At 46.6% G+C, this 70,849-nt stretch overlaps 2 protein-coding genes and 1 long non-coding RNA gene across 7 annotated transcripts in view; 1 reads left to right on the top strand and 2 right to left on the bottom strand.

Moving 5' to 3' along the window:
- The window catches only part of TTLL11 (tubulin tyrosine ligase like 11), a 33,283-nt gene extending 2,028 nt beyond the window's left edge, over nt 1-31,255 (bottom strand). For 2 of the 5 annotated variants that reach the window (XM_062505537.1, XM_062505535.1), the window contains exons 1-10: nt 30,902-30,987; nt 30,418-30,505; nt 26,545-26,641; nt 25,545-25,641; nt 24,300-24,433; nt 18,908-19,483; nt 18,260-18,355; nt 17,626-17,744; nt 2,686-2,913; nt 618-724 (exon numbers count right to left, since the gene is read on the bottom strand). In XM_062505537.1, coding sequence (XP_062361521.1) covers nt 618-724; nt 2,686-2,913; nt 17,626-17,744; nt 18,260-18,355; nt 18,908-19,483; nt 24,300-24,433; nt 25,545-25,641; nt 26,545-26,637 — 1,450 coding nt within the window. In that variant the 5' untranslated portion in view covers nt 26,638-26,641; nt 30,418-30,505; nt 30,902-30,987. Of the gene's footprint in view, nt 1-608; nt 725-2,685; nt 2,914-17,625; nt 17,745-18,259; nt 18,356-18,907; nt 19,484-24,299; nt 24,434-25,544; nt 25,642-26,544; nt 26,642-30,417; nt 30,608-30,901 lie in introns of those variants that run through there. The other 3 variants (XM_062505533.1, XM_062505532.1, XM_062505534.1) reach the window with 3 other exon arrangements.
- A 1,417-nt stretch (nt 31,256-32,672) lies between these two features.
- Nucleotides 32,673-37,673, bottom strand: LOC134051810 (uncharacterized). Its single transcript, XR_009933812.1, has 3 exons — nt 37,572-37,673; nt 33,851-33,997; nt 32,673-32,897 (listed from the first exon to the last, which is right to left on the bottom strand). It is a non-coding gene; the product is annotated as an uncharacterized LOC134051810 (long non-coding RNA).
- Nucleotides 37,674-38,266: 593 nt separating this feature from the next.
- On the top strand, nt 38,267-65,766 carry LOC134051866 (carboxyl-terminal PDZ ligand of neuronal nitric oxide synthase protein-like). The gene is made up of 12 exons (XM_062505933.1): nt 38,267-38,371; nt 41,995-42,066; nt 59,282-59,374; nt 59,983-60,041; nt 61,458-61,566; nt 61,873-62,014; nt 62,394-62,554; nt 62,914-63,066; nt 63,593-63,760; nt 64,422-64,599; nt 64,832-65,189; nt 65,292-65,766. Exons 1-12 carry the CDS (start codon nt 38,267-38,269, stop codon nt 65,764-65,766), a joined length of 2,073 nt encoding a protein of 690 aa, XP_062361917.1.
- The last annotated feature ends 5,083 nt before the right edge of the window (nt 65,767-70,849 follow it).

The following is a 70,849-nucleotide window of genomic DNA, read 5'->3' as shown; positions in this document are numbered from 1 at the left end:
GTAAATTGTTTTATCAGTCACGGTGAGCTGCAGGCAGGGAGAGTACCTCTGGTAGCACACACACACTTTCTCCCCAGAAGTGACACTCATGTGAAGCATATCATGAAAAAAAGTTAGAAGCTGTTTTAGAACAACAGAATGCTTGTCTTGGTTACAGCTGGGAGTGGGCCAAACATAAAGCCAACAGAAACAGGTGGAGAGTTTGTGTTTTAACACCTAAAAAGCATCTGGTTCATTGACACCATACACAAATCTCTTTAATTTTTGAAAGCCTGAAGATTTAGTTGCATGTCTGTTACTTTTCCTGGTGAAATTCTACCAGCCAAGCACGTATAAGTAATTTATACCCACCTTGAAAAGCTAAATGCAAATACTCAAATTTTATATAGTTCTGAAACTGAGGTGACCCTCATGTACCTAAAGTAATGCTACCCTGAATGGCAACTGCCACAGCACTAACCAGGAGAATTGGTTGTGTGTGTGCATGCCTCAGGTGTATATGGCTTCTTCCCATTTCTATCAAATGTCTGAGGTGTACCTGAGCAACTAAAATTAAAAAAAAAAATAAATAACCCAAAAGTCAGATTTCATAGTTTTTGAATACAAACCTGAGTTACCTGATTCCTTGTGATCAATGCCCATGCTGTTCCACCTCCTTGTGATATCAATATACAGAATATCTACAGCAGCCATTGAAAAATTGCTGTTACTCAGTTTGCAGTTTCTGTTAAAAGGAACAAAATAAAGAGATTCTCATTACATCCAAACTCCCAAGATAGGAAAAATTCTGTAAGGACCACTCGCAGGAGAAAAGTTCACTCATGTCATGTGTACAGACCCCCTGTAACATGCTCAGTGTAATAAATCACACACAGCAGAGAGCAAACAAACCAGCATTCATTAAGTGCTCCTATCTCAAAAGAACAGGCCCAAACCCAGAGTATTTCAATTAAAAAGATGACCCGACTCTTACACAGAGCTTTCTGTCAGGGTATTGCCAGTACTCTGAGGCTGTAAGAGAATGGAATTAATTGGTACACGCAAAACCCACCACAAATCTGCACAGACTATCGGCACGAGGCAGAGTTTACACAGAGAAATACTCTTTATTTGTCTGACTGATCCTGTTTGGAAAGGGCTAGAAGAAGCTTTCAGGCACAGCCTGGCTTCTCTGTGCCTGAACACCGACAGGATTTACCCTGGTGGTGCTGAACCCTGCAGGGAAAGCAGCTCTGGATGTGGGGGTGTGGAGCTGGGACTTGGTGTGGTCTGAGTCCACAGTGCAGTGTTGATCATGGATGGGAACAGGCCCTGTGTCCAGGATTTCCAGATGTCTGGCAGCCTGGCTGCCACCACTGCACGTGCCAAAGAGCTGGCCAAAATTTCTTGCCAGAAAATAAACAAAAAAAAAACCCCACCCCAATTTTGGATAATTGGAGCAAATCTTACTCTTTAGTAACCTCAACAGAGCTCCCTTAAAATAAGAGTAAGGCCTCACCTTGCTAGCCCAAAAATTCCCAGGCAGCATCCAAGCAAGGACTAGAGACACAGTCAGTGTTTCCCTTTTAGCTACTTTTTTAGAATTAAGAAAACATTAAAGGAGAACAGATTTTGATGAGCCAGAATTTGGGTGGACAGTCTTTGCAAGCACTTGCCCACACATGAAATCTCACTCGTGTACCATTTAATTCCCAAAAAGTGATACAACACACAGAAACCTGACCTCCCTTCTGAAATGAACAGCAATGACAGATCTTCAAAAAAGGGCCTTATAGCTGATATAGATGCTCTGGGAGAAAATAAACGAAAATATCTGCCAGTATAAAAAAAAATTAATTTAACATGCATTAAGAAACTGTGAATGCTATTTCATTGAGCTATGGCAATTTATCTGAATATTCTTAAAACACAGGCATTTATTCTGTGTTCCTCTGACAAGTGCTAAAATAAGGCTGGATTAAACTACAGAACTGGATGCAATCCTGTGCTGGTCTGTGGATAGAGCAGATGCCTTCCAACATTTTCTATATATCGTAATTTGTATAAATCAAGTCATTTTATATTCATTCCTGAATGCTAAATGCATCTGCATAGAAACAGGGTCTGTGTTTTAAGAGTACATCTGCTTCTGCTGCTCATTTCTTTTGTCATAGTCAATGAAAGACAGAAAATGAGGCATTTGTACCATGACTAGAAGAGATATAGCCATAAAAAAACAATGAAAAAAACCCCTCCTAAATAAAAAATACGGGGAAAAAAATAAATTGAGTTCCTTGACATCGCAAGGTGCAATTTCACAATGCAAATCCTCCCTGCACGGTGCATCAGGAACTGGCATTTGGGAACCCTTCCTGTGGCCTGGGGCGGCCGGCGCTGCCCCCACAGCTGACAGAATCACATCAGTGACCCAATTTCAGCTGTCACTTCCTCACAATGACATTTCCACCGTTTACCGGGAACGCGACACGTCCACGAAGACGGCAAACTGTATCTGCTGAAGTATCACTGATCTGCTGTCAAAGAAAGCCCCCACTTCCTCCCAGACACAGACTCGGGGGTCGGGTTTCCAGGAGCTTGGAATGATGAGATCTGTTTTGGAACAGAACAGCGGCTCCACGCTGGAAGGCATCACACCCTGCAAGCCGAGTGCGTAGCGCTAACAGGGCCAGCTTTGGCCCCACTGACCTTATAAAGGTGCGGAATCCCGTCGGCCCCAGCTTGGTGGTCCCTTTGACCCCGAGGAAGCGGATGAACAGGGCGGCCACCCTGTCCACGAGGCGCAGGTAGCTGAACTGCTTGGCGTACTTGGGGAACACCTGCTTGAGGCACAGCGAGGGCAGAGCAGCCTCGGCGCCGGGGGCAGCGTCCGGCAGCTCCTCGCTCGCCTCCGGCGCCTGCTCCGAATTCTGGCACCTGCAGCACACAATCACACGGGGGGTTGGTTTGGGAAAGAGCTCGGAGCTCATCCCATGCAGCCCCTGCCACGGGGACGCCTCCCGCAGACCGGGCTGCTCCTGGACACCAAGGCACTGCTGTTCGGGTGTCACGCTGCGCTTTACAAAGCACTTGGCCTTCTAAGACTGTTGCTGCAAAATGTTAAAATAATTATATTCTTTTGTATCTACACGTATATTTGCTGAGGTTGAACGCCTATAAATGTGAACACTGTTTTTATAAAAGCCTAAAATGTCTTTAAGAATAAATGACAACCTTCAGTAGTGCTTCGGTAATGTTCTTCTTTGCTGCAGATAGCAAAGTATAAAAATAATGACAACTACTGGTAACTGTGATAACTAATAACTATAATGATGATAACTAATGACAACTATTTTTGTCATTAGTTAAGTAAAGCTTAAAGTTACTAGTTTTGTTCTTTCTCATGTAAGATGGGATGGTGGTGTCACTGCCATTGAACACCTGCCAAAAGAGCAAGAGTATATAGAGCCAAGAAACAAGTACACAGTTTGATTTTTCATCTTGAAAGGTCTGTTCATGAATTTAAAAATTCAAATCTTCAGCCAGTTGAACCAGACCCTGACCAAATGTGAAACCTTGTACTCAGGAGGTTGTACTGTTTGTAACACAGCTCTCATTTTAAGGATGCCTGGAAGCCCCAAACCCATTCTCCTTCTAAATTCAACACTGGTTTGGATTGTACATTATTCATTCATCATTAATGTTTTTAGTTAAAAAAATATAAAGCTTCAAAGTAAAAGGTGCAAGCAGAGTTGAGATTTCAATTTTTATAGCAAACACTAAAGCGATTATTAAAGGGATCAGCTTCAGAGCCCTGAATTCTGGCCCAGCACTCTCAGAGCAAGGCTGGAGCCTTGTCCACCCACCCAACCCCCTGAAACAGGGCTTGGGAACAACATCTCCTCCTCTGCAAACCTGCAGCTCCTTCACAAACCACACCTCCTCCCTGCTGAACAGCAGGCCCTGGAATTTCTGACAGAGTACTCTAAAAGAGGTTTCTTTCAGCCCTTCATTTTTCAACCTCCATCCTCCAGAGCAATGAGAAATGTCATGGAGAGAACACCGAAACCAGAACCAGTGCTTTGCACACATTCTCACTGCTGGGAGCCACGGAAGACTCTGTCTCTCCTAGCCCTGGTTTGCTTTAGAATAATTTAAAAAAAAACCTGTATTTTGGTCGAAGAAAAAAAAATCCTTAGATGCAATAAAGCAAAGGCTCTTAACTTGGACCTAGAATGTCCTGCTTCCTCTCCTTTCTACAGAGAAAAGCCTACAGCTGTCCTTGAGGTCACAGATAAAACTCAGAACCAGCATCCCATTTCAGACTTTTACTGAGAGAGCCCTTAATTCCATACTTCTTATTAGAAAAGTATTTTAAAATGAAAACCTGCAGTTTTTTGTATGCTACTGCATGTCTCATTCCTTTCCACTTATACATTGGGAAAGTCTGGAAAATATTTACATCAGAACAAGAAAACTTAATTTAGTCTTCATTGAAAAATGTTGTACCTCCATTCAGTAAAAAAGAAAATAAAGCAAAAGTACTTCCTAGTTTGTTTTTGCAGGTTAGGACTTTTATAAAGTTTAATGATTTGTTTTCATTCTTTAGCTCCCCCACAAGACTTCCTTACTTTGCATTTTTTGAAACACTAGAGCCCAATTAATATGATCATACAATTTGAATTACAGTGAAGGATGTATTTTGCACTTTTATTTAGACTCAGACTTTCCAAAGCAAACCTGCACAAGAGCTTGCCTGTGTCTGCACCATGAACTGATCCACAGATCTGCCTATTCTGCACACTCACCTTCCCTGATTTATACTGACTATATCCAGGGTACAATTCTCCACTGCTACCACAGACACTACCTCAATAAAAGTTTATTTGCTGTATTATTCCCCACCTCGGTGTGGTCTCAACATGACTAATTAACACAAACTGCCTGGGTAGGTCCATACAGCCAAGTGCAGTGCCTGTAAAGGCAGAATTTTACTGTGACTGGGTGAGTTTTTCTGCCTCAGCACTCAGACAGGCTGCACTCCCTGCAGTGCCCATTTTGTGTTCTCCAGCATTTGGCTCCCATCTGCCAGTGCCACACCCTGAGGGGCTGAACTCCTCAAGGGTCACCCAGCCAAAGACCAGCATCAGCAGCTTCCTCAGAGGAGAGCACAAGGAACGAAAAAGGAAGAAAAAAAACAGCAGAGAGAAGGAGAGATGATGTCAACAGTGCAGGAGGAAGGAGCTACAAAGAGCAGAAATACAGCTCCAAGTCCAGCAACAGTGAAAAAGTGAGGGGGATTTTCCTCTCTGTGTCTACCTTTAGCTCAGCAGGCAACTGGAAAATACAAAAGTACTCATTTTTGTAATCTCACCTGTCACAGAATCGTGGAATGGTTTGGATTGGAAGGGACCTTAAAGCCCATCCATGGGCAGGGACACCTTCCGCTGTCCCAGGCTGCTCCCAGCCCTGTCCAGGAACACTTCCAGGGATCCAGGGGCAGCCTGGAGCTGGGCACCCTGTGCCAGGGCTTGGCCCTGGAACCCTCCTGGACTCACTGAGGTGCTGCAGAGGGGCTGTGAGGAAGGGAGCAGGAACTCCACATCTCCAGAGAACCATGGCCAGGTTTCCCCCATTAGCTCCTCTCCCATGGGGTTTCCAACAGGCATGGGGAGGAGAAGAAAGCTGAGCCCCACTCTTTAAAGCTGCTCGTTAGAATTAATTGTTTTTACTGACACAGCTGAGTCAGGAAAATGAATGAAAGGTCAAATATAAGGTAATGCTTCTGTTGTCACACAGAAAAAAGCAAAGCTTCATTTACATACTAATGTCTGACCTCAATACATTAGTTTCTCTAATTCTGCAGCTTATGACAGATCACTCTTTAGAAATGATCAACTGTGGTGCAGCTTTAAAAAAATTTAAATTTTAATAAAGCTTACGGAAATGACATGTAAGACTACTTATCTTTTATACATGATTACTAATTTATTAATGTTTCCTCCATCTATGTTTTATTCCTTTCTTTCTGACCAGCCTTAATCTTTATGCAAATACAAGTTGCTAAGGGACAAACAAATTTGCAACTACTAATTAAAGGCTTCAAAATTTGCAGCACTTTGTACACTTGTATATAAAATTTAGCTGTCAAATTCAGTGTAAAATGGGGTAAGAATCACAACATTAATATTTCTAAGAATGCTTACTTGAGGTATTTTACATTTAGGGCATTGCTAGAAGTATAAATTAAGCAATTTCAGTATCAGCTTACAACTGCTTACCTAATAAAAGAAAATATTATGTTCTGGATTCTGAAGCTATAATTATTCCCTCAGCTGAGCCTCTGTTCTCCAAGCAAGGACCATGTTAGCATAGTTAAAAGCAGAGAATATTTTGCATGACAAATCTATCTATCCACCCATTTATCACCACATAATATGGACCTCCCAAAGAACAGGCAACTGTTTGTACCTGGAGCATGGAGGAAGGAAATATATTTGTGTGCTCATTCACAGAAAGAAATAATTTAGGAAACTAAGGTCAAGCCAGAGCAGTGTGTCTGCATTATCAACCATTCATGAATTTGCTTCTATGAACTAATCCCATTACTTTTATTAACACAGACTTCCAGCACTCCCAGGATGGCAGAGCAAGCAGTTTCATGGTTTGCCTGCATGTTGTGTGAGTAATCAGCTTTTGTTTTGTTCTGGACAATCTGAGTGTCATTTGAAGGAAATGAATATTCATCCCCTCTTCACCCTCTGGTAAAGAAACATCAATAGCACAAGAATTTCCACTTTTCAAAATAATAATATAGTTGCACAAAAACAGAAGTATTAAAAGAATATTAAACCCAAAGAGTTCAGAGATTTTTGACATTATGTTAGAAAAATTATGGCTATTACATAGAGTTTATTCAACACTTTGGAGAATGCTTTGAGGCAGGCAAAGCAACCCCAATAAAGAGTCCATATTTCAAAGAGCAGAATCAATCAGATTAAACATCAGGATTGATAATCACCACGGTGCTGGCAGACAGCGAACTTCTGATCACACCAAATACATTTTGAAAACACAGCAGCTGTCCTGTCCCTGGGAAGCAGAAAATGCTGAATTTCCATCTCTTTCTGAGAGGGAAAAAAAACCAACAAAAACAACCAACCCTGTATCTCAGTTAAAGAAATAAATTGGGTAAATCACCTCACTTAGATTTTAAACTTCTCCTGCAGCTTCCAGACCTGACATGTTGTCCCCGTGGAAGGGTCAAAGACATGGAGCACGCTGCTTGTTTCAGGGAGTTGGCGAGCACATTTTAGGTGAATCCATGGGTAAAATGTACTCCACAGCTTTGCCCATTTGCTTAAAAAAAGCAGAATAACTTATTAGACAGTTGGAGAAGTGAAGCCCAAGCCCCTGCAGCCTGTCAGCAGCCATCACAGCAGCTCTCACCCGCAGCATCCGCCCGTTCCGGGCTCTCCGTTCCTGTCCCTGGAGTGCTGCTTGCTTGCCACAGCCATCAGTCCCCCTTTCTGAAAAGGATGGTTCACTGCCTCTTCAGATTGATGGATTTATTATAAAAATAAACACTTCTCATTAAAGATTAAATAGCTTTTGGCAGGAAACAGAAGACTGGAAAGTTTGCTGCCTTCACGCAGTGTTAATGAGTGTTTCCAAGATGTAGAATCTTGGCGTGGATCCTGCTCTGCTCCACACCAGGGACACAAAGCCATGGATGAGAAGATTACTGACATTTTCATTTCATATGCAGAGAAGTCTAGAGCTGGAGTTTGATTTCTATAGCCCTCCCTAATTCATAGTTTAAATAATTAAAGGAGAAATGCATCTGAGCAGTCCCAGGTGCTGAAAAAACCTAGCTATTTCCTAATTATTAACTGAGATTCTTTACCTCCAACTTTCTCCTCTTAAGAATAATGGTGGTATCATTCTGTATTCACTACAAATTTATTACTCAATGTAACACAAGCAGTGAATGCTCATGTTATTACCTGTCAGCTATGAGTGCAGCAGAAAATATGGCATTACTGTAATGAAATAATGGATAAGCAATGCAAATTTGGCATCCAAAGACTTTGTTCCACTGCAGCAAAAATTATTACAGAACAAAGATCATTAAATATAGTCCCCAATACTTTATTTTCTGTGGAGGTAGCTGTTATTATTCCTAGTAGATTTATTTGTGTTCACTACTTGCTTTCAAGGTACTTATGTGCCTCATTATTTCTTCAGTGTTTCTTTTGTTTCTTTAGAAAAGTGTGCCTGAAAAATAATAATGCAGGATAGTGCACAGGCAAACCAGCTGTAAAGCCTGGGTGTACACTGAAATTAAGACCACCAAGTGTCTTGCAGTGGAACAGAAAAAAAAAAAACACAACAAAACAAAACAGGATATTTCTTCCCATGTGGAAATTATTCTTAGAAAGCAGTTGTGCTTATGCTGGGACAGAAAAGGAGCTTTACGCTGTCATCCCAGGGAGCAGAAATCAGCAGTGCAATTGCATTTGATCAGCCTTAATCCTCCTATTAAAGCAGGTGAATTCTCATACACAAAATAACACTCCTGATGATTACACTGCTATTGAGTCATGTGACTTCATGCTTTCATTTTGTGGCAACTGGGTGCTAGGGAGTTTTATTGCTTTCTCAGTGTTTCAGAGACTAGAGACCAATTATTACTTAAAAATAAGCCAATCATGTCTCTTGCTGAAAGATGACTTGCAGCAGAAGTTCAATTATAGAGAACATCACTGCCCCCAATACATTAATTTCTGTCACCCTGTCACTGTAAAAATTTACAGCAGATATAATCTCTTTGAAGGGGGATCAAGTCATAGAAAGTACGAGCCTAGTTTTAAATAGAATTTTAATTTTAACAAAAGCTTCAGGGAATGATGTTTATGCTGCTTATCTTTCATACCTGGTGATTAAGTTAATTTATACTTAATGGAAGAGGATATTTCTAATCCCCAGACAGGCTCAACATCTGTCTGTGACTGTGTTTTTGGAAGCCTAAAGCTGCTTGTGATTGATGTAATAAAACCAGGATTCTGCAGAACTGACACCTGAAGGATATCTGTAAGAGGGGAAATGTTATTTTTCTGCTCAATGCCTCTGCTTAAGTCAAACCAAAATCCAGGCACTTAATATTGCTGTCCCTTAAAAGCCTGCTTTGCACTCCCTTACCATTATTTGGGTATGAACAGGGCAATAAGCAAACAGTTCTCAAATATGTTTATGATCCAATATTCACTCATTACGTTCAGTGCCTGAGACATGCAACTTTCTGATGGCCTGAAGCTAATGAGAATAATAAATCTGCAAAAAAATCTGTGAAATAGTCTCCATTTTTCCTTCACTTCTCATTTAATATCCATTTAAAACTAAATATTAGCAAAAATAAATGTTTGAATTTTTCACATAATCATAACAGGCAAAAAAAAAAAAGTCTTGAAATGTAAACATCTTGCCAGAAAAAGCTAAAAATTTTTAACTTCATCTCAAGAAATGACAGCCATGTCAAAAAAAAAAAGTAGGTATTTCCAGCCATCATTTATATCCATGTTATTTTAAATTCTAATTCTTACAAGGCACCTGCATGTAAGAACTTTGCACTGGTGTTCAGGGATATAATCCATGTGTGCACATTCATTTATTCCATTTCACTGTTACCTGTGACACGTCTGTGATGTGGCCCAGGAGCCCCACTCCAAGGAGTGATTTGTTTCTTTCCTTAGTGAGGTGATGCACCTCAGCCTGCCCTTGGCTCATCGATTGGTTCTAACATCTTCCAGGCTGCATGAAATCTGATTTTTTCAAAATCAATTTGTTCATGGGTTGTGTCATTCCTGAGAGAACACAAAGTACATGCCACGGCTCAGGAGTCACATGAGGAACTGGAAGATGGAACTGGAGACCAACACAAAGCATTCAAGGCTCCCCCCAGAGAATTTATGCAAAACTATTACAGTTGGTTGTAGTTTTAGTTACACATAACCCAGAGATTGTAAAGATGCCAAGGAGACAGGTAAGAAATAAGACATTTTTATACCATATACACATAGCTCTGCTGTACACCCAGACACTATGTCACTATTTCTGTTTGTAGTACATACCTGTATACTTATGCTATGAAAACTACCTGGTGGGAAGCAATTCAGTATAAGAGAGATTACAGAAAATTAGAAGTTATTGGAGTTTTACATTACAGAACAGCTGGGAAAATTGATTTAAAGGCGGAGTTGCTTCTGTGCAGCACAAACACTCAAGAAGGTGAAAGGGAAAAAATGTCAAATTAAATACACATATATCCTTCATTTTAGACAAGGCAATTAAGCTAATATTCTGAAAATCACATTTCATTCAAGAAGTATTTAGCTGCAGATTAGTAATGGAAATTTTGCATATACAAAAGCCAGGAAAAACTCTACAGTCAAGAGTGCAGCTGAATAACTGCTCCTGCAGTAAGATACCACCCAAAAACCAGATTATGTTAGCAAGCTACAGGCTACCTAGAGGTGAAGATGATTTTGCTGATAGCAGAAACTCAGCTCAGATGATTAACATATTGAAGTGTCAGGAAAAAACACTTTGCACTCAAACTTAACTATTAATGCCCTTCTCTGTATGAACACAGAAATTCAGTGAATCCCCCTGGACAGGGAAGGCACACACAGATGTTGCTTTTAAGAGAGTAGGAAAAAACTGATTTTAACTTGAAAGTACAACAGCTTTCTTGTACTGAAAACTAAAAGGGGGTGGAACGAGATGATTTTTAAGGTCCCTTCCAGCAGAAGGCTGACTCCACCAAACACTTCAGTAAACACTTCAGTACTTGATGAGTAAGGTCAGAATTGCTATTGTTTTATATCCAATCCATTTCTGACCAGATTTAACCTGAATTTTCACTGGTTTCAGCTGAAGCTTCCCATCAGCAATGCCCAGGTACAGCAAACATCTGCATGCAACACAGCTCCCAGGGATGCTTTGAAGTCCTGCTGACTTCACGGTTTAAAAAACAAAGCAAAGCAACATGAAGCAGCTTACTTTGTTAGAATTCAGTCAGAGCAGGAGCAGACAGCAGAGGAGCTCCAAGATGGAGCAGTTTGGGAAGGAGGCAGAGCTGAGCTATCAGCTGCTGCTCCTCTGGCCCAGTCAGAGCTCTGGGACAGGGCTGAGGGACACAAACTGCATCTAAACCTGCCTGAAACCAGGCTCTCCTACCATCGACGCTCACTGACAACCTCTACTCAAATAACTGAATCCAAAGATGTATTCAGACCTGCTGCCTCCATGTTCATTTTGATGCCATGTGGAAAGAGATGAAGCAGCCACCCTTTTATACCTGACCTCCCTTCTTTTTGGGCAAACCTTGGAGATTACAGCAACTCTTGTGGCTGCATGACAAAAACTCAAGAAAAGTGACATATTTTTCCCTTTCTCTGTGTTTTATCACGAAGGCTGTCTTTTTCTGTAAGAATCATTTTAAGACAGGAAAAAAGCAAAAAAAAACCCCTTCTTAATGATCAACTTAAAATGTAATATGGTGTGAATATCTAAGAGATGTAATTGCTACAGCATGTTTTGATGCATTCAAATGTTTAGAAAGTTCAGGTTTTGTGGAGACACTTGTGACAGGTCACATTCCCCAGTTTATCTCCTTCCTTCCTCTGCTCGCAAGAGAGAAAAAGGAAAGAAAAGAGATGTCAATAAAAAACTAATTAGATTAGCTGCATCTCAAAACACTGTGATTCAAGTCTAATTGGCCAAAGTAGTCTCCATTCCCAATTTGACAGCACAGACCCAGAGCTGGGCTCACCCCAGAGCCAGTGGCACTGCACACACCAATTACTGCTAAAGCACACCACGGGTTTGGGCCAATTAATTCTACAGTGCTGAAAAATGAAACCTTTTCAAATCCTGCAACCCATATCAGTTCTTGTCCATTAAAATTTCCAAATGAGCTGGGGCTGTCATCAGCTCACTTGCTTAGTACATTGTAAGCACTTCCAGCTGTCCCTCAATATGGGGTCATTGCAAGAGATTCAGGATAAGACTGAATTCACTCTTTGTGTGCAAGTTAAAGTACAGCCTGTCCACGGAAGATGTGAATTCTTGGAATACAATGTGTGAGCAAACAGACCTGCTTGCAAAACTGGACTGTGAATAACAGCACTTTTTGCAATGGTGAAGGCTAAAATAGGAATAACCACAAGTTAATCTGTATCTGTGCAAGGGATTTGGTTTTAGCTATTTTTAAAGAAGTATTATTACCCATTATTACCTATCTTTAGTCAATTAAAACATTGCAGATTATATTTCAGATTACAGCCACTTAGAAATTTAAAAATCTGTCGTCAGATCTAATTATCTTTTCTGTGTTGGGACTTCTGCCACAGCACATTAAAATTATTTGCCAATGTTCTGCACTCAGTATTTTCTGTTGTTGTAGTACAGCATAAGTGGCTTTTAAAACCAATGTAGAACTATTCTGTCAGTCAAGCATTACCAAATCCTTCCCTTCATGGAGGGACACCTCACACTGTCCTTCACAGAATTTCCAACAGGGCCTGTCCTAATCAATAGGAGAAAGGTTAAATGCTCTTAAGGATGTAGCAGATAAATAATTGGAAAAGCAAGAACAGAGAGCAAGGATCAAGATACCACAACATCTACTTCACAAAACTGAAGAGGGTCATCGAGGCAAGTTCTTGAGCAGGATGAAAAATAGCAGTAGAAATAAATACTCTCAACTACAGAAAAACCAAGTTAACATTTCAATCATCTGAACTGAAGGAACATTGACAAACATCACATTTAAAAGTCTCCCTCACATGTCTAACTCATCAAAAGCTGCCCAGGCTAATGTAACAGACATGAATTGATAGTGGAGCTGGCAGATTGCCTGATGAAGGACAAACCAGAAAGCCCTCTAGGAAAGAGAGAGGGGCTAATTCAATGTGCTTCCAAAGGGCTTTGGCAGAATGAGCCTGAATATGAACACTGGGTCGTTTTGACTGATGGAGAAAAGAATTGTGTCAGCCTCCAAAATGAACCAGAGGAGAAAGATCAATCTCAAGAAAGCCACACATATGAGTTTACACAGTCTCAGGCAGAAATAAGGCTTGGAGTGAAGAGGTGGTGCTTGAGTAGCTGCAAACCTGAGCAGACTCGCAGGGAAAGGGATGCAGGAATCAACCAAAAGCTCCAGCAGTCAGCCCAAAAAGTCAATTAGCAAATGGAAACCCAAACACTGATACTTCCATAGCTGGGTTTATTACATGCTTATTTTGATAGGCACTAAACTCACTCCATATACTGCAAAAGGCACTGACAACCCTGAGTAATGAATCCCTGAGGAACATAATACAGTTGCTCACAGCAGCAGAAACTAAGATACATTACAGCCAGCCTCAAGAGCAGTCATTATTTTCTGATCAGTGATAACTGCAGCACCAGCATTCCCCCATCCAGCCTCTCCCCATGTCTGTGCACTGAGTTTCTGACCCTCTTCAACCACCCCTGTCACACAATCATAACCTTACAATGCTGATAGTGAGATAAACACAGTAATAAATGGCAAGAATGACTTTATCGTCAACAAAATCTAAGCTAATCATACTCTCGAGACATCTCTGCACAGTTTATTTTCATTTTTCCATTAAACATGACTCTAGCATCAGGGGAGGTTATGAAACTGAAGAAAAATATCTGGAAAGTAAATGGAATACAGCTGAACAGGTGATTTCCTGACTTTCCTTAAGAAAGTACAAAATTGTTCCTCTACATCAAGAAATTAAAAACAGCATTAGGATTTGGAAAATGTCTTTGGAACATACAAAAGAACGGCCAGAAATTAATTCATGTTTTTATTAAATACATATCCCATTCTCCTCCTAGAAACTATTCACTTTTTCCTCTATCATGGAAAGGAATCATTTCAAGAGCAAAAGCTGTGTAATCAACACAGTGGAGAAAATGAACCATCTTGTCTTGTGCAAGAAAAGAGGAAGAGCTTTTGTGTAGCAAGTTATACAAAACCTTGTTTTGACTGAATTTCTTCCTAACACCAAGAGAATAAAATAAAACAGTCAGTCTGACAGACATTAATATTTACAGGGTGCTCTCAGAACAGAGTGACATTAGCCAATGTTTGCATGCTGATCTTGCAAAAATGAGAGCGACCACATTGGGGTTCTTCCTGCTCAGGAAATTAGTTAATCATATTTGACATTTGCTAGAGCCACAGGACCCAGAGAAGAGAATTGTACCTGACGTGTTTTAAAAAGAAGGGGGAAAAAAAAAAATCAGAACATCACAAATAAATTTCAAGGCTGGTTTCAAATGGAAAAAAGCACTGCAGTAGAATGTACAGAGAATAGCACCCAAGAAAAGATAAACTAGCAATGAAACAGCAAGGGTGTGATAGGTAATAAACCAAAAGCATTCAGTTTGGAGGGCACAAGGAATTGATTGTTTTTGTAACAGCCATAGATTAAATTACATTTCATTTCCAAAGTGTTTCAATTCTTTCTTCTGTGTTTCTATTCTTTCTTCTGTCAATGGCTATTTCAGAGCTGAATAAAAGTCATTATATTATTTAGGGGGCTGCACCTTCATCATCTCCAGCAAGGAAAAAGCAGATTTTATTCCATGAGCAACTCATATATCTAATGGCATGCATGCCATAATGCTATGATTTCTTTATCAAAAGAATAAAATTATTCTTTTCTGTCTTGAAATATGTAAGAAACTAGGCATGGAAATGCAAGAGATCACACTAGGACACAGAGTAAACAACAGCAACCAAAATACAAAGGAGCCCTTATTGCTGGATTAATTAGCATTAATAACTAGGGCATAAATATTTTTGACAGGACGGGAAAGCAGGTCATTAGCATTTTTGAGATGATATAAATGTTCTTCCTATAACACGCTGAGCAGTCCTGCTCCAAATGATGCTCCCAGCTTGCCTTTATACCTCCAAACATCTGACATCCAGTGGAGAATACACAGCATTTACATGAGACTGAGGCTCCTTTTTGCTACTCCAATCTAATGCAATTTGAGGCAGAATAAATTGCTAATAATTAAATAAACAGTGAAACTAAACCCTTTTTACTACTATCGAGATTCCAAATTAGGCACAGAAAAATAGAAGTTTGCAAAGCCTTTTGAAATGGATTTTCTGTTGGAGGCACAACATACACAATGATTTGCATCAGTGATTATCTTAATTAAACTGCTGTTTACATAAGTAATGTTGATTTACTTTACATGTTGTTCAGTGTCATTAGACCATTCATTTAATTGTGCAAATTTCCTTTAGCTGAAGCCTTCTCTCACCTTCAGCAGGCTGTGAACAGCACCTCTGTTGTAAGGAGTGAATCCAGAGCACATTTAATAATTACTACACAAGCCTCAGACAAGTTTCAGTCACACAAATCACTGGGTTAGCTCCAGAATGTCAATGGCCTGAATGTTTACCATCATCTACTCAAGCCTTAAAATCCATGAGAACAGCACTGCCACACAAACAGAGCAAAGATCAGTACCTTCCATGATATGTTATTAGATGTTTTAATTTCTTAATGACGAGCAAAACTTGAGTTCCACATTAAGTGACTTAAAACTAGGAAAAGATCAGTTCTGCTGTGGAAGAAAAGCCACCATGTATATTTAAATACATTGATTTGAACATGTATCACTGCAGATTTTCAATCACTAATTGCTGGCAGGGCCTAGATAATTACTAGCAGTCCCTGCATGTAAAGACAGGAGTTGTGTTGGAAAAATTAAGGGATATGTATGGAATGAGAAACTGATCTTATTCAGCTTTAGTTTTTTTTCAGTATTATACATCACATGATAGGAGGTAGGCAAAAAATATCAAAACACCGTGAAGATGAGGGAATATTAAACTAAAAAAAATTCTGAGCTATTAATCCTTACTGATAATGAAGTACTTCAGGATGACTTCTAAAACTCACTTTCATTTAGATGCCTCATTTATTTTAATCTGGGAGATAATTAGAAGGAAATCAAATTCTCCACAGCAGAATATTTACCTGAGATGCAGTTCAGACTTCTCAGTACTTCCCCTGTGTGTTCAAACTCTATATTATATATATATTGCTAAAACCTTACTGAGATTAATGCCCGTTACTTAATTAAAAAATCTTGCACCAAAAGTTGAGTCTAGGAGGTTTGCTGCTGGTTAGCTGTCAGAACAGCAATTCTTCCAGATTTTTTTTTTTCCCATCAATAGGCCAAGTTTTGGTCAAGAAGTTGCACACACTGTCCCCAGTTCAATAAAAAGCACTTGGAAGCAGAAGAGGTGAATGTCAGGGGAAGGATGGGCAGAAGTCACTCGAGTTCCTGCACGTCCAGCAGGTCCCAGGGCACTGCCCTGTGCAGGCTGACTTATGGTGCCTGCACAAATATTCATCTCCAAGATGCTCTGTTAACCAGATTACCCTGGAAGAAAAGCTGCTCCACTGATGAATTCTTGCTCAGAAGAGCCAGTGGTTTGTCTCATCACCAAGTAATCCTGTTAGAAATTATTTAGCACTCAAAATGTATCAGAGAAGAATCCTCAGCTGAATGAGCCTTCCCCACACACTGGCGTCCTCTAGCAATTTATTTGTAATTATCATTTGCCTTTTTTCCATATCTAATATGAAGTTAATGAATGCCTGACATAACTTAAGCAGAAAAAAACCCCCGTGACTAGTTACATAATTACAGGTTAAAAAATTATCTTTTTCAGCTCCATGCACTGAAGTAATCCTTAAGGGTAGAGGTTAAGTACAGGCAGCACAGAGTATAAATTGCTTTGCAAAACGTTCTGTACACTGACCACAGCAACCTCTCTGTGTGGCACTGCCTTTGAAGGAAGAGTTTGATCACATAATAATATTGCAATACTATAGAACCTGTTACCATTATCAGTCATGTCTTGTTCATGGGCCTCTTGTATACAAAAGGACAGCAAATTTGCACTTGAAATCGTTACAGAATGTGAACAGCATTTCAGGTTACCACTAAGTGCCAAGGGAAGAGCAAAATGGATACTTTAGCACGGAGGCAGACCGATGAGCAAGAATTTCTAGGGAAAAAATAAAAAAGAAAAAAATCACCCTTTCATGTCTTCAAGGAACTACTTAAAATGAAGTGTTTCATCAAAAAAGAAGATATGAATTCTCTCAGCCTGATCCCACCACAGGCATTCCTGTGCAAGCTGCTGCAGGCAGCTCTTCTCATTTCTAGATCATAGATTTAACTCTGTTTATTATCACAGATTAAGGAAGCAAATTTTAAATACAATATTCATACTTTTCAGCTCCAGTGGGGCAATTCATTCGGAGTAATTTGTGACTTTCAAGCAAATTAATACACAAATTTATGTTTCATTACTGCTTTGAATAAAAAAAAAAAAGAGGCCTCAAGTAGAAGCACAAATAAATAAATCTGAGTTACTAAACTGTTTGCACCTGTTAAGAGTAAGATATTCCAGGGAAAGTGGCATATCCTGATTTACTATCAGCTTGTGGACCTTCTCAGGAAAAAAATAAATTCACTTTTCTATTTATTGCAAGGCACTGATGCAAAACCGAGGGAAATCAACACACTTACTGAGCATCTTTCCTCTTCTTTTTCTGAGGGTCCACCAGCCTCAGAGTGTCTCTGATGACAGCAACTTTCACTTCTTCATCAACAGGGCTTGGGACATTTTCAAATACTCCAGGAGAAAGCTTTACATCATAGAAGGATACAGTTATTCACTACAGAATTAAGGGTGATTTATTCCACATCTGCTCAAACCTCATGCACTTCATCTATATTTTAAATACACGATGATGGATTACAAAATACTTCAAAGGATGCACAAATACCTTCACATTTTCAGTATGATGTTACAACAAATTTCTCTAGTAAACTGAAATATTAAAAAAAGATTGTTGCCAATGTCAGAATATATATTATGTATATAAATGTGAAAAAGATTATTAACAATCCCCTAAACACAATTAACGACTGCAGGAGATGATGAATAAATGTATTTACGACAGAGATGATGGAGAGCTTTTACAATTCCAATAAGTTATATTTCCTATGTATAAGATTAGCAATGATTTCAAAGCAGAAAATTGTAGATAACCTTGGAGGTTTCATATGAGCAGACAGCTTTCATCTTTCAAACAAGGAAAAAAGCCCAGAAAACCCAACCTAAGCAATTTCATTCCAATATCACATTGAAAACTCTTACCTCTTGTTCATGTTCTATTCTCATGCTGGGGTTTGCATTTACTTCCAGTAACATGGGCTTCAAGTTTTTCATCAGGAGAATGTCAAACCCTAAAATCTGTGCATAACAAGCAATATGTTACTTCAGTTCTACTCAGAGTAGAGAATTCAGTGTTTGTCCATATGGCAACACTGAAGAGGAAGAAACATTTGAGGAGCAGCAAAGAAATAACTGAGAAACTCTACACAGTGCTGAGTAACTCCAGAAGCCACTTGTCCCCATACTAATGGCTCCTTTCACACCACCCCCATCCCTAAACATTGCATCTGCCAACGTGGAACCTTGGCACCCGTGACAAGGGATCTTAAAATTGCCAGGATCAAAACTGTGTTAGGAACCTGCGAAGCTTCACTTCTAACATGTGGAAGATGGAATCTGGAATGAATACTGTCCCTAACAAACTACACCCATTGAAAATCCTCTGTATCTGCTCAGGACTGGCAGTAACACAGGTCAAGAGACTGAGGTCTGAGTTGGGTGAGGAGCTCTGAGCTCCCACCAGTGAGCAGCACCACTACTAGAGAAACCTTTTAGAAAAGCCATTAAACACCCAGAAAAATTAATCTATGCATAAAAGTAACTGCATTCCTGGTAGAAATTCCAACTTACCTGGAAGCAAGTAGGCCCAGGCTTTCCTGCTGGTATGTCAGACTGATAGTAAACTTTCAGTTCTGGTGTCAGTGCAATAATAGTTTTAATCACCAATGAAATTATATCTGACCAGAGCTTTTTGACATCAGCTCCTCTGGAAGACAGTCTGCACAGAATGCTTGAAAAAGTCCTCTTGCTGCCAGTGTTTACACTGTCAGAATGGATAAAATTCCCACTATGGATATTTAGTGAATAGTTGGTTAAGTGCATAAAAACCTGGTGCAAATTTTTGAGAGTGGGCTCTTGATAGGGCTCTGTACAAAACCTAGAAAGTCCATCTTTGGCTATATAAATCTCTAAGGGTTCTAAGGATTTCAGCAGGACATAGAGACGAATATCAAATTTCAGTTTGTCCACGAGCAGTGGTTTGCAGATGTACTCCTGGACCACAGCTGGCCGGCTCTGGATGCTCCCTGTCAGCCTGATGTCACTTGGGTCTTTGATGAGGTAGATTCCATCCCCCTGGCAGCCTCCATCAGGCTTCACAATAAACGTGGGCTTCCAGGATGGATTGTTGTCTTTCATCGTACGAACCTAGAAGGAAAAGCATTACAGTGAGAGGCACTAACTGGGGAAGGGAAGAAGAGCTGGTACTGTGAAAGCCAGTAAACAAAAAGAAATAAAAATAGCATGATCACATCACCAGAGTAGTCAACACCATGCAGAAAAGGCAGAAGATGAACAGTGCTGACAAGCACAAGGAGGAACAAAAAAGCATGGGTAGGGAGTTACTAGTACAGCTAAAAGGTCATTTTATTGAACAAGTCATTGTATAAATCATTTCAGGAACTTCTTTTTCAGGTTCTGTTCCAATTTACAGAAGGAAATGGGGTATATCTCAGGAGATCCATTTTAGTAGTCACTAATGTATATGAAACTGCAAAGTTAAACTTTCATGCTGCATTTTGAACAACTACTGACAAAGACAAACATTAACTTAAGGAAAGGTGCCTTATTTATTGAGGTATGAATGCCAATGCTACCAGAAGAAGGAAAACTGAAGCAAAGATTTGTCACTAACAATACCTTTTTCCACCACTGAAAATATTTCACCATCAGATACCCAGTGTTAATAGAACTGGGCAATGCTGAACCATGTACAAGTACAATTGTGTCACTGACACATCTGCTGAATATCAGAGCTTTTGTGTTACATGAGCATTTCCCACTACCTAAATAAATTCTAGTTTATTTATTACTTGTACAGCAAAAGTCAGAACTGCAGACATGGGGATGCCTCAATCAGAAATGAAATTGAGAAAGAAAGGGGAGCCTTAACAAACAAAGCAGCTGAAGAAATGCAGGATGCAGGCTAGCAGGTTTATCGGCCACTCATGGGACTCAGGACAATAAAGCACTCAAAACCTCCTCCTTCCAAGACAGAGGGATGTCCTAGCACTGAGTGCCCCTTTCTTGCACTCCCACATTTTAGGGCCCCAGCCCTGCAGCTGCTCTCCCTCTCCCTGCAGCCAGGCACGTGCTGAGCCCAGTCAGAGATCTGGTTTTACCCTGTGGCTCACCAGCAACAACTGGAGATTGACTTTTAGAAGCCTGAGGACAAAAGTTAACAAAGAAAGAAAAAATCAGTTGCCACCATCAGCCCTGGAGAATGAAAGAGGAAAAAAAATCAGCCCACAGAAAAAGGCTGAGTATGGTCAGATGATTATGGGAGCAGCAACCTGTGCTGTAACATCAGGCTGCTGACCCCCAGGAGGGGCCCAGCTCTACCAGCACTGACATTCCCAAGGCCTCAAGGACTTCTGGCTCCACCCTGCTCAGTTATTTATTTTACTCAGAGTCTCACTGCTAAAAGTGCTCCTGGCAGCTGCAGCAGAAATTCAAGATCCATTATCCAGACTAGGATTTTTCTCACGGACAGGTGTCACACTGACTCAGTGAAAGATCCTTCTTCAAAATAGGTCACTGTGAGGGATAAAACACCTCAGTGGAGGTCAGGCTTACATAAATGGCATGTGGATAAATAGGTCCAAGAAGATGAGCAGGCCTAGATGAGCAAAGAAGGAAAGCAGGATTTATGTCCTAGTCTTTTTACCACTATAGAATAATCTTCCCCTGATGTGACATTACCCTGCAGAGCAGAGGAGTTCTCTGGTTCACTGTTGTTAAAGGCAACAACACAGAGAGACACCTGGTTAATCTGAACCCTCCATCACCAAACACACCCTGCTGTGACTCCTGTTGAACACACAAAGTGCCAATCGTGCCCTCCTAGGGCAGGAAATAGTGAAGAACCTCTGTGAGACCAGGTGGAAGAATCTGCCCTCCAGCCCCACATCTGCTGTTCACCCCTCAGGCTACATCTGCTCTGCTCCAGCAACACCTTTCCAAAAGAGATGATGCTTTCCAGGGACTACTGCTGAAGATGCAAAAGAACATGCCTTACAAAATATTGCACTCAAACAATCATTGCCCTCTGAGATCTCTCTTCCCTTAAAATACAAAGCAAATAATTTTCTCCGTCATTTTCAATTCCATTTATTTAATGGACTAAAAGGCCTGGATATTATTCAGGCTTTCTAGTCCACCAAAACCTACACATGGCAGATAAAGATAGACTGGTGGGGAAAGGGGGAATAGTAATCCAGAGTCAGTCTCAGTCTGTTTTTCAGCAGATTTACTGTCTTGAAGAAAACAGATGGATCTTCAAGGAAATTCCCAACAGTCGTCTTCAAATTCTCCACAATCCCCTCAACCACACTCTTTCAAATTCTCATTATGAGGGGGCTTGTCCAGACTTAGAAAATTCAGTCATGTAGGAAAATGAGTTTATATGAAATGAGGTATTTCTGTGTCCTTTGCTTGACGGTAGGAAATTATTTTTTAAAAACATGTTAACCATTTACAGTTGACAGCAGAAGAAGAGTTCGGTGAAAATCTGCAGGTTTGGCTTTCATGAGGAAACACAGGCTGAATGAATATAGTATTGTGGAAAAAATTGCATATAATGGTCTGTAAGATCTGACAGCACAAAGACTGGAATACTCATGCCTATGCCTAAGAGGTTATCCAAAAGCTGAAAACCCAATTAAACCACCAAAAATATGCTGCGCTGGAAATTAAGACCATCCAAATTAGATTCTTATTAAAAATTAATCATACTGGCCTATTCATCATCCTCACAGACAACACAAAGAAGGAAGCATGAGAACAATCACAGTCCTGGTTTGAATCCCAAGCTAGTTACTCTTCAGAAATTGGAATTTCATGTTAGAAATAAGTCCTTAGCACACACATTCCAACAGATTCTTCCCAGCTAGTGAAGGAGCAACAACTGCAGCACCTGAGAGATTTGCTTATCTGTAATTCACCTTTTGTTACAGTGACATATTAGTACAAAATGTTTTAGAAAATAAATTGGTGAATATTGAAAATAGCTGAATATATGTTTTTTACTTAGTAAAATGAACTTTTATGCCCTTGACGAAAACATCTATTCACCATCTCATTTCAATATAAATGACACTATGGGAAAGACCTTTTTGTTGGCATTTCCAGTATGAAGCTCATCCACCACAACTCCAGTGCAGTTTTCTCAATTACTGGCTTTCAAAGCACAGAAGATTAATATTAGATTGCCTGTAGTGTTTTCTACCTGAATGTAGGTATAGGGGAAATCTGACAGCATGTGATTTCATTATTGATAGACACGTATAAAGAAGTTCATCATCATGACTACAGAAGTGAGGCACAATAAGGATATTTCAGAGAGTAATTGTTCTGAAATGTTGTAGTGCATCAGATGGAGGCAGCAAGATTTAAATTCTCAGGTAGTTTCTTCTTTCAATAATCATTTATATTACAGGCAAAATCTCACAGGTGTCCATTTCTCATCCAGCCTTTTGCAACAAAATCCTGCACTGCAAACAGCACCAAACCATCTTCTTGTGTCTAACCTACACCTGCACTGACACAATGTGCCTTTTGATAATTAACACATTCCAGAGTGTTCCAGCTCCTCCAGGGACATGTCTGACATGCAGGCACCACCAAAGCTCTTCCCACTTGTCTGTTGTGAACAAGCTGAAAGGCAGACTCTGAGAGCTGACGGTTTTGGCAGCATTAGGGTTGCAAAGCAAACAAAACCACATATGAACAAATAAACAACAGAAAAGACTGGAGAACTCCTGCTGAGAACTCACCAAACTGCAAGTGAAAAGTGCTCTGAACCTTTTATGGCTCACAGGGGGTTTGGAATGTTTCGGGTTGTATTTTTTCCTGTTCTGGAGGGGTTACACTCCGAACTTGCGTTAAGTAGAACATAAACTCTTACAACATAAAATATAATGTTTGATAACAAGAACTATGCTTTTCTCCAACACAGATGGAAGAACATATGCAAAGGAAACTCCTAGGAGTGTGTTAGTGGACATCTGTTCCTCTTGGAACACAGGCGGCAGCGTTTGCAGCGCAGGCAGCGCCAGCAGAGCAGTGTGAACTCGCAGTGCCACCTGGTGCCAGCTCCCGGCGCTGAGCGCGGCACCTGCAGCTCGGCGCTGCCTGAGCTCCAGCACCATCCCCACCGCCACTGCGAACTCCAGGCACGGCCACCCATCTACCTGTCCTCGCTGAACTCCTGTGGCAGCTGCTCTTACAGCACTGCCGTGGCAGTTACCCAGCCCACTCGAAGAGTAGCTATTAAAATATATTAATGAAATCAATTGGATTATGGATATGGTAATTAACTAAAAAGTTGCACCCAGTACAAGAGTCTATTAAAGCCCACACCTTTCTTCGCTCATGTTTCCAAGGAGAGCATACTCTAGGATGAGAGCCAGACATGGCTAAACAAATACATATAATATTTTAAAGTATTTGTAGTAACAGAACCAAACATCAACACATATAGCATCGCTCTTAAAAAAAAATAAAAGCTGAAATTGCATTCTGAATATTTAAACTAAACAGTTTGACATGAGATGATGTGAGTGTGTTTAACAATGCAGGGAACAAAATGCTCTTCAGAAGGGTTTGGGTGCAACTGGCCAAGTGGACGAAAAGAATTTCAGTGACAATGAACCTGGTGAAGCACCATACTCCCCACACTGTACTGGAAGCTCCTCAGGCCAGCAGAACATGCAGGGAAAGGGCTGATGCTTCTAGCTGGTTCAATTTTCAGACACCTCTCCTGGCACAGCAGAGAAATAGATTTGCCTTGAAATTTACTCCAGAACATAACAAAGCTAACAAACAGACATCCAGACCATGACTGGTGCCAGGCAAACTGGAAAAAATGTCATCTGCAGTCCCAAGGTGTGATTTTAAATAATCTGGTAGGTATAGAATACAATATCCAACAAGTTACAGTATTCCGAGAGCAAACGTGATGTACCTCAGCCACAAAGAGAGGCAGTTCTTCTGGCAGAATCCAGGATCTAGGGTAGAAGTTGTATTCCAGAGGAAACAGATCTTGCATTATTCTCATGGCCCGACTCAGGGTAATTTTCCGAACGGTCTCCATCATGCCTGGGAGGAGAACAAAGTCAAATATTAAGCGCTGCCTTTGCTCTAATCCAAAATTATTTTTCTAATCTATCATTCCAGGAATAGGTACAAATGTAACTTAAATGTAATCAATCACTTCATGTTTACCTTGCAGTTTTAAGTGTCTGCATCACAAAGAACAGGTTATTTTGTCAACAGCCAAGCAAACATTTGCTGAAGTCTTATGTCCTTTGGGAACATGACTAAAAAGCTATTTTTATGGAAAAGTTTCTGGTAAAACCCTGGATCAAATTAGCACGACATTCCTGGAAATCAGGTCTAGTTCTGAAGGCCTCTGATTTGATTCCTGTGCAGCCACTTGTTCACCAGGTAGAAGCCAAAATACAGACAGGTAACATTCATCTAACAGCAATTTAAACCATCAGAAAACAACAGCATCCTACACCTGAGTGGGAACTTCCCTCAGGCAGGAGAAAGTCAGGGTAAATAAAGCCTGGAGTTCGATATCTGAGGTTCTTATGCTCACAGCACACTAACAGCAGCCATAAATCTGAAGTAAAGGGCTTAGATAAGTCAATACCTAAGCTCTTAGCTCTTATTTAGAGAGATCTCAACAGGGATTAAACGAGAAAAAAAGGAGCTTAAAAAAATAGAAGAGTCATCATAAGACGAGGACTGACATGAACTCTTCAATATTAAAAAATCCATTTAAGGAATTCTGCTTCTTGCTTCTCCCTGAGATAAGCCAGAGTACGAAACAAAACAGATTCTTTCCACTTTGAATCAAAACCAAATCCAAAGATACAGCACTGTCTTCAGAGCCAGACAACAGACAGTAATTGCATACTTCACTTAAGTTGTAGCCTAACACTCTTCTTTTTCCTAACTTCATGCGTATGAAGTACTCTTCCCAACAAAACCACTTTCTCTCCAATACAAATTTCAATCCAAAAAATTGTTCAAGACACCCACTGTGATATCCTCACCCCCTCACCAAACCCAGTAATACACCAAAAAATATTATCAGCTGATCAGGCAGGTAATTCACATTAAAAACCAGTAAAACACAGAACTAGGTCAAATATCCCTGTTTTTAAAGCATTTGTTCAAAGTAGAAAGAGAAGTGAAGTACCTGGAAACTTGTTGACTTGCCCTGAGAAGATGTTGTTATCATGAAATGACACCCCGTGCCAATAGATGTCACACGGCAAGCGGCGGCCGAACGGAAACTGCAAAACAGAGCGGACAAGTTTTGAGCAGTCTGGGAACACCTACTCACTCCTGTCGTTTTTAAACACTCATCTTGACCATAAACCACCCAAGAACAGCCTCGTGACTGTCAAAAGAAAACAAGCTCTAGATGAGAATATTTGGATCAGCTCAAAGACTTGAAAGTGAGCAAACCAAGAGAGGTTTTTAGAAACCAAACCCAAATGACTGAGGCATGGGCTGCACTGAGAACCCCCGAGCTTCAAGTTATAAATGCAAAGTGGGCACTCAGAGCAAGATATTTAAGTGCAATAACTGTATTATTCATTTTTATATATCCAGTTATAAGTATTAATTTCTACAGTATTAATTCCTTTCTGGTACTAATAGCCTGCAATTAAAATAAAAGCTTGCAATTCAATTAATAATTTGTTGAGCATATATATTCCCACTATCAAGAACTAAGGCGATTATTTCAACAATATTAAGTATTCCAGGTCCTCTCCCCATTCACGCAAGACTTCACTGTAAATTGGAAAACTGTAGCTTGTTTTCTATTATCATAAAGATCACCTTTTTTTAAGCAGCCTGAAAAGCTCTGAAGCAGCACTGCCAATTACTGAGAGCAAGTTTCTAATAGTAGCAAAGTGGTTTCTAAAAAACCCAATGAGTTTTGTGTAAAGAAGGTGCTCTTCTTTTTCACGCTTATTCTCTTTGACACGGCCCCATTTATCAATCCAAAAAACCCCATTTTATCTGCAGCTCCATGAAGATGCCATTTAAGTACCATATGGAATACAGTCACAGGAATAGCTTCTATTACTAGGCTACATCTTTTTCAAATAAATCTGCTATATTTAGCATTTTAGGACATATCTCCATTAAATATCTACCACCCTCATCATCCAGTGCCATTTACTTACTGAAAGAACCACAGTATTTTGCAGAAACTTCTTGCTCTTCACCCAAAATGTAATTTTTCTTATTTTAAAACGTTTCTTTACACAGTGGATCATTTTTCTTTGAGCATGACAGAAAAAAAAGAATTGCATAAACCTTTTGAGTGCATTACTTTATTTGCTACTCTAATTAAAAATTCAGTTTCCTCAGTAAATAGCCTCGAAAAATTAATTTTAAATGCTAATTGAGCAATGCATCCTTTCTGTTTCCTTACTCACAGTGATGAGAAACCCAATTTAACAAGAGCCAGTGGATTCTGCACTTACTTCATTATTATTCAGCCTGCAAAATCTGTTTTTGTAGAAGTGAAAATTAATTCTGTTGGGCTCTGAAAGACAATCAGTGGCCTTAACCTCTCTCCACAGGTATATCCAGCACATATATATATATATATATATGCAGCATTCGGTCTCAGAGTCCCCTTCCCACTAAAACCTGAACTATTTATTTATTTATTAAATGAAATTGAAATTAAAGGAACAAAATTTGCATTTATATAACACCTTTCATCTACAGAGGATATCAAAGCTCTCTACAAACACTGCACGGAAATCATTTCACAACAGATGAGGAGTGAGCAGCTCTGGACAGGAAGATGGAAGCACTGCACCCCCAGTCAGAAATTTGGGACAGCAGAGTAAGGGCCCTGCTCCTGAGAAATCAAGATTATCTGGGCTTATCAAACTCACCTCCTGAATGAGCTGGGCAGGATTCTGTAACCTCTGCATTACACTTTACATAAGAGTGGTGTTTGGGGAAGAGCCAACAAGTTCAATTATCTGGCACCTCTGGCAGTGCCAGGCAGATATAAATTAATCTTACAGTGGTGGGAGAGGCCTTTGCACCACATTCCCAGCTTCTGGTGTGGGGCAGTGGTTAAAAAAAGAAAGGTGGCTGGAGCCATCCTTTTTTAAAATATTTTGAATCTTTTTTAGTCAGATTTGGGCTATGTTTGTCAAAAAAAAAAAAAAAAAAAGCCACAAAGAGAATAGAGTTGTTTCCACAGCTTTGACACGATTAATAATCCATCACAGTCAAATCTGTCTGACAGGTCATTTCTACCTTTGGATTAGAAGCCAATAATTTAAATTGTCTCACAGGTCACATCAGTCTGTTCCATCACGTTTAATGACAAGTTAAATGACTCGTCTTTCACTCAGCTTTTCCCAGCACAAAACCTGAAACTCTCCCTGTGCCTCTGTGCAGCTCCGGAACAGCGAGACAAATGAAACGCTCGACGCTGGGATATTTGATGCCTGGGACATCTGCTTCTTCCATTTTCCTGGTAATTGAAAGCTTGCTGAAGAAATAATTTATTAAGTGATGAATAAACTCGGGATGCAAGCTCAATTTGTGCCCATTATTTCATTTGGCATATCATGTTCATTTAAAGAATCTGACACGCTGGATCAGATGGTCCAGCCAGAACTGGCACACGCATGGGAACTCTGCAGTGCTTCTCAAAAGGTCCACCCACACCGACCTATCAAACCTGATTGTTTCATTTACTCAAAATTCCCACAACTGAAAAAAAAAAAAATTCTGTCTTTTGCTTCTGCTAACAGAATCTCAGCGGTCAGTTTGCTGTCTTGCACTCCTTCACCTCTTCCCCGTATATCAGTGACACAGAATATTTCACCAATATTGCCAATGTTTAGAGTAGTCTTCCCTTTTTTGTGCATCTTATATAAATTACATTATCTACATCAGTTCACTAATTAATAATAAAATAATAAAAAATGGATATGTGACACTGTAAGAATTTTATACATTAGACAGAAGAAGTTATGGCTCAAAAGGTGCCTACTTCAAAAAGCATTTTACACTGTCTCCTCCCAACAAAATATTCCAGCCAATACATCCAGCAGCAAACAGCAGAAATGAAACAAAAGCAAGAATAGGAAAATGTAAAAGAAGTAGAGAAGGAAAAGGATCAAAAGTATTATACAAGGGATAACAGTAGAATAGCAGTCCCTGACACATCAGAATTTAAAACACATGCATTTCATTACTACTTCCAGGATCTTTTTGGCATTATTTTCATGGATCCTGGAAGCAACACCCGTGTTCCCTCTGCTGGTCCTGCTGTAACAGTGCAACCAGCTCCAAGGCTCTGGCCAGCCCTGACAGTGGTCTGAACAAATATTTTATTGCCATTTCTCTAAAAGTCTGAAAGGGAGAGCTTTCTGAATTAAATGTAGCTTGAATAAAGTTTTCCTTTATTTCCTTAAATTGGGTTTACCTTCTCAATTTTGCTATTTTTTTCTCTTCAGATCTTGACCAGATCTTATCAAATCTATTTGTAAGCTGAAGACATTCAGCAGTACACGATGATGACCTGTTTACAGGGAATGAGTTATCAGCTACCCAGATGGTGCAGTCAAGCATCACAAAATTCCATATTAGGCTTCTTTTTTATTAGGAGACAAAGTGGCCAGAGGAGGAAGCAACAAACTAAATAAAAAATATTGACCCAAGAAAGAGATAGAGGAGAGAGGATATTGAGGAAGACAAGGAACAAAGAGAGATGAAGTAAAGGCAGCAGCAATTGCTGTTGGGGGATGCAAAGCAGGAAGGAAAAAGCTGATTAATGCAGCACAGAGATTCATGAGAGGAACAAGAGCTTGTGAAACAAGTCAATTAGTAGGAAAGACTATCAAGTGCAAGACAAATGCAAAACAGTGAAGTCTCAGGAAACTATAAAGACAAAATTAACCACTAAGTGTGGCTCATTCCCAGCACAATCTGCGAGTCTAACTGATATCAGTGATCTAGAAACCCTCTCTGGAATGGTTCCCGCCCTCAGAACATAAAACTTAACAGTAAAAACAAAGAAATTAAGTGTGAAGTGCCCCTGCTCTGCATGTCACTGCATAAAACACGGAGCAAGGCTGCGGACAGATACCCCACAGGTGCACTGAGGGCTAAGAGAGGTAAATGTAGCACGTTTGAATTTCAAGGCTCTGGTATGTTGTTACTATTTTGCTGTACAAGCAAGGGTTGAGAACTAGGGCATTGCTGCAAGGAGGTTTTGAAATCCTGCCACTGGGTTTAAATAACAGAAATCTTGAAATAAAATTTTATGAAGTCAGAGAAGGAGAAAGCACTACTCTTCCTGACATATCCTTGTGGGATTAGGCATTCAGGACATTATGAATAAACATGGACAACGTTTACTGCCACTCGGTCCTCCAGAAAATAAATTTGCAGTATTTAACTCTGAGGTTAGGAACAGCACAGAATAAAATGTGTACCCCAAGTCTGTACAGATTTTGTTTAAGCAGCATCAGGTGCACAAAAATATCATCTTGTAAGTGGGAATCCCACAGGCAGTTTTGTAAAGTGGAGTAGCTGCAGGTCAGAGATCACACAACTCTGTCCTAGCCCTGCACGTTCAGAAACAGCTCAGCTTCAGGTTTTATGCCTCCTTTTCCCTCCAACTTCCCTTGTACAAATGGAATACCCTTTTTCTTACACAAGTTCCTCACAAAGCTCCTAGAAGCCATCTCAACTTCCATGCAGCCATTTATAAAGCCGTTAGGGAAAGAAAATCCTTACTTACAACTGGAGAACAATTTACCATCGATAGTAAGATCTATCTAAGAAATCTCTCCAGGATTTAAATAATGAATTGCAAAGCATCAGTTCCGCGCCAGCTCCCCTATTGCCCTGATTCCAGCTCGGCACATACTGGCACTCACTGAAATCCTCACAAAGCAATGAAAAAACACATGACTCGAGCAGCAGGAGAAAAAAATAGCTATAGCTGCTCTACATAAGGTAAATTAGCAGGCTAAAGCCCGTTATGTGCGCGTTATCAGCTGGTTTAATACTACCGTGCTCATACACCGTGCTCTGTGGCACGCCTTGGAGACAAGGGCCAGACCTTCCCTCCGTCCCGAGCCAGGTCCGTGTACCCGAGCCCTGAGGGAAGAAATGCAAATCCACACAACACGTCAAACGCTTCCCCGCGGGAGCAGGTTTCTTTCTTGCCCTTTCCCCGATCAGTTTAACCTCGGAAGCGCAATACCCGATTACCCCTGTTCTGCCTTGCATAACTGGCCGTGGCAGTCGTGGTCATGAATCAAATCAGCTCCGGCATCTGGTTAGAAATAGCCCCAGGGTCGGGGGGGCACAGCCGGGAGACCCCCGGCTGCAGCAGCCCTCAGAGAGGCACGGGAGGAGGAGGAGGAGGAGAATGGAGGAAGGCTTTGCCGGCGGCAGACCCGAGGCACGGGAGAGGAGTCTGGGCAGGACCGGCGCTAGGCCGGAGCAGGGATGGGGACGCGGCCCCGCAGGGTCTCGCCGGCGAGCGCTCACCTCCTTCCAGCGGAGTTGCCGCAGGCTGATTTTCAGGGCCTCCAGGGAGGTCTTGGCCTTGGAGCTGTCCACCGTGACCCCGGGCCGCCGAGCGTTCTCGCCCCCGCTGCGGCGGCCCGAGGCCCGCCGGGCCCTGCCCCGGGCCGCCCGCCCGGCCGAGCCCTGCGCGCCGGCTCCGCGCCGGCTCCGCTCCTGCTCCCGGCTGGGCGCGCTGGGCAGCGCCCCTTCCCCCGGGGGAGCCGCGGCTGGCGGGCTGTCCTGAGGGGCCTCAGCGGGCAGGGCCGGGCACCCCGGAGGCTCCTCCGCCTCGCGGGCCGGCTCTATCTCCTCCGGTTCCAGCCCGGCCGGCTCCATCTCTGTCGGTTCTATCTCCGCCGTCCCCATCCCCGCCGGTTCTATCCCTTCCGTCCCCAGCCCGACCGGCTCTATCCCCTCTGTCCAAGTCCCCGCCGGTTCTGTCCCATCTGTCCCCGTCCCCGCCGTCCCCAGTCCGGCCGGTTCCAGCCCGGCCGGCTCCCCTGCCTCCGTCCCCATCCCCGCCGGTTCTATCACCTGCGTCCCTGTCCCCGTCCCCGCCGGTTCTATCCCCTGCGTCCCTATCCCCAGCCCGGCCGGCTCCATCCCGCCCCCGCTCCCCACCCGTTGCCATGGCAGCGGTGCGGCCGGTGACCCGCCGGCCCCGCCCCGCCGCCGTGAGGCGCTGACGCCGCCTCCGCCATTTTGGGATCGGGCAGAGACCCCGCCCCGCGCGGTCCGAAATGGCCTCCGGAGCGGGGCGGGGCCGCCATGTTGGAAGCGGGCGAGCGGCCCCGCCTGAGGCCGGGCGGTGAGGCGGGCGCGGTGCCCGCCGTGCCCTTCAAACCGAACCGCTCGGGCAGCCCAGACACTCGGTCCGCTCCTTACCGTGAGGAGCAAACGTTTCCACGTGAGGCGGGGCTCTCACAAAGGCGGTTCCCATGGACCGTTCAGGTTTAGCCGCATCCATGATGGGAGAGCCGCATCTGCGGATTTTAAACACTCTTGGACACAGCAGGAAAACACGAAAACGGCTTTTACACTGTCACTAATGGAACGAATAACCTCAACAGCAGCTCCGTGATCAACCTGAGCAAGCTGGAAGGTTCCCTGCCTGTGGTAGGGGGTTGGAATTATATCATCTTTAACGTCCCTTCCCACCCAGACCATTCCAGAGCTCTGCCTCTATGATACATTAATCCCTCACGATATATCCATGAGCACTGAAGTCGAGAACAAGTCAGAAAAGCGGCTGTTGGAGCAAAACCCAGATTTATGGCTCGGGGGAGCGCAGGGCTGTGGACAGGCGGTGGCGCTGCGCCCTGGGAAATCCGGCCTGGATGTAGGGAATTCGGGAGAAATTCGGGAATTCGGGCTGAGAGCCGGGATGTTAGGGCAAAACACAGGAATAATCAGGGTTCTGTGTGAAGGAGCGATCACCAGAGTCATGATATGGAACAGGACATGAGCAGAAGTTATTTAAACTACAGCAAAATTTAAATAAATGCAGAAAAAGTTGGCACTGCCAGTTAGTTGAGAGAGAAAATAATATGATTGTGTCAAAACCCTTATTTTTTTCAGTGCCTCACCAGTCTTCCATCATTTACCCTTGCAGGCAACGAAGAAACAAATTATTTAATTAAATAGAGTTGTGTCTTGCAACGTGAAGTGACCAGGAAGGCTGAGGTCAGGTAGCTCGCTCTTGGGTGTTCACACGTTGCTATTAAAAGATGTATATTATATTTTTATAGCTGTGACAGTGTTTAATTAAAAACTTGGGAGCGTTTCTATGTTCCAGCAGGAGCTCAGAGGGGCTGGTAATGTTGGCAGGATGAGCTGTCTGGGTGGTGTCTTTTCCATGTCCATCACTGAAGGCACATCCTTGGCTTCACCACCAGATCACAGAATCACAGAAAGGTTTGGGTTGAGAGGGACCTTAAAGATTATCTCATTCCAAACCTCTTCCATGGGCAGGTACAAACTGGGAAGAAAAATTAATATTTTGCTTATGTTCAATATTGACATAAAAATTCAGCTGTAAGAAAAGCAATTCAGAGTAGGAGTGATGTAGGAATTCAGCAATGTTGGAGTAGGATTTAAAGTGGTGACCTGACTATGACTGTCTCTTATTTTACTGCCAGGATCCCAGATGAACATTTTTAACACAGAGATTTATCCTCACCAATGTCAGCAGTGCTGAAAGAAAGCCTGGCAAAAAGTTAAGATGGGCCAAAGCATTGAGAGGCACTGGAGCATGGGGAAATACCAAACAAAATTATTGCAAAGGGGAAACATTTTTATATCTAACTATCATATATCCACATTTCTTACAGGCTAATAACAGACTAGTTGTTCCTCCACCAGAGAAGCTGTAATAGATCCTGTTTTGCCTGTGCTGTGTGGGTAAAACCTTCATTTCCTGTTGGGATAAATAGAGATGCAGTGTGCAGCATGGGGTCAGACTGCATGTGGAATTCAGGTACAGCAAGGTAGGGAGTAAAGTATAGGTTGGGCAGTAATGAGGCACAGGGTAATACAGAAGGAAAGCATTTCCTGCTGAATACAGCAAGCTGGATCTAGCAGCAGGAAAGAAATGGGAAACTTGAGATCATCTGTCCCCTGTGAGGAGGGGGGAAATTTAGTTACGGGGTGCTCTTAAACACAAAGCTGTTTCCTGAAACCCTTGCTCTTGGGAGTTGTTGATAAGAACAGACTGTTAGTATCTTGTGATAAGAAGTGAACAAGAATGTGGATTCCATCCAGGAGAACTGTAATGTCCCTATGCTCTCATTAATTAAATTCAGGATATCAAAGACAACAGAGGTACTGGCCTAATTTTATGAGAATGGGGAAGGATCCTGTTTGATTGTACAGCATTTTACTCATCTCTCACGCTAAGAATTTCACTCTCATTTCCTTGAAATCGTCACTTACCTGATGTTTGTGTGTGCACAGGTGAGTGCCAGATCCAAGGAGGAATCTGGAAATAAGGCAGTTTTACAGATGCAGTAAACTGAAGAGTTTTCCATCATGACACCGTGCTGATCCCAGCAGCTCACACTGAGGGACTCTACTGCTAACCTGCAGTGTATGGAATTCATGAGTTGGCCATGTGAACATGTCAAGCTTATGAGGTTAATAAGTAACATTTTTCTTTACTAATATATTTTCTTTCATCTAGTAAGCATTTTTGTTTCCAAGTTGGGATCAACATTTTTAGCTTTTATGAAGCATTGTAAGGGCAATAACTGTATTCTTTTCTATACTTTTCTTTTTTAAAGATAGCCAAGACAAGGAAAACAAAGTAGCATCTAATTTGCAAAAAGAACATATCATGTTTTTAAAATATCATGTGAAACTGGCCTCCTGCCAGCATCAAATTTGCAGAAATACTTCAGTGTACCCTTTTGAAAAAGAACACATTCCTCAAGCTATTGTTAAAAAAAGAAAGTTACTCATTAAGAACTATCCCTCTGTGTCTGAAGTCAGTAGTTCCTTTTGCAAAGATGGTGAGTATCTCCTGTCAGTTGTTCTTTCACAAATCCATGAGAAAGCAATTCTCTATAAAATGAAAAGTCAAAAGAAAACAAGTCTAGCAAACAGACTCCACTTGGAAAATATCCGTGGTGGAGTTATGCTTCAGCCTGGATTTAAATCCATATACATCACTCCGTGCTGCCCATGTTTATGTTCGACCACAGAAGATTTGTGGTTGACCTACATATGCAAACAAAACATTTGCTGCATATTTGGGGTGGGGGGATTTGCATGATAGAAGATGATGAAAATATGCATAATTGTAGATGACATTTTTCATTGCCAAGTCCTGCAGCACAGCCCTTTGGAGCTGGCCATGCATGAAAGAGGTTTGCAGTCCTGACGGGCAGATTGCCTGGCCGTGCCGCGGAGCTGAACCGCCGAGACGTTGAGCTTCTGTTTCTTCTTGAGCAACACAAATCTGGTATAATCATCTCACCAAGCAGCCCCTGTGCTCGCAGAGGACACGAATGACACTTGCTGAAGGGGCTGAAACCGTGAGTTCCACATGTCACCTCTGAGTTCACCTCATGCGGCAGCTCAAGAGACTCCAAGATTTTGTTTAGGAGTTTTCTCGGTATTCTTGAAATCCTCAATGCATCAGGGACTTAGTCAACAGCAGCTGGTTTATCTGTTCTCGCTCCCACATTTCATCCCACAGCAGCATTTCTAAGAAGTCTCCTGGTGTGTTAGTACACTGGAGGCTTTGCTCTAAAAACTGCACCAGCACAAGTAAATATTAATAATGTTGATAAAGTGGCATGACAAACCCAGATCTCCTAGGACAGTATGCATGCACAGACCTCTCAGCTCTTATGTGTGATATGGAATTGTTCTTCTGTAATATAGGCTTTGTCTGCCATTACTGGATGTCTGTCTAGTTGCTCTTCCTATGTCATATTTATCATTCAAAATCTCTGCAACTCTGCAGTGCAGAAATAACTGCTTAAAAGGGTTAGCAGAAAGGAGGAAAATTCCATGGCGTCAAGACCAGGTCTCCTCCTTTATCTGTGAAGGTGGGTTTGGAAAAATTTGACAGGATCAGACAGGAGCAAAAGCTCCCTTCCCTACAAACCAACCAAGATCAAAGAACACGCTGCATCTAATAGCCACCACTCAATTTACACCATATTCAAAGTCTCTTCAAAGGATGAGGCTATGTAAGAAGAGGGACTTCCATGCAGAGTCCTGGGGCAGGCAGAAATATGCACCCATGTGAGAGAAAGAGAAGGAAGGCAATCTTGGGAGCCTGTGCCCAAGAAAGAAAGCTGATGCAAACCTGATCCCTGCAAAAAACACTTGCAGCTCTGAGCCAAGAAGCTGTCTTGGGACTTCACTCCTACTGCGTTCAGAGAATCGGGACTTTCTGTGAGTGCTTTGCACATCAAAGGAATAACTCTCTCAGTACCTCCATGTGATGCAAACACCCACCATGAGGTTTGGCCAACTGTTCAATGCAACCCAGGGTTTGTTTATACTAAATCCGTGACGATGTCCTGTGTAAATGCTTCATTCCACATATTTGTCCAGTCTCATTGTCCAGAAGAAAAGGCATACAGCTTTCTTACTTCCAGTGGAGTCAAAGAATTTTCTTTGCCCAACAAACAAACTGGAAAATTAACAGCTTTTTAAGTTTAGCAGCTTTCCAACTCAATTCTCGAACACAGATCCAAGCCATTAACCTCAAGAGATTTAAGCCCTATGAAAAGTTCACAGAAGTTCATGAACAGGGAGTATTAAACACCTCCATTCAATTGTGATCTAACAGAAACTGGCAGTGCAAGCTTTATTAAATAACAGTTGCTTTCTTTTTCTCAGAATTCCCATGAGATATTTCTTTCCTTCTACCCAAAGGATTTTATAATCTGCGGGATACTGGAGAGCACCAGAATGGAATTAAAAAGACCATTCTTGTTATTTCATCCTGTTCATCGGATTTAAAAATTTAACTATCCCAAGTGAAGTCCATACACTCCCACATATACAGCAATGCTCTTGTGGCAATGGAGGGTAATGAGGAGAAGCTTTGAGAGCTCAGCACGATGGCAGGTTCCTGCACGCCTCAGCTGAAATGCAGTATTGCAGAATCAATGTAGAGACTCACCAGCAGTGGCTGTGTTAGGTTTTTCCCCATATGAGTTGAGCTTTGCTGGCGTTAGCATCAAAGGAAGCATGAGCATAGCCTGACTGGGTGGCATCTCCTCCTCCTTGGACTTAGGAGAACCAAAGACCTAAATGTTGCTCAATCAGTCCAAGGACATTTGCACACAAAATCTAGGTTATCCATTCAGGTCAACAGATTTTTTTTTTTTTTGATAGAGATATGTACAAGACAAGAAAAGTGCCATGAAATGTTCTAAGTACATACTAAACATCAGCACAGACCACACAAAAAATCACCAACAAAGAACTAAACTGATGCATCTGCAGGCGAGATGTGTATCTAGAGGAGCATCTTGGACAGAAACCAATTGAGAAAAGCCATACTGAGTTATGCTGTGTAAAAGTGGGATTAGCATAAATTTGTGAATATTTAAATGAGGAGGTAATGCAGTGCTATAGATTGGAAGAGAAGAAGTCTGTCTGGAAACAGAAAAACTTCACAGAGACAGAAGGCTGACCACAGAACCCTCCCCAGAAAGAGCTGCTAATACCTCAAAATACTTGAACATGTAGGGTCACAGTCTGCAAACCAATATTAATTCCTTGGGCTTTTTTTCCCTCTCTTAATTACAGGTTTCTGGATTCTTGGCTCTTGCCCATCTCCCACTGACTTACAAGTACTCAGAAATGCCAAGAAGCTCAGGGTGATCACGCTCCTGAGATGGATACTGGGAACTGTGCACTGTCTGCCTGTGGTCAAACTTTTCTTTCTTGCTAATGCAAAAGCCACATAAAAGGTGATGTCTAAAAACATTCAAACACCTGGCTAGGAGCTACTTTTATGACTCAAAAATTTATTTGGGGGAACCCAGATGAGATCCACTGGCACATAGGTAACCCTCCACCCTTTGGATTCTACACAATTCACATTTCTGTACATGGAAGTGTGGCTGTACTAAGTCACAAGACAAACCTTGGGCCTTGCCATCACAGCTGTGCACGTCCCATCCCTTACCTGTGCTGGTGCCCGCTGGGGAATGTCATGCTCAGGTGTGCCAGGAGTCCCAGAGTGGCATCCAGGAGGGTTCACCTGGGCCTGGCAGTGCTCTGCCACTGAGACAAAGCTGGAAGGAAAGAACACCATGAGCACACGGGGTGCCACAAATCCTGAGGTATACTGAGTGACACAGCGGGCATCGACTGTGCCCAGGATTCTGAGAGAGGGAGGCAGGTGCTAATTTCTAACAGAGCTGTAAGTCACGCTGACACAAGACATACATCATACAGGCGACCACTCATTCAGCACACCCCTTGGAGATGTTTTTATGGATTGAGATCCCCTCTCAGTCTTCCCCAGACTAACCAGGCCCAGCTCCCGCAGCGTGCCCCCATAAGCGAGATGCTCCAGACCCCGCATCATCCCCGCGGAGCATCCCGCGCGTTCCGGCCGGGGCTGCCGGCGGCTCCGGGGCGGGGCGGCCGGGCAGGGCCGGGCGGCTCCCACCGCCCCCCGCATCACATGAGGGAACTTCGGGCCAATGGCGCCGCGCCGGGGCCGGGGCCCCGCTCGCTCCCGCGGACGCTCATTCAAAACGCGGCCGGGCTCGAGTGTCCGCAGCCCCGCACGGCGCCCGTGGCTCGGCGGGGCGGGCGCTGCCGGCCGCGATGCCCGGCGGGGCCGCGGGCTGAGGCGGCCGCCCGCCCGCCGCCATGCCGGTGAAGAACCGGTACAACCTGGTGGACGATGGCTGCGACTCCCGCGTCCCGCTGCACAACGAGGAGGCCTTTCAGCACGGCATCCACTTCCAGGCCAAGGTGAGCCCCGGGCGCGCTCCCTCCGCGGTCCCTGGGCCGGGTGCTCCCCGCCTGTCGCAGCCCCGCTCCGGGGAGGCCTTGGCAGCGAACCCCCGGGAGGGTTCCCCCTCTTTGGCCGGGGGGCTCTCCGCGGGCTCGGGGTCCCCGCGGGCTGGGCTCCGGTGCTGTCCAGCAGCCACCGGCGTGGCACCCGCTGGCCGCGGGCCGATGGCCCCGTGGCTCGAGGCCGGGCTCGCCGTGCCCTTCCAGCCCTGCCAGGGTTATTCTTCAGCTCTGGAAGTGCCCCTGGGCCACGCTGAGGGAGTCTAAAGAAAACAGCAATCAATTATGAAAGCCTTACATTTAATTAGTACAATCAAACAGGTTCTTGCTCTTTTCCTAGTGTTTTTGCAGCTGTGTAATGCTTAGACGCTGCCTTATGTGCTTCATTTGGGAACTGCTCTGGAATGACCCCTCCTTGACAGCACCGGGGGATGCTGTCCCAGGTGCTCATCCCTGCCTGATCCAGTGCCTGTCCCGTCCCCCACCGGGCTGCCCTGTCCTGCCGAGGCGGAACAGGGTGACAGCTCCCTATTCCCCTGGAAACCAGCAGACTGCTATGTACTGCTCAAATCATAGTGCCTTACTCCAGCTGACTCCTTCCCTGCATGGAAGGCTGGACAGACAAGGTCTGCAGCCTTCAGGCATCAGAAAGGAATACTGATATTGTCAGAAATTCCATATTGATCGTGAAGAACAGCCTGGCAGCACAGCAGCACACTCAGAAAGTGACTCCATTGGAATTGGCATTCTGTAGACAGCATGGGCAATGGGTTTATAATTCAGCTGACAAGAAGAATTGCGTTTTGCTGGAGCAACTCACAGGCTCCCTTCGCCTCTTTGCAGGTGGCCTAACACAGATTAGAAATGGAATTCACGCCTGCTGTCTCCTGAGCTGGAAAGAAGGGGCATATACATTCCAATAAAGCTTTGAAATACGGATTTTGTGCTTCTTGGTTTTCCTGCTGAAAGAGCTGTAAGATTTAAGCAGGATACAGGATGAATCTGAATAGACAGCTAATCATGCATTTTAAAAATTTATCTTCCTTAGGGAAGAAAACATTTAATCTGTGATTTCTCTATTTAAATTAGCACTTGCTATGCTGCAGACTGTGCTGAGAAGAAGAAAAATCCTTAATTTGATTTTTAAAAGATGGGAAGCAACTGTACCTTTAACTGAGTGAAACTAGCTTTTCAGATTGACAGCTCCAGGCACCCAGAGCTAGTGAGTGGATAACACCCTGTTAGGGTGTGTGGCTCTGGGATGGGGCTTGCATTACCTTAGTAACATGCTTGCTCAGTTCTGCTTTACAGTCTGTCTCTTCCAATTATGCTGCTCATTGTGGGCACATCAGTCAGCTGTGACACTGACAATGACAGGGCTGCAGGTGGATCACACCAGGCAATCTTACTGACCACACTTGCTCTCTAATCTCCACATTCCAAACTGCCTTCCTTCCCCTATAATCTTCAGGAGGTCACTACTGGGAGCTGCTTGTTTGGGCAGAGCTTCGGGTGCTGTTCCAGGAGTTTCATGGCTCTGTGTGGAGCACAGGTATCCGAACTCCGCAGCCAGACCAGAGCAGGGAGTTTGAAAGAATCTCCTCTAGCTCAGCAGTCCCAGCTGTCCTCTTGCCCCAATTAATTTGTCATTAGGAACATGGCCTGTTCCCCACTGCAGCTCTGCTGCTGGCAGACAAAAGACCAGCCAGCTGCAAAGAGCTCATCTGGATTTCCAGTGACTGTCCTGATGGCCAGCAGAGCAGGGAAGGAGCCCTGCCCTCCCCACCAGTTCAGAGGGAAGCCCTGGCTCTGCTGCTCCCCTCCCTGCTGCCCTCAAGCTCTTGTGCTCTGATCTTGGTTTTCCTGTGGTTTACCAAAGGGTACAGATGAACTTAAGCGCTCTTAAAAATACCATTTTGCAAAGGCATTTGGAGAAGTAGCAGCAAAGCCAGCTGACCTTTCAGATTGCTTGAGGTGTTTATTTCAAGGCAGGAGAAAGAGCAGTAAATACTAAGCCAGGACAGCTCATCTCTGAAAGCCCTTTTAAGCAGACATTTTACAAGATAAAACCCATTGCAATCTGCAAGTAGTACAGTGGAGAAATAAATCCAGAACTGTGTCAGTGACAGCAATACCTATGGGGCTGTTCTGGGGAAATATTTTGTCTCTATTCATATATATAATATCACCCTGAATGTTTGCAGGGGCCTTCTGATTAGCTGCTCCTTTTCCTCTTCACAAGGGAACTACTTCCAAAAAACCAACAATTTGTAACCACACACTGAAAACCAGACACAGTTCATGAACCAACTGTTCCTAGGAGGAACACTAAACTCTGTGAACTGCTCTCAGTCCCCTCCACTAACAGCAGAGATGGGCTGTGTTACCCTGGGGGAGCTGATGGACCCCACTGAGGCCCCCACCAGCACCAAATCCAGCACCTGCCCTCAGCTTCCAGGGCCACTCCCAGCACATGCTGTCATCACTCTCTCACTCAGTGACATTCTCACTGTCCTCACCAACATGCCCTGGGCATGCGGGTATTCCCTCACAGCTGAGCCACACCACTTCACAGCGTCAGCAGCCTTTGCTCCCCACGCAGTGGCGCCGTCCAGGACACCACACGTTTTCCTTATTCCCCAGGCCGAGCTGGCAGCTTTGTGCCTCCTCCCCTCGGCAGCGCGGGGCCACTCCTGTGACCGTGCCACGTGTGCTGTCGCTGGTGCCAGCGGGCAGCAGCCGCTGCCTCCTGCCAACAGGTGCACGAGTAGGTTCTGCTTGGGCACACGAGGGGACAGCACGGGCAGCGCAGGAGGGAGCAGTGCCAGCAGCAGGAAGCTGCCCACGGGTGTTCCATAACCTGTGGAGTGTGGGCAGTGTGCTGCCATTCTGTTCAGGAGAACAGGCAAGCAGCTCGAGGAGGCTGTAGGGGTAGGGTGGAAGTGCAGGGGTAGAGGTGGAGGTGATGGGAGCCATCTGCCATGTATCAGACCCCAGTAAAAGACCCTGCTAGGACTGGTGCAGACACTCAACCCCAAGCAGTATAGTTAGGACTGCAGCTCCCCTAAGCAGGGCTGTAGGACACAGATTCGGGTGGGTTTACCAGGATTCTGCAGACAGCTGAGCTGGTCTCACCAAGCAGGGACAGCAGTATCCAGAGGTAGGGCGGTCCAGAGTGAAAACGTAAGCTAGAATCACAAAGGTTTTCCAGGAAAGGTGTTTGTTGCACATCCTGGCAGCTTTACAGCTCTTATGTGCTTTTAGTTTTGAGCAGGTGTAATAAGGAGGAACAAAGGATAGACAGTCCCATTTTCAGACACACAGGATCAGCAGCAGACATTGCCCTACAAAGCACTGGTAAAGGCACATCTGGAACCTGAATGAGGTCAGAGCCTCACACCCGACCTCAGAGATCCCCAACTTGATATCGTTATCTACAACAGGTACTCCTATCCTGGCCTGGGTCTAAGGAGTCCATGCGAGGAAGGACTAAATAAATGAGAAATACTGTCTGTTTTGAAGAAGCCCGGAGCACAGACTTGTGCATTGCTGCACAGACATCTCACTGTTGTGTCTTTCAGTACATCGGGAGCTTGGATGTCCCCAGGCCCAACAGCCGCGTGGAGATCGTGGCAGCCATGAGAAGGATCCGGGTAAGTCCAGAAGAGCTGAGCCCCACACAGAGTTAAAGGTTACATTCCCCGGAGTGACTGTTCCACGTTCCCTCCAGCCCTTCCTATCTGGAGCTCAAATCTCAGCCCAATCAGGTTTGCAACAAGCTTCTCTAGAAATTCCAGAGGTATTTTAGCATAGGCTCATCCTGTGCCCTTTGCAAAGGGATCAGTCATCAAAACTCAAATGTAACCTCCTCTCCTGTGCTGAGTACCCATGGGGCTTCTCTTTGAACCTAAGAGATTTATTTAGCCTGTTTAGAATTTTGTGTGTGTGAAGAATAAGCTGGACACAGTGTACTCCGCAAAAGCACTTGAGTACATTGACAGTTCCAAATATATTGTGTTATAGATTGAAATATCAGTGCCCTGACAGGTGTGATTGATGTAAATCCCATCTGACTAGACTTTGTGGATTCTGCTGCTCCTAGAATAATTTGCTGCTTTCCCCATGCTCCAATACAGTTTTACAGTTCCTGTTTCTCATCACCAAGCCTGCTCTCTTCCTGCTCTACCCCTTTATTCTGCAGAGCAGCCTGTGAATGGTCCCCAGATTTAGCTGTGATTAGCAGGGTTGGGTGGCTTACATCTGCTTCGTGTATAACCAGTTCAAGTGCATCTCCCCCAAAAGGCAGTGCAGCTGTTGTGTCTGGCTGAAGTTTTGCAGGAGTCTTAATTCTGAGACTGTTCATATGTCTCACATCAGCTGAAGCAAGTTGGAGAATCTTCCATTTAAAGCTTTGAAGGGATTATCCTATCCCCCCCCCACCTTCCCCCACAGTGTTTAACCATCTAATTTTCCTTTAGAATAGTGCTTTTTAAACTTAGCCTGTAACTGGCTGGGGAGCTGATGTATTCATCTCCAGCCAAGCTTAGAAATGACATTCCCCTCCCTTTGCCTGCTCAGACTATTAGCATGGCTCTTGCTCAGAACACAGTGCAGCAGCAGTCTAAATTGCCTGGTTATTTATGGAACAGGTAAATATCTGTAGGAAGTAAAAACAATAGGTGAGGACTACCAGGGCAGTTTAGGTGCTGGGGTAATTATTGGCAATTTTTCACCTGAATCAATATATTTATCATCAGATTTGTCACTGCACTTGTGCTGATCTATGGCACCCTTTTAAGAAAAATGGCATCTTAATACTACTTAAAATAAAGTGTCACATTCTGTTTGCACACCTGCTATTGCCACAGTGGTACCTAGCTCAGAGCCTTGGCTGTGCAATAGCATGCTTGAGAGCCACAAGAAACATGTAAAAAACCCATTCTGCAGTCCTGGGTGCTGTCACTTAATCTTGTCACACAGGATTTTTAAAGTAGGCATCCACTAATCTATACTGAGTTTTTAATCTTGGAAGCCTATTCCAAAAAGGGAGGGCTTCCCTTTTCATGTGCACATTGTACAGCAGGATCTTATTCAGACACTTCCTGGCTGCTGAGCGGAAGATGCTCCTCTATTGAAGATAGTTAATTGGCACTGATCCTTAATTAGAGCATAAAGAATGAACTGGGAGGTCTTTGAAGAGAATTCTAGTGCACAGAGTACCCAACCTAGGAACTGAGGGGAGATTGGGGTTATTTATGGAGTGTTCATTTGCATGCAGAGGCCTTGTCTGTACTAAGAGTTTTTTTCCCATGGACTCTCAGCAGCACCAGTTGCAACTGGGAGGAAACAGTGGAAGAAGCTCCTGGAGGAAATGAGTATTTTGCTCCCATGTTATTCTGAGTGGTAGTGCCTGTTTGCAGTGCAAGAGTGAGTAAGGTCCCACAGCCCTGCCAAGTGTTGGCAGGGGCATGTCGTGGTAAAGCTTTCATCCTTTGTGCACTCCAGTGTTGCACTGGAATTCTCCATCAGAGCAGAAAAGTCGTGCAGTACAAGTCCCAGCACTGCATTGCCTGTGCTGCTCCCTGCTCCCTGTGCCACGGGAGGAGGTGGGAGCCATCCCACAGCTCAGGAGGGCTCTTACTCACTGCTTCTGCCACTCCAGAGCGAGCAGGGAGGAGGATGAGGAGTCACAGCTTTCTTTTCCAGGCTGTGTCAGAGCTGGTTACTCTGGTTACTCATCAGTAAATTGATACAAACACCAAAACTGCCTTGGAGGAAAAGCCTTCAGCTGCTGAGGACTCCAGATATCCTGAGAGGGTCATAAGGAAAGCAGCAACCGCAGGTGACGAGTCTGCTCCTTAGCACGTTCTGTGTTTTGTGCTGGGCTCTTTTACCAGTTACACATGAATTATACCAGGAGTTCTGGATTGGTGGGATTGTCCATGCATAAGCAGAGCATTCTGCCTTTAGTCTTCAGGACATTACTCCCAGAGAGCTTCAAATAACAAGTTTTAGCATTAGCCTGCCAAAATTGTGACCTGCTCTTCAGCAGTAGGTATTTGTGGTGCAGTCTCTTAGTAAAGCTTACATCCATATTCTGGGCTGAATGGATGCTTGTAGAATTGCTAGCAATGCTCCATTAGTCACACATTAGATCCCATTTCATAACAGACTGGAAAGCCTTGTCTCATCATGTTCTATGCTTCCACTGGAGAGAATGCAAATGCAGTAGGTAGAACAGGGAAGCTGCTGTTCTTAGCTTTCCATTATGCAGAGCTAGACAACTTTAAGTTTGCTAATCCTCCCAGTGGATTATTAGCTGCCTACAGCTGCCATGTTGTTATTGTATGATCAGAGTTCAGGCTAATCCCTCTACCTCTTGCCCTGGCAGGGGAGGCGATGAAATGAGTTTGCAGCTTGGATAAATACAGTGTACCCTGACAGACACAGTGAGGGCCTGCTTAGGAGAGTCCACTTCATCACACAGCTCCAAGCACCCCAGGCAGGTGTTCCCCCACCTCCCAGGGAGCAGCATCTGCTGCCTGCAGCTGCCCAAGGCCATGCAGGTCTGGGTGTCTGGCAGCTCCTGGGCTCTGTCAGCGTTCTGCTGGAGTGGATCCCTCTGCAGGCATTGGAGCCTTCTCAGCACTCCAAGGAGTTTATGTACAAATCAAGGATCTTTCCTCCTCACAATTCAAGCGGCAGCTAATGCGAAGATGAGTTTTGTAAAACACAAAACACTTCCTTAAAGCTGCTGAGGTTGCTTGGAAAATCTTAGCCTGGGGCACCAGGGAATGGATGGCTTCAAGTGCAAGGCTAACATCACCACATGTCCTGCACGCATTCCCCGGAGCAGAAAATCAGCTGTTCCCTTCCCAGAGCACCTCTACCCTCAGTCCAGCACTTCACAGCCAGCTGAGCAGGCCTAGTGACATGCTGCTATTTCGAGTGGTGAGTTGTACCAGGACACAGTAGGAGTAAGTGACAAAGCCTGTCATCCCCACAGACAGCCTGCAGCCAGCAATTCCCAAAGACACTCCATTTATCTGCCTTTAAGGCACAGAATCAGTTTCCCTGGAATTTGCACTTAAGAATCTCTGACTTGGACCTAAGCAGGTACTGACACTCAGAAAGGCTCCAGATATTGGATTATTTAATCTTTCTGTAAGGGAACAGCCAACTGGTGCTGTGCCCATGCAAACACCAGGATGAGCAAACAGGAGGCAGGCATCCAGACTAATGTGTCTTCTGTTACCTTCACATTTCTTGGGCTTAATTTAATTGAGAAGCCTTTTTCCCCAGAGGCCAGTGTAGCAGAGAAACAGAAACATTTATAAATCTCAACACAGGATACATGAGAAGTGCCTAAGCTCTCCTTGGAATAAGAACTGGGTTCTCACTTCAGCCTCCCTCTTATCCTGATCATTCTTGCTGCATCCATCTTTGAGCAGAGCCTCAGCACTTTGTAGTTTCTCTACACAGTATTTGAGTGAGGAAGTGCAATCCAGCCACACTGGAAGTCAGACTGACTGCCAAGTATCAACTGGTAGTGTTGGAAGTGTGACATGACAGCAATTTAAATCAGGATGAGTAAGTTACAGTCTTACTGCACAAACTTGTGAAGCAGAGGCAGCTGCAGAGAACCTGTCTCTGTACTCCAGAGCTCCCAGTCCCAGAGCTGGGCTGGCTCACACAGCACCTTGCACTTAAAGCCCTGCCAGGCTGTAAATTCCAACAGTTCAGGAGCAAATATGGGTGTGATTTATCTGCTCTTCCTACAGAAGGAGAGGAACCAGGTGGACAGCTGACAGAGGGCAGGGAGACTGCCTTCAGCCCTCTCAGTTGAATTTATTATTCTGTGACAGGTTTCAGAGGTAGAGATGTTTCATGGGCTTGTCCGTGAGATTGTTCTAGAACAGAATTCTCTCAGTTTTCCCAGGCAGGCACTTCTACTACAGAGGTTCACCTAGAAACTGCTGCATGGATTCCTCTGACATTCTGCCTCTAAGTCCTTCCTGGGTTATTATGCTCAGAGCTATGTTTTCCTGCCAGCTTCATGTTAATCTGAGAGGTGATCGAAACTAAAAGGAGAAGCTGAACTCCCAGCTGATGGGTTTCTTGGTTAGTCTCTGCAGCCTCTCCCTCTATAATGAAGTTATTTGGTCAGCTGTAGCTGAGGCACAGACTCAAACATGGAAGTGCAAACTGCTGGAGCACTTGCCTGGGGTACAGGCCTCTGTAGCTGCACGCTGGGAGCTGTTGTTGGATGGGAGTGTGTTCTGCTGCAGTTCCTGGAGGGTTTTCCTTTTCAGCCTCTTGGGAAGAGCATCCAAATGCTCAGCTAATGATAGCCCTGGGCTGTGACAGACAACAATCCTAGTATCTTAAAATATTTCAGCAGCCTCAGACTGCTGGAGTGGACCTTTCATGGAACAGCATGCACCTTCCTTTCATTTAAAGAATGGTGCAGGAGAAACAGATGACAGTTCTGACAAGGTTAGAGTGTGAAATACAGGCATGTCTTCCTCTTTCTCCCCCACACTAAGAAGACATTGTATTCACCCCAGAGTATGCTCCAAGAGAGCATAATTTTCTAGGATACCTTCCCTGCATCTCTGTAGAGCCATGCAAGACTTGTTTACCCTGCTAAGTGTTAGACACAGCCTATGGACTCCAGGAGAGAGCTGTGATTATAGGCAGCCAAACCAATATACACAAGCATGTACAAACTTGCTCTGGCACCTTCTGCAGAATGTCTAGTGTCAGTTCTGACTCTTCTCCAAAGCAGAGGTCTAAGAAAGGCTCCTGTAGCTTCACACAGGCAGTACATGATCACCCCACAGGGCTGCTCAGCTCCAGGTCCCAGAAACACCAGTTACCCTCAGGGTCCTGTCCATGAGACCAGGCATCTGAACCAGTTTAAGGTTCCTACCACACAAGATTAAGCTAATTTGGTTTACCTTTCTAGGCCCTGGCAAAATACAGCAAGTGTTTTCAGGATAGTAATTAAATGTTAATTACAGCTAAGTTTAGCCCTAATGCCTCATTAGTTTGTTTTCCTCTGTTTGTTGCATCTATAGCAGAGTCTCCTGCACAGGGATGGGGATCAGGCTGGGCTTCCCAGGAGGCAGGAGTCCCACCATGTGCCCTGAGGGTCTCTGAGCCTTGCCAGAAAGCTCTTACCAGCTCCTACCCAGGGCAGGCAGCACTGAAACCACCGCATTCAACGCACAGCTCTACTAAAAAGCATTTTACTACTCCACACTGCAAATGGCCCCCAGGTTTGGTTCCCATAGTCTGTTTCCTGGTCTTTATGAAGATAAAGGATGACAGGGATGCCACCTTACTTTAAGGGATGACAGACACATTATGGGTCTTACCTGGATGCTGAAGGAGGTGAGCCCTCTGGCAGAATGTCTGGCAAGAATCCATTTCTCCAGGCAAAACAAGTGGCCTCAGCTTGAATCTGCAGGAGCTGCAACCTCCCAGGCACTGCTCCTCACCCTGTTCCCATCTCACCTCCAGGCAGGACTTCCTGCCCTGCCACTGCAGCCTCTCCCCAGTGTGCCCTGCAGCACCAGTTAGCCAAAACACCAGGTGGGCTGAGATTTCCCTGAGATCCCTTGCCATGAAGGCCCCGGGAAGGGAAGGGAAGGGAAGGGAAGGGAAGGGAAGGGAAGGGAAGGGAAGGGAAGGGAAGGGAAGGGAAGGGAAGGGAAGGGAAGGGAAGGGAAGGGAAGGGAAGGGAAGGGAAGGGAAGGGAAGGGAAGCCCATGCAGGTGCAGCTCCTTAGGCCTCTCTCCATGTGTTCTCTGGTCCACAGTCACCTTGACAGGCTCTGGTGTGCTGTATCATGTTGCTTTGCTAGCCTTACAAAATACTAATTTAAAATCTGGAAGCTGGCTTTCTAGAACAATTGAGTCTGCCTTGTCTCAGACAAACCCAAGCTTGTTGTACCCATTTTCTGCTGTTCATATTATCTTAAAACAAAGGGGAAAAGCTCTTAATGAGCTGTTTCTGCAGTGGCATCATGCACAGTGTTTCTAGGCAGCATTGTGTGACTGTGGTGGAGAACTGACTATGCTCTGCTTGTGTGTCTTGAGTGGGAGGAGAGGAAAAAACACCTCTGATATTATACAAGAATCCAACCTTCTGCCCACAGCTTGGGGGTGTCTCACTGTGCACTAGAGCTGCCCCACTGACTTAGAAACTCCTGCAGATTTCCACCCTGCTCATCTCCAACCCTAAATCACCTCTGGACTTCCTGCCACAGAATAATTAGTTACCTTCTGTCACTTAACCTCTGAGCTGAAACGAGTGGAGACTGGTCAAGCTGTGAATACAGGCCACTGTGCCAGAAGACAGCTGAGGGTTTTTTCAGTAGCCACGTGCTATGACCCAGTTTTTGAGGAGTGGCTGGAGACTAGAGATGCTTCAATTCTTCCACCCTGTTTGGAGTGCACGGTGCAGGGTTGATAGCAGATGGGTGGAGGGATCAGTCAGTGAAATGTGTAATCTCCAAGCAACAGCGACCTTTAGTGCCTTCCTCAGAGCCCTTAGAACTCCACAGCTTTTCCAGCGAGGGGGTGGAACCAGTCAGGCACATTAATTCTATTTTGCATAAGAGTCATGGTGGATTGGAGTTTAGTTGAAGGCTAATAAAAGCAGCATTTAAATGGATAAAAGCTAAATTAAAATGATAGTGATAAATAGAACAAGACAGAGCTTTTTGTCTGATGCTGAATCTTGGCAATGAAGCAGGTACCTTTTAATTGTAAAATAAAGTGGCTTCCACAGTATTATCATTATATTACTGAAGCATTTAATTTCAATAGCTAAAATATCACTGTATGAGATCTCTGCAAAGCTTTTATCTAGTTTGAAATAAAGAGACTTTTTCACCAATTATGTTACTGGTTGTAGAGTATTACAGAGATGAAATATAATGGCTTTCAAATTACATTCTGGTGAAGAACATTCAGCCACAACTCAAAGCTGCTTCTTTGTTGGTGCCTGAAAAAATGTAATTGAGAAGGTAACCAGAGTGTAGAGAGCACATTGGATTGCCTTGGTAACAGGAGCTGCCTAAATCTGAGTGACAACTGCAGGGGCACAGAGCTGGGGCTGCCCCTGGGGTGGAGCAGAGACCAGACCCCTCCTTGTGCAGGGGTGGATTTCCACCAGAGCAGGATCATGTATTTCAGGAACAAAACAGAATAGCCCATGAAGATACAAACACTTAAATCTGTCCCATGAGTCTCTCTCTCTATGCAGAAAAACGTCTGGAAAAAATGTCAGCCTGTGGCTACAGTGCAATCTTCATGTTTTGACTGAGCCGTTCTGGTTCTGAGGTCGAGTCTGTGCTGGACACAGGAGGAAAGCCAGACCCAGGGCACAGCAGTGGGTGCCCCTGTAGATGTTGCCTTGATTTTGTCACATGCAAGGGCCCTTTGTACTTCATGGATCAGTTTTCTGAGGAGAGAGACCCTGAGGGACTGTGACCACAAAACCAAATTCAGCCCAGTAAAATAAGATTTGCTAACAATGGCTTGGTTCTACGCTTGCTTTCTTCAGTCTCCTTTTGCTCTGTACTAAATGAGGCCTGAAGGCAGACAGAATCCGTGCTACTTTACATAGTACTTTGACAAGCTACCTCATGTTTTGACCAAATGACAGTGTGATAGATCTGTAGCCTAAAAGTCTTGAATGGGTCCCTGGAAGGAAGGATGCTTTGATGAGGGAGCAGGCATTTTTTAAAGCGTTATGGAATGGTTTTCTTTCTTTCCTGCAGCAGTGATTAGACATTATTTAAATGTCCTTTCCCTGGACCAGATGGGTTATTTGGACTAATTGGCAGCCTCCTGACAGCTTTCAGGACACCTGAGTCACTTCCCACTTCCTCCATCCTTCTGTCACTGCTGCTGCAGAGATCCTGCCTGGGTAGATCTGCTGGAGGGCAGGATGTGGCCCTGTGCATTGAAACATCCCAGGCCAGGGCCCCAAATCACCCCGTTCCCTGCACAGCCAGGTCCGATGTACTCCCTAGAATCCCTCCAAACCCTCTGAGCTCCAGGCTTTTCTTCCTAAAAATCAAATTATTTTTATCAGATGAAGAAGAGCAGAGGGACGTGTTCAGACCAGATGCAGTGTGGTGGAGGATGAGGCAGTCACAGCTGCTCCAGGAGGGTGTAAGGCACACAGGTATTCTTCAGGCTCAAATGCCACCTGCCACCTGTTGAGTGAGTGTCCTTTACGTGCTGCAGAGCCACACATGGCTCATGAAGCACTAAAGGTTCAGTGATCCCACAGCACTATGGACCTGCTCAGTCCTGCTGTAGCCTGTGCTCCTGCTGTTAATGATTACAGGGCATAAACTTCCATCCCAGGAACATTTTCCTATTTTCATTTTGTTTCCCCCCAGGGCAATGCTGGTCTCCTGCTGGTCTCGCTTCCTTGAGTCTCAGCTGGTGGCAGGAGCTGTGAGCTGGGGCAGGGGACTCAGTGTAGGGTTAATCACTGACCTGTGTGTGAGCAGTGCAGGATGCATTCATGTCCACAGCTTCACACCTCCTGCTGACACCACTCCAAGCCCAGGGACACAGGGAACTGCACTGGGGAGAGAGAGGAGCCTGTGATGTTCTGGTACAGTTTTGGTGACAAGACCTCAGTGACAATAAATACTGAGAGCATAAAACCCTCTTTTTCATAATTTCCATATCTAAACCCAGGCTTTTCTCTCATCATGATTCACTAATCTCAGTAGCTCCCCTGAGGCTAACAAAGTCCTTGAACTGCTTAATATTCTGGAGTTTTGGAAATGACACAATTAGACTTGAATTTTCTTTCTCTTACAGTAGCAGTCTTGTTTCCAAATCTGAGTGAAGTTTCATGGACAATTTGAGGAGAACCCAGAGACTTTCCTTTAAATTTAGGAACTGCCGTTTTATTAGCACTTAATAATTTCTAACCAAGGCCCATTTGGAGAGAAGCAGCTTGAGAGCTCTGCTGTGCCTGGCTCTGCTCAGGACTGCACATCTGGGTAACACTCAGGGCAGCCTGGCAGGAGAGGGCTGAGCTCTCTTCTGTCTTCACTTCTGCTGCATTCCAGGAAGGCAAGTGTTAGAAGAGTTTATGGACAGATTGCAAAAGACATTTGTGCCACCAAGATTCTGATGTCAGTGGGAATTAGGAATTGTGTGCTTTAGAAAATCTCTCCTAATGGTTGCATCTGAGCATTGGGCCTCACTGCTGATTTTCCTAAGGAAGCAGGATCTGTCAGTACTGCATGCCAAGCCTTTACCAAGACCTGACACCACAACCCCTGTGGTGCTGACCCCCTCCAAGCTCAATGGCCTGTTCCTGGCTGGAATTGCTGTACTGTTGCTGCTCACAGATGCAAACATATCCTTTCATTGCAGTGCCTGGAGGTCGACTGTAAGTCACTGGGTTTTCTGTAAGAAATGTTTTCTCAAGTGGAACTGCTGGAGATAGATAGTATTAGCAGCTACATAGAAAAAGTCTCCTTGCCTGGCAATAAAGCAGATTATTTCTGTCCCTGAGTGTCTCAAACCAGTACACAGCAAGGCTGTTCATGGGAATTGCTGGCACTGAGGTAAAGAAAGGTTCAGCTGCACCCAGGGCTTGAGCTAACAAAGAGCTCTTTGCCCTGCAGGAGAACAAAGATGGATTGCACCTAGCAAAGGAGTCCTGAAGCCTGGTCTGCACACAGCAGCACACTCAGCATCCCCCCATTGTCATTCTGGTCTAGTTTGTAATCAAGTGCTGGTTCTGAATGCAAATGGAGATCAAGTCTTCGTTCTAGCTTGGATTCTGCTTGCTCAAAGATAAAGGTGCCAAGTCCAGCTTCCTGACTCTGCTGTGGATATGCAAAGGAAATGCTAATTTCCCTAGTAGGTGGCTAGGAGAAACAGCAAGACACAGAGCTGGAGGACAGCACCTGAGATGCATATGGGGTGTGATAGCAAGTCTGGAAGCCAGTAGATGTTCCCTCCCTGCAGCATTTACACAGAACAGGCGTTAGGCAGATGTAGCTTCTCCAGATTCTCAACAGCAAACTAGATTGCTCATTGTCCTTTGGATAGGTACCCACCCTGGGAGGACATGCTGAGCCCCCTGAAGTCACCAAGGCTTTCAGGAGGAGGCTGCAGAGCAGCACAGTGCTGGAAATGGAGGACCCCAGCAGGTCACACCTGGCCCCGTTGGGAGCCAGGGCTGGGTTGACTTGGTTATCAGGTTGAACACGTGGGCACTTCTCTGCCCTTCCTCTGAACCTCCCCTGCCTGCCCCAGGTCTCAGGACTGACATTCCCTCTCCATCCCTGCACTCAGAGTGTGGCTCCCAGCCTGCTCTGGCTGCCTTCCCTCCACATTGCCATCCCCCCTTCCTTGGACTACCTGCACTAAAATAGCATCCTTACATAAATACAAAGTCTTGCATTATTTAGAGGCCTAAAATCCCAGCACCTGCCTTTGTCAGAGCCTGAGCATGGCAGTGGGATTAGGTTTTCTCCCCATTTCTATGCTCTGCCAGTGAGTCCCTGCCAGGACCCTCATTCAGCCCCTGCCCTACACTCTGCAGTCATGGGCCCTGCCTGGCTCCCATGGCCACAAAGTGCTGGTGGGCTGAACACTCTGCTCTCCTGAAGAGCAGCATCACAAATACACCGCTGAAAAGCCACAGAAAAACAAAATTGGCTTTTTATTCTCTTTCCAAACAAGCAATAAGCACCAACTCTCAGAGACAGAGAAACACAGCCCTGTTAATCACCCCTGCCCCATCTGCCTCTCCTGCTTCTGAGGACACCAGCTTTCCTTTTCTCTCTCTACACAGCCCAGCCAAAGTACCAGGAAGTTAGCCAGGAGCATCTCCCCTGCCATGGCCTGTCAGGCTCATGGAGAGGGGTGGGTAGGGACTGAAAATACAGCAGGAATTTTGGAGCAGGCAGCAGAAATCCTCAGTTGCCTCCTGCTCCTGTCTGTACAAGCAGTGTCTGGTGGCCTGGCCATGCCAGTGAGGTGCTGGGTTAGCTGTCACTTGGCAGGGGCTGGCTGGAACCAGAACAACTGAATGAATGAATGAATGAAGTAGAAAATTAATATCCTTGCTTTGTGAGTGAGAACCAGAGGTAGAAAATACTCTGTTACCTTCCCACAGCCATCCAGGGGGTCTGGGGCTTTTTCATGGAGCTCTGAGCTTGCTGCAGAGTCCTGGCTCCTGCTCTTCAGAGCTTTGTTGTGTGAACACTGATGGACAAGGTTTAAAGCAATCCAATCTCCTAACTTGCCTCTTGTCCTACATACCAGACTGAAGGGCAGCTAAGATATGAAACATGCACTAAACCAGGCCCTTCTCTGCAGGGCCTTGTGACACAGATGTTTGTAGGGAAATATGGAATTACTTGAAGATATTGCAGTGTATAATTGCAGTTTCACTTCTCAGGGTTATTTCAGGTGAATCTGACCTGCTTCTAATGAAATTAGCACTTTTTATCTGCAGTAGCCTAGCAGCTTTTTCAGGTAGAGACATTTCCATGCTCCTGTTGGGCTGGGGTCCCGAGACACTACTTCATTATTGATGCTAATTAATCATCCAAGGCACTGCGGATGGAAAAGGTAATTTGTTTTCTCCTGCAGAGTGAATAGAGGTAGGGAGGAAAATAAAACCCAGCTTCCCCATGAGCTGGACTTTGCCTGCCCTGGCAAGACAAGGCTGAAGGGCCGTGTGTGGGAAAGCTCCTTATTAAACCTGGGGACAGCAGGGAGCTCCTGAAAGTGACAGACACACAATGGTGCTTTTGTCAGAGAGGCACCAAAGGCCAGATGATGTCACCTTGCACTGGGCTGTGAGGCTGCTTGTGCCTCTCAGGATGGAGCTCAGCAGTATTGCACTATCTCTTCCACAGGGAGGAGGCAATGAAAAGGCTGCTTTTGTCCCACCCTTTCTTAAAAGCAGGCGAAGAAGCTTTGTTCTAGGACAGTCCATGGTTTTCAGGAGGTGGAAAAGACTAATTAAAGAGCCACTGCTAGCCCTGGGCTCCCACCAGCTCCCATCACCTGCCAGAGCCCCACTCACCCCCGTGGGTGTAACTCTGTTTTTTCCTCCACATCCTTTTGAACTGGTCAGGGAAATATCTGAACTGCAGCCACATCTTTGCCATATCACCTTAAGGTGGAAAGACTTGAGTTATCTTTATGGGCTGTCTGATACTACAGCAGTGTGAGACCTCCCAAGGATAAAACCTGTTGGAAAAGAGAAGGGGGATGAAGAGGAAGGCCTGTATTACCACATCCATCAGAAAGCTTTGAAGCTGGATTCCTCAGATGTCAAAGGATACCTGGACAAAATGCAGCTCCTTCTCTTTTTCCCCCTTATGTGATCAGCCTCCAGCTGCTGCAGCCAGGGCAGCATCCTCACAGCCCCTGCCCAAGGTCAGCCAGGGTTCCTTGGGATGGACTGAGGCCACATTTCCTTGGGGAGCGGCATCTACAGAGAGTTTGCTGGATGGTGGAAGGAGCTCATTTAAATGAGAAAAAAAGGACTTTGACTATGTTGCCAGCATTCTCTTTGCCTTTTGTACTCACTTTGCTTTCCAGTGAGCAGTTTTATGTTTCCAAGGATCATAAATTCTCATTTTTCCACTGGGCAGGAGGTGCACTCCTGGTCTCCAGTGCTTCCTGCGTTGCTTTTGTGTCCGTGTTGCCCAGCTACTGCAGCACAGCCCCAGGCTATGCCCGGCCACATTCAGAGCGTGTGCCTCCGGCAGGCACGAGGGTCACAGGATTCCAACAGGGACATGCTTCCCAAGGGGCACAGAGGGAAGGCCCCAACCCAGTGCTTTCCAGACAGAGCCACAGGGAGGGCTGCACTGACCCGGGCTGGCAGTGACCTCGGGAAGGTGGGATGTGATGCTGAAGGGGGAATCAGAGGCTGGACAGCCAGCAGCCTTTGGGAATGGACAGTGCTGGTTTGTCAGCTCCAGGGCAGCACACAGCGCTCGGCTGAGCCACACTGGCTGGGAGAACTCTGGAGTTTTCTGTAGGATCAGTTCCAAGGGCAGCACTCCAAGCATGGGTTCAAACAGCAGCTGAGATAACACCCTCTCCTCACCCCGTGTAGGTCAGCTGGTTTGAAATTAATTACATTCCTGAGCTGGAAATACTTGGATTCATCATGGCTTTAAATCCTAAAATGGGACTTGTATAGTACCAGGGGAAGGGAAGGGACTGGGGGTCCTGCTGGGGTGGTGCTGCCCAGAGCCGGTCAGTCGGGGGGCAGAGCCGAGCTCATTCCCACCTCCTCATTGCCATGCTCCCTGTGTCCGTGTGCTGGGAAGGGGCTGGGCTGGGCTATTGTTGGGGGTTGTTTATGGACACATAGATCCTGCAGCCTGCCAGGCCGGGCTGGCCCGAGGGGAGGCCAGGGCAGGACAGCAGGCTGTGGGCTGGCTGGAGAATTCACAGCCACAGGAAGGAGTCGCTGGTTTCCAAGCCTGTGGCATCTTCCTATGGGCATGCAAATAAATATATACCCAGCTGTGACTGGGGGAACTGACATACTCTGGCTTCAAAAACCTGCAGAGCCTCTGCTTTGATTTCCCTTAATACAACTTAAAACACCATTTGAACCATGGCCAGGAGCATGTTCCGGCCTTGCTGCATCTTGTTAATGAAGAAGATGCATTTTTTGGAAGCAGAGACTGCCTCCAAGACCTGCAAACTCTCTATTTTATGACAGTTTTCATTTGCATAATGAAGGCCCTGATACCTTCAGTAATTAATCACATTAAGAATTGCTTCCTTGAATAACTCTTATTCATGCAGGTTGTTCCTAGTGCTGGAAACTGCACATGATTTCCAATGTGCATTAGCCCAAGCTTCATCAGCAGATGGAAGCTGGTAACTGCATGTGTAATTTATATCTGCTTGGGTGGAATTATCCAATGAAATATGCATCACACGGTGCCATTAACATTTCTAGTCATACAGTCTTTAGCTCATGGGTAAGTTAATATTTCATGCCAGCAGTGTGTGGGACCATATGAAAGGCAAAGTCTTGAACACAGGGATTTAAGAGTAGGAGTGGAAATTATTCCAGGTCAAACACAGCTTATATAGAGCTAGTGATGCTGCTAAAATAAATGAAATTAATTACCCCTTTTTGACCTGCATTTTTTTTATAAAATGTCCCATCTTGTCTCCATAGTTAAGGAAGCTGCCAGGCTGCTGTATCACCACTTGCAGGGGCAACTCCAGATCCTTTAGCATCCAGAAAGCTTTTCCTTATAGGACAGCACAAACAACAGGAGAATAATAACTGAATCGTGGAAGGCAGCAGAGAGAAATGTGGCTGTGTGGGTTGGGGTTTGTCAGTAACCTTGACAAATCTGGGGGGAAAAAAAACCATCAATTCAATAGGAAGAAGAAAATCAGTGACTAGACTGTGCTGTGGCAGCAGTGACAGGTCAGCCTGGAGCCTCATGCCAGGATGGAGGTTGGGTTATGCACAAGCATTCTGCAGGAGAAAGTCAGCTGTCTCAGACTGCTTTCCTGTCCTTACATAAATCATAGTTCATTAAAATACTGATTCCTGCTTGATAGGAAGTAATTAAATGACTGAAGCTGTGTTCCATCTGCCTCTTCTGTGGAGAGATGCAGAGTCCAAGCCGAGCTGGTGCAATGTGAGTGTGAGGCTCTGCTCTCCTCACGGTGCTCTCACCCAGCTGATGTTCCTGCTGTGCTGGGACATGGGACATCCTACATCTTCTGCTCGAGGAGTTTCATCCTTTAGAAAAGGTTTGAGGGACCAATGAGTTTTAACTGTTTTCAGGCCAAGCTGGTTCTGGCCATGGCTGGGCTGTTCCTTGGCCATGTGCTCCAACAAGGATGCAGCAGTGGCCACGGGCTCCATGGAGAGAGAGCAACAAACTCCTTCCTCACTGAGGTCACATCCAGCTTGCAATGCTGCTCAGCCCTGTACATGTCCCAGAGCCAGGCTGGGGTGGTGCTGTATGCGAGCTGGCTGGAGTTCCCCAGATTTAGACTCTTGCCATCACTCCTGGCAGCACCCACAGATTCACTGCTGCTGCTCCCAATTGTTCCTTTCTGTCCAAGAGAGAAAGAAAAAGCATCTCTGCAAAATCCAGGCTTGGACTTTGCTTAAAGCCTTTGAGTAAAGAGCCTTGTTTGAATGTAATTGCACCCCTGTTGCTACAATGGGAAAATACACTGTATTGCTCTTTCTTGGAAAGCTCAGCTAGTATTTTCCCAGCCATTTGTGTATAAAGAAAGATAAACAGCTCTTTAGCGGGCAGAACAGTCTATCCCGGGTTTATTGATATTCATGGAGCAGACAAGGACAAACAGTTCGGTGAGCACAGGGGAGGGGGAGCAGCTGGGCTGGGGGAACTGGGCATCAGGGGTAGAGGGTGAGGAAGCCCTCTCAGGTGCTGTGCCTGGTGAGTCCATCTGCCTGGTCCCAGACCCTCAGGCACTGCTCCATCCCCATGGGCCCTCTGGCAGCCTGCAGGATGCACTCACTACCTCACCCTTCCTCTCACTCCTCCCCATAAATAAAAAACGTGTATAGCTAATTTAGTTCCAGCTTCACACGCAATAGCGCTATAGATAGATTTTTAAAGAGCTTGTCTGAAAGTAATAATTCATGGGGAGATCAAAAGGCTGTGGTTTAATCCGGGGTCTGTCTGATACCATGAACCTTGCAGAGTGCTAAGAATTCAATGAGCAGCATCAAAAGCCTGATATACATGAAAGCCACCCAATTTTCTGTCTGTAATGCTGGCTTGGCTCACAATGGGTGGTGGGGAGTGGTGAAGATGTGTATCTTCTCTGCAGAGCTTGGGTGACAGAGCCACACACAGTCCTCCAATCCCAAAAGAGGCGCCTGGACTCCATTAACATCTCATGTGCTCCCTGCACGTCCCCAACTGTAGAAAGAAATCAGAGTTCTAATTTGATGTCTAATTACATGGCCTAGGTAGATTTCAGGCTGTTTGGCATATCCTTTTCCTCCTCATCCACGAGTCAGAGTCTGCATTGATTCACCAAAGTAACATGACAAAGTGGTGGATTTCAAACAGGGACTGCAAAAAATACGGAGTATCAAAATGCTGTGTTTGGAAGCTGAAAATGGTGCTTAAAATGGGGGCAGGAAGGATGAATGCTGTAAACAAAGGTCTCAAGAGTAGAAGGGTTCTGCCATGCTTCTGTCAGCTAAAGCAACATTTAAAAGCCAGTGTTCAATTTTTTAACACAAATGGAGGTGAGTGCAGGCTGCAGACACCTGCAGGGTTTTTCTCCAGAGATCCTGATCCCACAGAGGTTAATGTGATTATGCAAATGACTGAGGTATAATTACGTTACTGCCGCCCATCTGGCCCTCCCTGCAGCTCCTGAGTGATTTTGTATTCCCTGTGCAGCACAGTGCTGACACACAAGGGCACCAGGGATGTCACTGCTTGGTGCTTGCTGCTGGTGCCACCTCACCATCACACCTCTGGGGCAAAGTCTTGCTGGATCAGGCATGGCCAATGCATTGGGAAAGCTCTTCCCAGATCCAAATTAACAGCCTGGATGTAGTCCAGAGGATTGAACTCCACTTGTGCTCTCCCAAGGGATGCTCCTGACAAAACCAGGATCTTGTCTGGCATTCCAGCTACTGCACCAAGTCCTTCCCAAAACGGTTTTTCTCAGCAGAATAAAACAAATTCCCACCTCCCTCAGCAGTTGGGATTAAACCAAAACCTGACATTTTCATGTCAGACACTGACGACCACACACTGTCCCAGGTACCCCCAGTACTCTCTTAAACCTGAGTTTTTCTTCCCACCAGTACGAATTCAAAGCCAAGAACATTAAGAAGAAGAAGGTGAGCATCATCGTGTCTGTGGACGGGGTAAAGGTGATCCTGCGCAAGAAGCAGAAGGTGAGGCTGCTCCAGCCCAGGGATAGTCACACTTCTAACCAAAACTGGCCTTTTCTTCAAAAACACACAGAATTTGCACAAAAAGCCACTCCAGTTTCCATCCAACTAATAACAAAACCTTGCTGGAAAGAGAGTGGGAATATTATATTAGTGGGAAGAAGATTTTTTTTCTATCAGAAAAATGTATCTCTCAGGAGATACTGGTTCTTTTTCTTGCTAATACCAGAAAGCTTTTTCCAGGCTTCCTGGCCTGAGCACCCCTCAGCTCTTTGCCCAACTGTCCTTTCCACCAAGTCACTGCATTCAGTTCTCCTAAGCCTCAGCTCCAAGCCTTCTTCCCCAAAACGTGTAACTCTTCTGCATATTTGATGTTATAAATTAATCTTAGGGATCATTTTCAGCCCTGAAGGCTGCGATCAGATGTGATAAACGATCAAGAAAAATCTATTTTTATCTGAGATACTGTTGAAACAACTGTGGCTCATCTAGTCACACTGCAGCCTGAATTGTGCCTTGGGACAAAAGCACTGTTCCCCAGGTTTCCTGCCCTTCAGTTTGGTGGAATTTCACTTTCACCTGATTTACTGTAATTTTGTCTCTGCTTACAGAGAAAGGAGTGGACCTGGGATGAGAGTAAGATGGTGGTGATGCACGATCCTGTGTACAGGTACATGGCAGGGGATTCAACCAGGGAGGGCCAGTCAGCCCTTGGGGGATCCATGCCCTTCCTCCCACCTGCTGAGACCCCTCCACCAAGGCTTTCCAAAGGACCATCTAAAATTAATGAGGGTACAAAGTTACTGCTGCTGGAGAATCCTTTTCATACATTTTTGAGAGCGAGATGGACTGATCTCACTTTGAAGCTGCCTCTGCTTTGAACAGGGTTAGACTGGGTGACCCTGGAGTGCTTCAACCTGGATTACTCTCTGATTCTGCCTCTGAAGACAGGCTTCCCATGGTTCTCCTTCAGAGCATGGCTCTCCCTGTGCTTCTAAAGCAGGGCTTTACTCTAAGGTGTCAGTGCTCAGTGGGAACTAACCTTTACAGACGTGGCAAGAAAGCACTGACTTTCCATAGCACCTTCCATAGGATATTGAGGTATTCCAGAGACCACAAGCCCCACCCAGAGGTTTACACTGATCATAAACCTGGTGCCTCGGGAGCCCCAGGGGAAGGGAAGCAACCCCAGGGATGGTGCATGGCCTGAGGACAGGTTAAGAGCACAGGGTGCCCCAGGCTGTTAGATCTGCAATGTGAATTATTGTACCACTGGCATCAAGCCCACAGCCCCAAGAGCTAGGATCCCCAACACTGTTTTTTGGGATCAGAGCCCTTAGTGAGGAGATAAGGAACAGAGGATGTGCTGATGCCTGCTTCTCACCTCTGGCTTTCTTTGAAGATTACAAGATGCGGTGCATTGGCAGTAACTGCTCTAACTGCAAGTTCAACACCCAAAAAATTCCAGTGACAGAAAGAGCAGAAGAAAAAAAAGCATTTCAAGAATCCCTTTGGTATCTTCTCTATGCAGAGCTAAGCTCACTTGTCACACATTAAATCAAACATATATAAAAATACTCAAAATTGTTTTGCAGTACAAGGAGAAGAGTCAGCCTGAGCAGCAGAGAGAAGAATCCTCCAAGTGCACTCAGCATCTCTGGGAGACCTTTGTGCTGTACCACCTGCCCACTGCCAAGGAGGGACCCTGAGGGTCCCCAGGGGCAGGGCAGCCAGCACCATGCAGGCGGTTCTGCCTCAATGCAGCCAGGGCAGGGGTTAATTGCTGGGGCTAAAAATAGCCACTCGCTTTCCAAGACTATAGATTTTTTTTTTGCTTTCCCACAGGATCTTTAAAAAGCTTTTGCCTTCAGAAACCAGAAGGTTTTCCATCAAGCCTGAAACGTTCTCTAAATCTATTGCCTCCCGCCTTGAAAATTGCGGGAGGGGCTATGCACCAGCACTGCCTCATTCCTCCAGTCTTTGGGGCTGCAAACCAGCCCATCCTGGGGATACACAGGAGCAGAGGTGGTCTGGAGGACAGAGACTCCCCACGGTGTTTAATTCCCTTTGTCTCTCTCCCACCTAGAATTTTCTACGTCTCTCATGACTCGCAAGACCTGAAAATATTCAGTTACATCGCAAGGGACGGCGCAAACAACTCCTTCAGGTGCAACGTCTTCAAATCCAAGAAGAAGGTAGGATGCTCCTGGGGACGCGCCCACATAACTGCGGGGTCAGAGGGTGCAGATCCCTGGGGAGTGACCAAGGCAGCACCTGTGCTGGGAGTCCCCAAAACAACGTGCCTGGTTGCTTGTCCCCTCCTGCCCAGCCTGGGCAGCGGTGCATTCCACACAGGGATAGGAGCCCCCAGACCCAGAGCGGGGAACCGGGGGCAGTGTTGGAGCAGCCGGCACAGGAGGAGACGCGGCAGGGCGGGGCGGGAGGCAGGGAGGGCTGGGGCAGTGGCGGCAGCCGGGCTGAACCCGGGGCTCGCTCCGCAGAGCCAGGCCATGCGCGTGGTGCGCACCGTGGGACAGGCCTTCGAGGTGTGCCACAAGCTGAGCCTGCAGCACGCCCTGCAGAACGCCGACGGGCAGGCTGACGGTGCCAGTGACAAATCAGCCGAGGAGCAGCCACTGGAAGGTGACTCCTGAGGGGAGTGAGCACTCCCTCCCTGAGGCAGCGGTGTGGGGATGCTTTGGGGTGGGGACATGCCAGGTGGCACCTCCTTCACGGGAGAGGGGTTTGGGCCCCTTTGGATGGGGAGCATAGGGAGCCTGCCCTGCCTGCCCACTCCTACTGAGCACTGGGGAGGGGCAGGCTGAGTCCTCTCTTGTCTGCAGCCCCTCAGCCAACCCATTCCCTCCCTCCTGCCCCTTCACAGCATGCTGTGACTTGGAGCAAGTCCTGGCCCTTGTCCCTGAGCTTCCCCCAGCTCCCAGCCCTGCACGGGGCCCCAGCTCTTCCTGCAATCCTGTGCAGGGAAGGGAGGCTCACATCCATGTGTCCATCTTGTTTGAAGTTCACCAGATAAAGGGCTCCAAGATCACGGATGTGGATGAGGTTGGCATCGATACTGGTGGCATCTGTGTGTCCGAGAGGGGACCCAGAGAACTGCCAGGTGCCAGGGGGGACTTCAGCATGCTGAAACCTGGGCAAACCTCAAAGGAGAAGAACAGCCAGGTAATGGGGGTGGGCTGGAGGATGGTTCATGTGCTCTGCTGCTGCTGAGGGCCCTCTGCTCAGGGTCATTATCATGGCTTGATTTGGAGGTGCTTTCATGGAGACCCCATTGCAGCCCTTCCTTCTGGCTCCCTGCTCAGGACGGGCTGTTCAGCTACCATTCCACCCACAGCAAGGGTGTGTCCAGTGCTGGGGTGGGGGTTGAGGCAGGAGGCAGGGGTGGGGGCTGCGGTGCATGGCTGAGCAGGCTTCACACACCACCCAGGGTGGATTTCTGTGCCCTCAGTGCTGCTCTGCAGCAGCTGCTTGTTTGACTGCCCTGGCAGTGAGCTCTGGGTCCCCTAGTGCTCCAGGCCCAGGGAGAACGGCCCCAGGAGACGCAGCCCTGGCAGTGCAAGCACCCGGGGCACATTCAGCTTGACCAGCAGCTCCACATTAATGAATGGGTGCTCCACAGAGCTCCGGGAGCACTTCCCGAAGGCCTGAATGGCATCGCTTCAGCTCACGCAACAGTAATGCTCACAGGGCCTGGCTGGAAACAGCTGCAGTGACATGCACTCCATGGGATCCGTTTGTCTGCCTGGAAAGGCTGGACTTCCCTGTGCATTCCTTCTGGCACTGCCCAAGCAGGGGAGGGCAGGAGCAGGAGCAGGAGCAGGAAGGGCAGTGGCCATAGGCACTGGCAAATGCTCCAGGCGCCAGGACACCACCCAGCCTGGGCAGCCACAGCACGGAAAGGTGGTGGAGTGTTTGGGTCACTCCCTACTGTCTTGACCCTGGGAGACTTGGGGACCTACCCTCCCCAGACACAGCCAAGGCAGCTCTGCCAACTCTCTGGGAGGAGGCTCTCTCAAACACTGTCCTGGGGATCCCACAGATGTGCAGAGCTGACAACCCAGGGCTGCCCCTCAACACCCTCTCAGTGCCCTCACTGCAGAGGCTCCTCTGCTGCACTAGGGTCAGCGCCGTGGGGAACCAAAATCCAAATCCCAGCCTGAGCCGATCACTCCGCTCACCTGCCCGTTTCTTTGTGCCCAGGATGCCGAAAACTGTTCCCTCCACTTGGCCAGCTCCCAGCAGCTGCTCAGCCCGAGCAGCCCCTGCTCCTCGGCCTCCATCACCCCGCTGGCCTCCCAGCACTGCCTCCAGCTGCTCCAGCAGCAGCTCCTCCAGCAGCAGCAGCAGACACAGGTGGCTGTGGCCCAGGTACACATCCTGCCCTCCCCTCAGGTGGCACCAGCCCTTCTCCTCCCCCTGCTCCAGGGTCCAGCTGGGCAAGGCTGACAGTGGGGCAGGTGGGAGCAGGCCGGTGCCCTCGCAGCAGTGCTGGCAGCATTCCCATTTGCACAGCTCTCAGCAGAGTTTGCAGCATCGCTTGCAGCCTGGCTCACAGCATTGCTTTTAGCGCCACGTGCAGCATCGCCTGCAGCACAGCTGAGCTCCCCCAGACGTGGAGCTGGCTGCACACACGGCCCCAGGCTGCTCTAGGAGTGTTGCACGGTCCGGTAGAGCCCCCAACTCCCGTTTCACCCCATCTCATGCCGTTTTTGGAAACAATCCCACGCCCCCAATCCAGCATCAGAGCGGGGAGCCCGATGCCTCCCGGCTGGGCACCTCCTCTACGCGTTTCTCGTTAACGGGGGGACAGCAGGACACCCCCACACACCCCCGGGATGCCGCCGCATCCCCGCCCGCGGCTGGACCGGCTCGGGGGGGGCCCGGTGGGGGGGGGGGGGGTGGCGCGGCGGGGCCGGCAGGGGGCGCTGTGGCGCCGCCGGTACCGGGCTCGCGGGGATGCTCCTCCCGTCCCCGCATCGTCCCGTCCCCGCATCGTCCCGTCCCCGCATCGTCCCGTCCCGTCTCGCAGGTGCAGCTGCTGAAGGACCAACTGGCGGCCGAGACAGCGGCGCGGATCGAGGCGCAGGCCCGGGTGCGGCAGCTCCTGCTGACCAACCGCGACCTACTGCAGCACGTCTCGCTGCTGGTGCGGCAGCTGACAGTGCTGGAGGCCCGGGAGGAGCACCGGGATGAGCATCGGCAGCCGGGTGAGCACAGTGACACACTCACTGAGGTTGTTTGGGTGCTGTTGTGCCCCCACCTCCATCCCTCTGGACAATCGCTGCATTCCTTGAAGTCACAGGAAGCAACTGGACTGCTCCCAGTACCATCCCAGCAGGCTCTGGGGATCTGGGGCATTTCTACACCCCTCACAGTGCAGGGGAGCAGCTGGTTCAGAGATCCCCGATTTTTCACATGCCCCTTGTCCATCTCTCACAGTTGACCGCTCCTTGCAAAACCTGTCCCTGGCCCAGTCCCTCTCCCTGAACCTGAAGAACCACTACAGCCTGGACGTCCACCTGCCCTCCACCTCCACCCCCGCCAGCATCCTGGGCAGCCCCGTGGCCCCTGGCTCGCTGCCTTCCCTGGGCCCCAGGGACTCCTACCTCAACCTTGTCAGCCTGGACAGGGGCAGCCAGCGCTATGGCAGCAAGGAGGGGGACGAGTGCCTGGCAGTGCTGGAGGGACAGGATGGGCTCAGCCGGCGCGTGGAGGGCTCTGAGGTCAGCGACTTCGCTCTGCTCAACGGGAGCAGCCGGCAGAAAGCGGAGGACACAGACAGAGGGGACGAGGACAGGTAGGGTGTGCCACCTCTGTCTCCTGCCAGCAGCAGCAGGAACACCCTGAGTGCTGCAGGTAGGTACTTGCCCATCACTTCCTCTCTGCTTTCCCTCCACAGGCAGGAGCCGCCCATTCCCAAACTCAACCCGCCCCCACCCATCCTGCGAAAAAGGTCAAGCAAGACCTCCCCAAGCCTGGAAGTGGAGGTGAAGCCTGAGAGCACTGCCCACCTGAGCCTACCCAGTGCCAGCATCTCCAGCCTCACCAGCATTACTGCCAGCTCACTCACCCTCTTGGACCCCGATGCAAGGACTCCTGCACGGAGTGCTGCCTCCAGCACAGAACCTGGCCCTGCTGGTTCCTGCCAGCGCACTCTGGGCAAGGACAGGACTGGAGAGAGCGGGCCAATGTCCCCCTTGGCCAGCATCCATGACCCGACAGCCAGTGAGACTCTGGCCAAGGAGCTGGTGGCCTTGGGCAGCCCCACGGACAGCTCACTGCCCTTCTCCCCTGCAGATGACACCTGCTTGCACATCAGCTTCTCTGAAGATGAGTTGGACACTACTGTGGGGCCCAGAAGAGTCCCGTCTTAGAGGAGCCACAGTAGGTGGTGGCTGGTGGCTGTCAGCCCCAGCAGCTCCGTCCACAACTCTGCACTGGGACTGGGGATCCCTGTGCCCAGGCTACGAGACAGGTCCCTTTCCTGTCCCACGTTACAGCTTCCCCTGCCATCTACAGGGCCACCCTACAGGACAGGACTGGCCAGCCCTGCCTCAGTCTGCACCAGCTCACACTGCTGTCACACTGCCATCCTGTCCCTGCTCACACAGCCAGGGATGCTCACAGCAGACAATTCCCAGGGAGCTGAAGGGTGGAAGCCCTGGGCAGGGCACAGCACTGTGGGACAAGAGGCTGTTCTGGTTCATCAGTTGCCACCCATGGCAGCCTGAGCCGGGCCACGCAGCACAGCCACGGTGTCACTCCCCTGCCCAGATCCCCAGGGCATGTCACAGACTGTTCCCACACTAGGTCTCTCCAGAGCTGCCAGTGTCCACCAGCCCCACGCTGTGCCCAGCCCTGCTTTGGGGACAGCAGCCCCACCACTGTGTCCCCATGCAGTGAAGCCACCACTGCCTCCATAGGTGCCTTTTCCCATTCCCCAGCACCCACTGCCCACACAGGTTGGGCCACCCCTCTGAGGCCACTGATGGATGCAGGGCTGGCCCTGGGAGCCTGCAGGAAGGGTGCACCCCATGTCTTGGGGCCAGGACAAAGAGCCCTCCCGTGCCCCCTGAACTGCTGGTGGCTACAGGCAGGATGCTGCTCCTTGTGCTGACTTCAGGGTGCTACGGTGTGGTTTGGGTTTGGTCTCAGAAATGTGAGTGTCTTGGGAGGAGTTAAGGATTAAGGAAGAAGCTGACAGCAGGGTGAGGGGCAGGTTTTGTGGAGGGACTGAGGTGATGCTCACACACCTTGGTTGTTTCTCAGAGGGTGTTGGGAAAGTGTCAGAAAGTCAAGTTGGGAAGTGAAATTGAGACTTGGAGCAGCCATGCTGCCTGTCCCTGGCATGGTGCTGCTTCTGTGGGGAGAGGGGGGTGACTAGACATGCACCCAGAGCCAGCCATGGCAGTGACAGAGCTGGGAGGGAGCTGAGGACCAGGCCAGGGGTTGTAAAGCTTGGCTGGGCTGTCCTGTAGTGTGGTAGTGACAGCCCAGCCCCTCCGTAGGATGCTGCAGTTTGGTAATGGACTTTGAAAGAAAAAAATAAAGGTGTCAGATTTGCAGAGCCAGTGCTGTGTCTCTGCCCCATGCGGCCTGTGCACAGGGGGTCCTGAGCCTGTGGGGTGGACTGGGAACTCCTGGGTATTCCCAAAGAGGAAAGATCCCTGCTGGGAATGAAGGCTGAGCCCCTAAGCTGCTCCCTGAGCAGCTCCTGCCAGGATGGGCACCACCAGGCAGGGACCTGCCCCCCACACACTCCTTTTGCTCTTTCCTGGTCCCATTCTACTCCTGAAATAAATCCTGACCCCAGCACACAGGATGGAGGGTGAGAGAATGCAGATAGCAAAGTCAGATGGGATGGGAGCAGTGGCATGCCAGAGCCCTGGGATCCCAAGGGCTGCCTGCAGCCAGGATGGGCGAGAGACCCCTGCCCTCTGCAGATTCCTGACCCTTGCAAGGCAAGGAAGGAGATCCAGGGGCAATTCAGCACAGAGACTCCAGGATGGACAAGGACCCTGTGAGATTGTCCCCCCATGCAGGACAGGAGGCCCAAATGGAGGGACCCAGCACCCAGAGCCTCTGTGGGGTCTCAGGACCACTCTGCTTCCCTCCATGGAGTGGGTGCATGGCAGAGTGGGGAGCAGGGAACCCCTTCCCCAGGCCCACTGCAGACATCTGCTGGGGGGCTGCCTGCATGGGGAGGGGGCACTTCCAGCCCAGAGCCTTATTATGCTTCCTTCATGGGAAGAAACTTTTTCCTTTGCTGTCTGCTAAGCTGCTAGCAATCATCAGGCAGGCAGGTGGTAAAGATTCATATCCATCAAACAATGCCATTTAGTTTGTAACCTGTGACTAAATCTGGTGTTAGCTTTAATTTCAGAGTCTGCTTTAGGGCTCGCTTGTTAATCTCTATGCAAAGCAGATGAAATGAATATGCAGCATTTTGGATGTAATTGTACAGCTTCAATTCAGCACTATAATTTTCCAAACAGGATCTTGCAATCAAGCTTCTATTCATTAGTGTATAAACAATTTAGTTTCTCAGCTCTCCAATATGCCAATCATCTCAATGGAGTGAGCATCTCCGACAGAAAGAGGAGGAAAGTTTCCTTTGTGTAACAGAGGTAAAAGTTGCTCCATACTTCAGACAATTCCCACCCAGCAGATCCAAACCATTCTAACAGAAGTGGGCAGTTCCTGCCCCCACAACACTGACCAGCTGCAAACACCACTCAGGGGGGCGATGCTCCAGTGATCTCCCAGCTCATACAGCCCCAGGCCCTTCAAGAATTCTGCATGTGAGACCTCAGCAGAAGAGCCCTGATCCCACAGGACCAGGCTGCCTGGAAAGGTGTAGATATGCAGCACCTCAGCACACCCCAGTGATGCTCAGGGCTCCGAGTGCCCACGACTCGAGAGGGGTGGCCACCCTAGCCCAAGCCCCCTCCACGTCCCCATCCCCCTGACACCGTACACCTCACACCAGCTCAGCTCACAGGACAGAGCCTGGGGGACATCTCACACCTAGGGCAGTTCCCTCATGGAGGACAAGGCCGGGGTGGCACAGGAGTGGCTGGGGGGCAGTTGTTGATCTCCGGGGATCAGCACCTTCATGGCCGGTGCTTTCCTCAGCGGGGACCCGAGGGCGCCTCCGGCACCGCTCGCATCCCCATCCCTGCGCACCCATCGCCCTCCTGGGAGGTGAGGAGGGACCAGCCCAGAGCCGCGACAAAGGGAAGCGCCGTCGGCGGAGCCGCTCAGCGCGGTCTCCGTTTCCAAATGAATATCGACAGCGCTAATTACAGGCCGCTATGCAGACAGCTTATTAGCTTGTCACAAAAAGACGGTATTGAACTCGGAGCCCACGGTATTCACGGAGCGCAGCAAGACGCTCCCCAGACAGCACAGCGAACCAGGCAGGCGAACAACCTCCAGCAAAACTAATTACTTCCTGATTGTCTACGGCCACCCACTGGGTATAATAGTATAGACTAAATTTGGCATATACATAACTAAGCACTCGGCACCAATTTGGTGTACAATAATCATCTTCTGTGTTGCATAATTAAAATCTGATCACTTGGAATAATTATTTCATATTCCCAGTATCGGGTGAAGATTGCATAATGTGACAGAAGTGTGAGCCTGGCAGTGGAATGATCCACTTCCACAGGCGTGAGCCACGCGGGAAGGACATCCCGGCTCCGGACACGGTGAGAGACCCGCCGGGCCCCGGCTGCCTCCACCATGGCCATGACCCTGCGGGAAGGAGCTGTGCGGCCTCAGGCTGTTGGTCAGCAGAGGAGCTACAATCACTTTATCCCTGCTCTCCACAGCAGGAACCGGTGCCGAGCACGGCCCCGGTGGGGCAGGACTGTACCTACCAGGACAAGCTGTCCTGCTGTCCCCACGCAAGCACTCCCCGCATTGACCTTTCCAGCCTGCCTGCTGCCCCGCTGCCCGCCCGGCCGGGATGCTCATCGCCCGACTCCATTGTGCTCGTGCATCTGCTAAAGGCATTTGGAAAGACACGGCAATAAAAAATAAGAATCAAGTGGAACGTGTGTGTCTAATCCATTAACTTCCTCCGGCGGCTCCCCGGGGACCCGGCGAGGAGCAGAAAGAATACGTGGATATTGCACGCGCCCTGGCACCTTGTCCCCGGGCCAGCCCCGCCGCTGGCCGCTGCCACGGGCTCATAAATCACTGCGGGCGACAGCGTTTCACAGCTCGCTTCCCAGCCAGGATATGGCCATTCCTGCTGATTACACGGCCGGCGCGCGGGGGAAGCTGCATCTCCCACTTCCAGGAAGGGAGGATCCGCAAGGAAAAAGCATTGATAAAAAGAAGAACGAAATCAGCTTTGTTCACGTTGCGAATCTCCCATTGTTCCTGCTGCGGCCGTCAGCCCTCGCTGGAGAAAGTATTTCCTCAGCGATAAATCTCCTGGGCTCCTTGCAGCCCTCGCCTTGGCACAAGACTCTCCTCAGCTTGTTTTGAAAGAAAAAGCACTTTTGGCTACAGGCCCCCTGTGGGGTGCACCGGGCAATTCATGGTGTGTGTTTAGGGGGTGAGGAACAGTCCTGCGGCAGGGGACAGTGGCCTGGTGCCCATCCCAGGGGTCTCTGGCCCGTGTCCCCAGTCAGGGCCACACCCGGGGACACACACTGCCACTCCCAAAAGCTCCACTCCCATCCCGCAGCGCCCGGCACGAGCCGGGGAAAGTGAGTCTGACCGGGGCCACGCTAATCCCAGCACTGAAACGTGGAGCTGGCGGTGGCCAAGCACTTGGAATACGGGAGTCAGGCTGACAGTTGTACAAGAAAAATAGATCAAGTTTCCAAGAAAATAGAGCCGAGTTGATCTGATTTTCATCAGCATCTTCAGCTGCCTTTCGGGAAGCCCCAGTCTGCTCCTCATTCCTGCTCTCCACTTTACAAACCACTTAATTCCTTGTTGCTTTGGAAACCCTCACAAAGACCCTCTCCATCCCCCAAAATAACGAGCAACAGATGCTGCTTTGACCTCAGCAACTTCCTGGAAACATACATTTGTCAAAATAAAAATAAAAAGATTAATGTGAGGAAGGCTTTTAAATTATAAGGAAACGGCAGACAGAGCCTGGCTATGCATGCTGAACCCTCAGACTGTGGAGAGACCTGGGAATGGGCAGGGAGAGGCTGTGGGACCAGGAGTCCCTGTACCCCAGGGGGTTGGGGATCCAGAAGGGCTGGGTCTGACAATGCTGCCCACAGCCAGGGGACACCAGGAACAGGCTCAGTTCTCTTCCTTCCCTCATTTCTTGCTCTATAGGAGCAACGTGTCTCTCTTACAGAGCCTTAGACTCTCTTTGCCCATCCTGCAGGGGAGGAGATAGGCACACAGGTCACCAGGAACTTTTGGGTTAGGAGCAGTTGCACACCAGTGGGTTTCACCCTCCCACTCTGGCTGCAG

The sequence above is a fragment of the Cinclus cinclus genome, chromosome 19, assembly GCF_963662255.1.
Source record: "Cinclus cinclus chromosome 19, bCinCin1.1, whole genome shotgun sequence".
Classification (NCBI taxonomy): Eukaryota; Metazoa; Chordata; class Aves; order Passeriformes; family Cinclidae; genus Cinclus; species Cinclus cinclus.
Note: the sequence above shows the minus strand (reverse complement) of the source record. Positions and strands in the feature narration are given on the sequence as shown.

Bases quoted from the DNA above. Each gene is read 5' to 3' on its own strand.
- LOC134051866 (XM_062505933.1), top strand. From the start codon at position 38,267: ATGCCGGTGAAGAACCGGTACAACCTGGTGGACGATGGCTGCGACTCC. The intron at 60,042-61,457 runs GTACATGGCAGG...TCTCCCACCTAG, and splicing joins ATGCACGATCCTGTGTACAG to AATTTTCTACGTCTCTCATG. The intron at 62,015-62,393 runs GTGACTCCTGAG...TCTTGTTTGAAG, and splicing joins CGAGGAGCAGCCACTGGAAG to TTCACCAGATAAAGGGCTCC.